We start from the raw sequence: 72,089 nt of genomic DNA on the forward strand, positions 1-72,089 counted from the left end.
CCCCTGGGACTTCCTTCTAAGAACAATTGGTAAGCCTCATATTTACCCCAACCCAGAAATCTCTCTAGCAGCATTTGAATTTTGTTAATTATTAGCTCTCCTTTAGAAACTGTAAAACTCACACAACATTACATTCATTAAAAAATTCAGGTTACTCAGTCAATAATTTCGTGATTTAAGGTATCTTCAATGGTCTTAAAATCCCATATTCATTTCTGTCTCTCCCTTAGAGATAGTCTATTTCCTGTGTAAGCAACAATTACCTATTAAGGAAACACAAAATTCAAAACATATAAAGACTAGAAAAAGGATTCAAATTCAAACCCTAGTAGCGATGTAATACTAACTTCTCCCTTTTTTTGCTTACAACTTAAATTTTTAAAGTCTCCTTTATTTTTTATGAACTTAACAAACATCAACATGGAACAGCATGTACATTTGCCCGTACAAAAAGAAGAGGGAAAGAGGATTTCATGTGAAGCAAAATGTACGTAATTATTTAAAATAACATTCATTAATATGGATTTATAAGATACTGCTGAGAAAAACATACAAATTTTTTTTGTACATTTCAAATTTAACATGGTAGTTTCAGTGCTGTCTTGCTTGTCTTTGTCCTCTTCTGAATATTTTCCTGGTTTCTTCTGTTTATTTCTTAATGATTCATCAATGCTTCCTTCCTTCTTTCCTTTCTTTTTGTATAACTGTCATGATTACCCCACTACTTCCCAGCTCCACTTCCCCCAATAAAGCCCATCCTTATAACAAACAAGTATGCTCATGAAAAATAAGTACTGTATATATGGCATTGGCCACATTTGAAGATCTATCTCATTTTGCAGCTCTACTCCATCACCTCTCTGAATGGAGTGAAAAACATGTTTCATTTTTAGTCTCCTGGAATTGTTAATTTTCTTCTAGTTCTATAAAGAAATCACTTAAAAGTTTGATTGGTATGGAACTGAATCTCTAAATTAATTTAAGTAGCATTGACATTGCCCAACTGTGAGCAATTAGTATCTCTCCAATTATTTAAGTCTGGCTTTATATCTATAAATATAAGTAAAATATGTTTTGTAGTTATATTCATATAATTCCTCTGTGTGTGTCTTATTATGTGAACTCCCAGATATTTAATACATTCTATAATAATTTGGAATAGGATTTCTTCATTTACCTCTTCCAGTGAGGTGTTATTCATAGAATGTAGGCTTTTGTTGGTTTGTTTTATATCCTGCTATGTTACTGAAGGTTTTTTAAATTAATTTTTTGTTAATCCTCTAGGACTAAGTAAACCATCATGTCATCTGTAAAAGTGATCATTTTGTTTCTCTTTGTCTGGGCTAATTTTCCAATTTCTATTTTTTGTTTTATTAATATTTCTAAAACTACAACTGATAACAGTGGTTGACAATTCTTGCTTTACCATTAATCTTATTGGAAAATCCTCTAGGGTTTCTCCATTTTGTATTCATGGCCTTAGATATAGATTCATGGCCATTTACTATATTAAGGAAAGGTCCATTTATTCATAGCCCCTAATTTTATTTACTGATTCAATTGAGAGGAAGGATATCTTCAATTTTGTTTCTCTTTTCTTCAAAATCTGTGTTTTTGTGTTTGGTTGGGTTTTTTTGTTTGTTTATTGCTTTTTAAATTTTTAGTTGCATGTCCAATTTATTTTTTTGATAAAAGTTTAGATACAGAATTTCCCCCCTAAATCCTGCTATGGCTATGTTATACAAAAGATTTGGAATGCTATCTCATTTTCTTCGGTAAAATTATCTATTGTTTCTATAATTTTTTTTTCTCTGACCAATCAATTCTTTTTTTTTCAACCCTGAAGGCAATTGGGATTAAGTGACTTGCCTAGGGTCACACAGCCAGTAAGTGTCAATCTGAGGCTGGATTTGAACTCAGGTCCTCCTGACTCCAAGGCTTGTGCTCTATCCACTGTACCACCTAGCTGCCCCATGACCAATCAATTCTTTAGGATTAATTAGGATTCATTTAAATTTCAATCTTTTCTTCTTAAAAAAAAAATTCTGACATTAGCAAATGCCAAATAAAATAAACATTTTTAGAAATTTATTTATTTTTAGTTTTTAATATTAAATTTTATAAGATTTTTAGTTCAGAAATTTTCCCCCATGTCTCCCTAAGATGGCATGCAACCTGATATAGACTACACATGTACAATCCTATTAAACATATTTCCACATTAGTCATGTGGAAGAATCAAAACAAAAGGAAAAAACAAGGAGAAAGAAAAAAAAGAGATATGATAATATGTTTCGATCTGCACTCAGACTCCATAGTTCTTTCTCTGGATGTGGATAGTATTTTCCATTACGAGTCATTTTAGAATTGCTGAGAAGAGCTAAGTCTATCAAAGTTGGTTATTGCACAATGTTGTTACTGTGTATGATGTTCTGGTTCTGCTCACTTCACTTAGCATCAGTTCGTGTAAGTCTTTCCAGGTTTTTCTGAAATCTGCCTCCTTATCATTTCTTATGGAACAATAGTATTCCATAAAATAAACATTTTACATACAAATTAGAACAGAAAAAGAACATTATACATCAAACCATGGGTATCTATTATGTATAGCTTCCTTTTCTCTTTAAGCATGCAGCAAATTCAACATGTAACATTCCTAGTCTATCATGCTTGTTTCTGTTTCCTACTTGGCTTTCTTCTATTTTTTTTTGCGTATTTAAAAACATTTTAACAATCTTCTTTTCTTTTCTTGATTTTTTTACTTTGCTAACCCCAATGGTATAACTCTATCAATTCCTCCTCAAAAAATATTTTTGAGAAAAAAAGAGAAAATATTTGCAATAAATATACATACTCATAAATTCATATTTTAAAACATTTTAATGATCTTTTCTTTTCTTAATTTTTTACTTTGGTGACCTCAGTGGTATAACTCTCCCCATAAACTCCTCCTCAAAGATATTTTTGAAAAAAATAAGAGAAAATATTTGTAATAAATATGCATACTCATAAATGCATATTTAAAAACATTTTAATGATCTTTTCTTTTCTTAATTTTTTACTTTGGTAACCCCAATGGTATAACTCTCTATCAAAACCTCCTCAAAAATATTTTTGAAAAAAACATTTGTAATAAATATGCATACTCAAGCAAAACAAATTCCCACATTCAACATGTCAAAAAATGTGTGTCTCATTGTGCACCATGAGGCCATCACTTCTATCAAGAGCTAAGGGACATGCTTCATCTCATTGGTCTTCTGGAATTGTGGTTGCTCATTACATTGGATGCAATGTTTTATTCTTTTAAAGTTTTTTTTCCCTTTGTGATGTTGTTTTAATTATATAAAGTGTTCCCTGTGTTTTCCTTGCTTCACTATGCATTAGTTCTTAAATCTTGCCAACTTTATCTGAAATCATCCCTTTAATCATTTCTTAAGGCACTATAATGTTACATTACTTTCATATACCATAATTTGTTTAGCCATTCATCAGTTGAATGGCACCCCCTCCTTAGTTTCTACTTCTTTGCTGTAACAAAAAGAACTGCTATAAATATTCTTCTATCTATGGATTCCATTCTTCTCTCTTTTATCTTTTTGGGGAATGAGTCTAGTTCCAAATTACTTTACAGAATAGTTGGAACAATTCACAGATCCATCAATAGGATACCAGCAGGCTTGTTTTCCAGTACCCACTCCAACAATTGTCATTTTTGCTTTCTTGTTATTTTTGCCAATCTGATGGATGTAAAATGAAACTTCAAAGTTGTTTTAATTTACAGTTCTCTAATTATTGGTAATTGAGAGAATTTTTATATAGCTAATGATAGCTTGCATTACATCTTTTGATGATTGCCTGTTCATATTATTTGATCTTTTTTTATTGGGAAATGTCATTTGTTTTATATATCTAAATCAGTTTCTTATACCTCTTGGATATCAGAACTTTATTAGAGAAACTTACTGCAAAGATTTCCCCCCCAGTTAAACAGCTCCTTCCTAATTTTAACTGCATTGATTTTGGTTTTGCAAAACATGTTTTCATTTTATGTAATTAACTTGTCCATTTTATTTTCTATGATCTTCTCTATTACTTGTTCAGTCATGAATTCTTTCCCTATCCATAGTTACAAAATGTATTTCCTTCCTTGCTCCTCTAATTTATCTATGATAGGACTTTTTATGTGTAAGTCATGTACCAATCTGTAGCTAGTCTTGGTGCATTAAAATGAGTCAAGGGATTTCTAGGGTAAAGGCAAGAGACTTTGGTCTCACGCTTAAGAAATAGTCCACTCAGGATTCAAGGATTCAGGAAGAATATGTACTTGGAACTCAGTTGTGACTCTATTTATTACCATATAGTGCATAGCATAAGAGAAAGTATATAAGTGAGATGGGGTTAGGAAAGGGTGGGTACAAAGATAAAAAGAGTTTCAGTTGTGAAGGGCCAGTCATGTAAGGAGAGGGCAAGAGGTACAAGATCTTAGAATACCTGTATTTGGGAGATTGTTCCACTCTTGACAGAAGGCTTGAGTAAGGAGATTCTTATAGGGTAAAAAGAGTGAGGGGCCTGGTTTCTTATCCACACAATGTTAGAGTTGGCTTATTTGTGTATCAGGTTTATCTGAACCACTTGCTCCCTTGGGTGAGTCAAATAGAAGGGTAATAGAGAATAACTTAAGGTATACTTCTTTACAGTGGCCATTAGGATCATATAGCATAAGTAACTCCATTTTGTCACACACACTAGGTATATGGTGTGAGATTCTGGGCTAAACCTAATTTCTGTCAGATTGCTTTTCAGTTTTCTCAGATGTTTTTGTAAAATTGTGAATCCATATCTTAGCAATTGGGTCTTTGGATTTATCAGACACTATGCCATTATGTGTATATGTTTCTGTATATTGTATATCTAATCTGTTCTAATCATTTGAGATATGGTATTGTCAGATTTCTTTTGTTCCCACTTATACTTTATTAGTTTAGGGAGTATTGTCATGTTAATTATGTTGGCTTAGCCGATACACAGTCTTTCTATGGAGTATATTTTATTGTTACATTGTGCACCATGGTAGGTGACTCCTGATTTTATATATATTATTCTGTAGTTATTTTGAATTGAATTTCTCTTTTTTCTATCTGTTCCTGCTGGATTTTGTTGGCAATAAATAAAAGGTTTCATGATTATATGGACTTATTTTGTACATGCTACTTTGTTGAAAGTAAGGTTTCAAAACTAAGGTTTATAAAGCAATTTGCATATTATGTCATTTGGTCCCTGCAACAGCCGTATGAGTTAGATTACATTATTATTCTCACTTTACAGATGAGAAGACTGAAGCTGAGTAAGCATCTGAGACAAGATTTCAGCTTGGATATTCTTGACTTGAAAGTCCAGCACTTTCCATTGTAGTTGCTGCTAAGTTTTGTGATCTTGAGTGGTTCCTTGGTACTTGAACTCTTTCTTCTTGCTGATTGTATTTTTTTAAACTTTGAATCTCTGGATTTGAGCTATATCATTCCAGATAGATTGCTGTCTTTATCATTGGTCTTTTTGGTGTCTTTTTCAAAGATTTTCTGGGGTTTATGAAGGGGAATTGGGCTTCTCCACAATCTTTCAAATAACTATCTTAATTATTCAATGAGAGGCCTTGGGTGTGGTTTTATTAGTTCTAAGCCTGGGAAGAAAAGGGAGGGAAAGAGTAATACACTAGGGAAGAAATGAGAAAGAAGGAGGAATTTACTATTTTGCATAAATTGGATGCACATTACTATCTTAACTGTCTTAACCAAAAATGTTGCCAATTCTGTTCTTCTTAATCACAGAGGGTCAGTTCCTATCTCTATGGAAACAAAACTAAAAATATCAGCAGAAGAATATGATATGATTTCTGCTCTTATGGGGTATAACCTTCATGAGAAGATTCTAGTACGGTAATAAGGCACCATTAGACATAATAAGCACATTAAAATGGCAAATTGCTATGTGAAATCCAAATGGGGAAAAGTTGCTACCAACTGAGGAAATCAGGGAAGGTTTAATACTTCAAGTGGCATTTGAATTGAGCTTCAAAGGATTGCATTAATTCAGCACGGAAAACTGGAAAGGGAATATATTTCAGCTGTAGGAACAGCTTGAGCAAAGGCATAAAGGTGGGAAGCAGAGGAGATATTCAAGATACATCATGTGCTCCAGTTTTGTTGGAACATCTAGTTTATGGCAGGGAGTAGCATGGTGCCACCTTGTATATAGTCTTCAATGCCACACAAGAAGTTTGAATTTTAATTGGTAAATAAAGATTTCATATCAAGTGAGTGGCATGGTCAGCTCTTACGTAGATATACAGAAGATCTCAGAAATTAATTATGACCAATAGGTCTTGAAATATGTCGATTTGATTACTTCACAACCAGGTTCTAAATTGCTTAATTGGAAAAACATCATTATAGCTTGAAAAGAAGTGGAAAATATCATTTTTATACAGGTTATAATCTGAGATTATCTCCAATTTGTCCTGCATATATCTTGTTTGTACGTAGTTGTTTATATGTTGCTTCTCCCATTTGATTTTAAATTCCTTGAGGATTGTTTTTGTTTAGTCACATCTGACTCTTCACGACCTTCATTTGGGGTTTTCTTGGCAAAGGTACTGCAGTGATTTGTTATTCCCTTCTCCAGCTCATTTTACAGATAAGGAAACTGAGGCAGATGGGGTTAAGTGACTTGTCCAGGGTTACACAGCTAGTAAGTGTATAAAGATGGATTTGAACTTGCAAAGATGAATCTTACTGACTTCAGGCCCAGCACTCTGTCCACTGAGCTACCCAGCTGCCCCAAAATATGCCACATACTTAGACATTAATAGACAATAATTTTTTCCCAATAACATCTTTGTCACTCATTTGTCAAAAATTTGAGTTTAAGGGGCAGCTAGGTGGCACGGTGGATAGAACACCGGCCTTGGAGTCAGGAAGACCTGAGTTCAAAGCTGGCCTCAGACACATAACACTTATTAGCTGTGTGACTCCGGGCAAGTTACTTAACCCCAAGTGCCTCACCAAAAAACAAAACAAAACAAAATTTGAGTTTAAGCCAATCATCATAAATGACTTTTATTCTGAATGGCAAATTGTACATTCACATTTTACTTAAATCAAATTTGACTATTATGGACCTGAGCCACAAATGCTTTCTGGGAAAGGAGAAAAAAATAAACAAAAAAAATTCCTTTAAAAAAATCATAAACAGAAATTTTTCACAAATTACCTTTCTAAGAGGTAAGGTTCTTTGGAGTGCTCAAAAGAGCACCAACCTTATATCGAATCAAGCAAGGTCCATAATAGAAGAAATATTGCGCCAAGAGGCGATTTCTCAGCAAGATGTTAACATCTGAACACAAAATGATGTGTCTAGAAGTAGAACCACTGAGCTGAAAAAAACCTGGGCGTGAGTCAGAGAATATTAGGGCAGGCCCTGTCCACCAGAAATACAGACTTGATCACATGTGACTTCTGTCATGTCTGGAGAAATCAAGAGCTAAACATAAAAGCGAGGCAACAGAAATGTTTCCAAATGAGCCATGCAATCTCTGAGGCAAGTCATCTGGCAGCCAGTCAAATTCAAAGGGAAAGCATCAACATGCCTCATTTAGAGTCTTCAGTCATAGTGCTTCTTCATTAATCCTTCAGAAAGGAAAAAGGGAAACTTCATTTTCCAAGTTGTGATCATTTCCTCCGTTATGGATACTTCTCCTCTTTGGCTAACTAGTGGCTGGGAGAGCTGGCTCTGGCTCATTAGCATCTTTAGGATCCTAATGACCCACTCAGCAGCAATAAATGAAAAACTAATCCTTATTTCATACCATTGACCGAAAAGGATTTACTAACTCATGCTACCCTGCAATCAGGCTTGTAAGAGGGAGATTACTGCCGGGTAATACAGTAAATCTACACATTCCAATCTGCTACAGTAAGGAGGATTTAAAGCTTATTTCCTTATTATGCCTAAGTGTCTTAATGCTATGGCATAAAAAGTTTTGATAAGGTCCATAGCTTTATGAGTTAGGTGATGTAGAAGATTCGTGCTGGACTTGGACAGGAAGATAAGTTGGAATCCTTCCTCAGACACTTAACATCTGTGTGACCATGAGCAAGTCACCTAACCTCTGTTTGCCTCAATTTACTCATTGTAAAATGGGGTTAATAGTAGCACCTACCTCCCAAGGTTGTTGTGAGAATCAAATGAAATAATACTTGCAAAATGCTTAGGACAGTGCCTGATACATCATAAGTGCTACATAAACATAAGCTATTATTATTATTGCTATTTAAGTCCTTTCTCACAAGGTTGTTGTGAAGATCAAATGCTATAATTATTATAAAGCACTTAGCACAGTGTACATTGTAAGCATTATATAGTTATTATTATTATCTGTAAAATGGGGATAATAATAAAGCCTACCTCACAGCTCATTTTGAGGATCAAATGAATAATGTATGCAAAGTGCTTGCAAATCTCAGAGAACTATATAATGCTAGCTATTAAAATTATTTTGCCCTTCAAATTGTTTGTGTCAAATATTAATAATAATGACAAGCATTTGTATAGCTTTAAGCTTTGCTAAATGCTTTACAGGTATTATCTTATTCTATCCTAATGACAACCCTGAGAGGTATGTACTGTTATTATCTCCATTTTACAGTGGAGGAAACTGAGGCAGGAAAAGGTTAAGTGACTTGTACAAGGTCACAAAGCTAGATTTCAGCTCACCTTCCAGGCATCAGGTCCACTGCTTTATCTACTGCACCATCTAGCTGCTCTAAATCAAAGAATTTAGTATTTATAGTATTAGAAAAGTGAAACTTAGACAAATCAGATGAACAGTGGGTCAGTTTCATATCTACATTGAATTAAACATTCAACCGATACAAAATTGAGAAATGTTTTTTTTTCTTTCCTATATGGTGAAGTGGGCTCAATCAAATCCAGTTTCAACTCACGTCTCATGGACTTGTGGGTTTTTCTTGTTTGTTTGTTAATCAATTCTAAAGACACCTACTTCCTTGCTCAAGGTCCCATGAGTGGGTGCTTCATTATCTTTTTTGGACCATGGGTTGTCTTCCTTCTTTTCTGGAGCTGTCTCTTCTTCTCCTTACCACCCCCTTTTAAGTGTTAGTCCTTGGGTGCTTATGTAAAAGATCTTTATTTCCCCCATTTCTCTAAATAAGTGTTCAAAGTTTCTGAAACAAAAGGAAAGTCATTCCTCTGGGAGTCTTCCTCTTGAAAAAGAGTCCAAAAAGCCTTAGCTAACTCCCGTATGCCTCACAATCCAAGCAGCTTTCATTTTAGAAAAATCATCTTGTGGAATGGGGAGTACCCAGATCCTCTACCTACAGAGGAAATTAATATTTGCGCACATAGATACAGTGGAAAGAATACTAGACAGGGAATGAGGAGACTTGGCTTTGATTCTAGACCCAGAAATTCACTATGTGACTGTGGACATGTCACTTAACCTATTTGAACCCCGTGAAATTGTAATAATTTTATTATTGCAATAATGTAATTGTAATAATAATAATTATATTATTCTACCTCTCTTAGAGTCGTGAATTTTTAAGCCCTAAATTGCTATTATATGTAATATATGCATATAAGGGGTCACATATGTCAAGGCAAATTAACAATCACTAGTTAATTAATTAACTGGGACAGCTACATGGCAAAAGTGGAATGAGTGCCAGGCCTAGAGTCTGAAAAACTTGATTTCAAATCTGGCCTCAGACACTTACTGGCTGTGTGACCCTGAGCAAGTCACTTAACTCTGCCTCAGTTTCCTCCTCCGTAAAAAAAAAAGATAATAATAATAATACCTAAGTGCCAGGGTTGTTGTAAAATAATAATTGTAAAATGCTTGGCACATACCAAGTGCTATATAAATGTTTATGATTACCATTATTGTTATTATTAAGCACCTGCAATGTGCCAGGCACTGTAGGATACAAAGGCAAAAATAGTCCCTGCTCAGTTCAGTGGGGAGGGGGGGTGGCAGGGAGGAAGAAAACATTTACTAATTATGTTCAAACAAGATACAAGATGAATTGGGAATAATCTGAGAGACTGGTATGCATGTGTTATACGCCACATGTATGGGACCCACCACATATTGGGACCCCCAGCTCTTCCAGGGATTTGATGAAGGCTAGTTCTAGAAATTCCCCCAATACTTATCAGAGCAGGAAGCACCTCTGGTGACTCATGCATAACATAACATGGTAGAAAGCAGTTCAGCTGCTCTGGGAAGCCTCCGCACCCCTACCAACTGCACATCACCACCACGGCTAGTTGTGTCTCCACAGCAGAACCCAACCCAAGCAGCCTCAGGGCCAATTCCCTCCCCCACTTGAGCCCTGCCTCCATTTTCCTAATAGCTCTCTCTAACTACATCTATGGGTCTATGGGATAATCCAGATTCATACACTCTCTTTCTCATTGTTTCCGATGCCTAGCACATAGTAATTGCTTAATACATACTGGTTGACTTGATTTGACCTCTCCCCTCCATCCCACCTTCTGCTGAAGAGGAAACTGTGTCTTCTATCTTTTTAAGGCATAGCATTTGTCGAGGGAAAGGATCTGAGTGCAGATTGAAGCATTCTTTTTTTTCACATACTTCATTTTTCTTGTTCTTTTGTGCAACGTGGCTAATATGGAAACATGTTTTGCATGACTTCATATGTATAAATTGATAAATTGTTTGCCTTCTCAATGAGGGAGGGCGCTGGAGAAAGGGACATAATTTGAAACTCAAAATTTTTAAAAAATGAACCGTTAAAATAAAGTATAATTAACTTTTAAAAAGGAAGAAAGCGAACTAAGGATAAGCACCCCCCCCCCAAGCGTGACAAGTTAGAGTGAGGTTGCCTGGGTAAGTAGAGCCTATGTAAATGGGGCCTAAACTAAGCTATAGACCTGCATAAGTCCTGGGAGGATTGTGAGCAGGTGACTGACAACAGTCAAGAGGAGCCAAAAAGCCCCAACACCTGGGGCAAAGCTGAAAGTGACACCCGACTCAGTGGCTCCAATGCCCCCAAATTCACAGCTCTCATTCAACACAGCACTCTCCTTTACAAGCATGTGTTTGCCTCAAAGGCTTCTCCATGTTTAGTTGAGGAGATAATTATGGTTTAGTTTTATATGCTCTCCTGTTTACAGGAATCTAAATGGGCTCTTTTTGGATTCAGTTTCCACTTCTCAGCTCACATTGAAAAGGGAAGTCTGGCCATCTTCTTTCTTTTATTCTGAACCTAACACCCCAAAATGAACATTTCCATAGACACAGTACAACATAAAATAGTATTACATATGAAATCATGTCTATTTCATGCCACTTGCTTTTTAAAAAACATTTATTTATCCATTTAAATTTTTTCCCCAGTTACATGTAAAAACAATTTTTAACATTCATTTTTAAAACTTTGAGTTCCAAATTCTCTCCCTTCCTCCCTCCTCATACCCACTGAGAAGGCAAGCATTTTGATATAGGTTACATATGTGTAGTCATGCAAAATACATTTCCATGTAAGTCATTCTGTGAAAAAAACAGACCAAAAAAACTCAAGAAAAATGAAATTTAAAAAATTGTGTGCTTCAATCTGTATTCGCCACCTGCTTTTTAAAAAAGTTTAAATAAGTTCCGCAAGTTACTTTCAGAACTGTCCTACTTGTCTGTACTTCCTTCGGAACTTTCCTCTGCTCCCTTCTGTGCATTTAAAAAAAAATGTCTCAAAAGCTCTTTTTTGGACATCATTGCTGCTAACCCCAACTCTTTCCTCCAACTTCTCACCACAACCCCCCTTCCTGGCCTTAAAGACAACCTTATGACAAATCCAAGCCTCAGCATTGGATTACTCCTACCATCTGTTGCCTTTCTAAACAAAGCTGGAGAAAATCACACCATCCTGACTGTGTCCACTATAAATTTGTTAAATAATTCCAACTGGGCCCTCCTTGCAGCAAGGCAATCCTAAATTGATTCGCTGTCCCACTCACCTCATTGGCTTTTCCAAACCTATTCATCCTGTCTCAAATCTCCCACAGCCCCCCTCCCCCCACCCTCTCAGCTGAGAACCTTGTGTCATGTTTCACTGAAAAAAATTGAGGTCATTTGCCTAGAGCTGCTTCTTCTCTTCTTATTTCATCTCACATCATCCAAAAGCCTTTCCCCATTATGTCTGCTGACATATGGTAAGATATCACCCTTGTCTCACATAATGAGGTGGACCTTCTCCTTGTGAAGGCAAGCTCCTCTATACGCACAAGTGATCTCATTCCATCCCATCTTTTCCAGCAGATTGCCTTACTCCAGCATTCCCACTTTCTCACTAATCTTAAATCTTTCCCAGTCTGTTCACTATTTCCTTACTGCCTACAAACTCACCTGTGCCTCCCCTATCCTCAAAAAAATGTCCCTCACTTTATCTGTCCATCCCCACTAGCTATCGTCTTCCACATCCTTTTTTCTCTCAGCTTAATTCTCTGCAGTCTGGCTTTTGACTACATCATTCAACTGAAATTTCTCTCCCCACAATTACTAATGATCTCTAGATTGCCAACTCTAATGGCCTTTTCTCAGTCCTCATCCTTCTTGACCTCCTACAGTCTTTAACACTGCTGATCACACTCTTCTCCTTGATACTCTCTTCTCTCTAGATTTTTTTAATACAGTTTTTTCCTGGTTCTGTCCTCCCTATCCAACCTTCTCAGTCTCCATTGCTGGATCTTCATCCAGGTCACAACCAGTAACTGTGGGTGCCCCCAAGACCCTGTCCTGGACTCTTTTCTATTCTATTTTCTTAGTGATCTCATCAGCTCTCATTGTTCAGTTGTTTTTTAGACATGCCTGACTCTCCCATTTGGGGTTTTCGTGGCAAAGATACTGGAGTGGTTTGCTATTTCCTTCTCCAGCTCATCTTACAGATGAGGAAACTGGGGCAAACAGGGTTAAGTGACTTGCCCAGGGTCACGCAGCTAGTAAATGTCTGAGGCTAGATTTGAACTCAAGTCTACCTCACTCCAGGCCCAGTGCTGCCTAGCTGCCACTCTCATCAGCTCCAATGGATTCAATTATCATCTCAATGCAGATGATTCTTAAATCTATTTATCCATCCCTCTCCTCTCTGCTGACTTCTAGTCTTTCATCTCCAACTGCCTAGTGGACATATTGAACTGAATATCTCATAGATTTCTTAAATTCAACATGTCCAAAACTTAATTCATTATCTTTCCTCCCAAGTCACCCAGCCTCAAAACCTGAGTCATCCTTGACTTCTTTTTCTCTTTCCCCCTCCCTCCGCATTTCCAATTCTGTTGCCAAATCCTGTTGGTTAAGTCTTTCAGGACTGTTTTTCTTTACAATGTTTTTATAGTGTAACTTATTCTCCTGGTTCTGCTCACTTCCCACTATCAGTTCATATTTCCCAGAATTCTCGGAGATGATACCTTTTCATCATTTCCTATGGAGCAACCATATTCCACTATATTCATATACCATAACTTGTCCAGCCATTCCCCAAATGATGCCTCTGCCTTGGATTCAAATCTACTGCTTTCTTTTCTTCAGCCCTCCTTCGGGATCAGGAAGTGTATTCTGCTTTCAGGACATACTAGGACAGGTAGGTGGTGCTCTGAACAGGGCACTGAGCTTGGAGTCAAGAAGACCTGAGTTCAAATCCCACCTCAGATACTTACTAATTATGTGATCCTGGGCCAGTCACTTAATCTCTGTTTGCTTTAGTTTCTTCAACTCTTAAATAACGATAATAGCACCTACCTCCCAGGGCTGTTCTGAGGATCAAATGAGATACCAATTGTAAAGTGTTTAGCCTAGTGCCACATAATAAGTACTATGAAAATGTTAGCTATTATTATTCCCTCTCCAGTATTATCTTTCCTCTTAGTGCTTCTTCTTCCTAGACCCACCTGTTTCCCTGTTGAGTATATTTCTATGCCAAACTCTGTGTATATGTTTATGTTTGTGTGTGTGTGTGTGTGTGTGTGTGTGTGTACTTAACCTTCTTTTATCTAGTTCAGACAAGAGTATGGTTCATTGGATGGCTGTTACCCCAATCCTTCCTCCAGGTTTGTGTCCTCTTCATCTCAGTTATGAGCCCTTCCAACATGCACATGTTGTACGCATATATACATATATGTATATATACATAGAGATGCTAATTTAATTAGCTGATGAGATGAGCAAGTGAGATAAAAAAGAGCGAAAAGAGAAAGGGACCTAAGACAGGGCATTGGAATACCTACAGTTAAGAATGTGACACGGACAGAGAACCAGCAAAGGAGACTGTTGGACAGAAAGAAGAACCAGAGAAATGTCATGAAAACCCAAAGGAAAGAGAGTATCCAGAAGAAGGTAATCAGCAGCATCAAAAGTGCAGAGAGGTCAAGGAGGATTAGTACTGAGAAAAGGACATTTGATTTGGCAATTAAGAGATCACTGATAACTTTGGAGAGGGCAGTTTCAGTTGTATAATGAGTTTGGGAGCCAGGTTACACAAGGTTTAAGAGACAGTGAGAAGAGACAATGGAAGCATAAATTGTAGACTGCTTTCTCAGGAAGTTTAGCCTCCAAGGAGGAGAGATATAAGATGATAACTAGCAGGATAGTTAAATAAAGTGAGAGTATTTTTAGGGTTAGGGCAGGACCCAGTAGATAGTGAGAGAGTTTAACTCAACAGGAGTTAAAAAAAAGGGCTAAGAATTTCAATAAGTATGGAAAACAGGAAAAATTTTGCAATGACTTGTACCGATTGTGTGATATTTGTTCTTATAACGTAGTCCTAAGTGTAGACTAGTCTTTCCTCCACAAAGAAAATGTGAAGTGACTGGGGGAACACCTTTCTATATTTCTGGTCCATAGCTTAAAAAATAAGAGTGATGGGCTCCTGGACAGGGATTGAACGCTCCTAACAAAGACTGGTAAGAATTTACTTGTGCAGGGATTTGCAAATCAAGTCAAAAGGTTTTTAAAATAAAAAGAAAGGAAGAGGGAGAAAATTGAACACAGCAGGTAAGAAATACACAACAATACAATAGAAAACATTAAAGAAAAGAGCCAGTAGTGAAAACTGAGATTTCAAATATATGTACACAAATAACCAAAATATAGTTGATGAACAAACATTTAATGTAAAAAGGCAAAAATGACCTAGTAAGTGTTAGTTAAAGTTTATAACTTGAACCTAATGAATGGAATATCAAGCAAAGAAGCAAACATTCAATTGCTTACTGCCTGCCAAGTACCATACTAGGCACTGCCTATGCAAAGACAAAAGTCAAACAATTCTTCCTCTCATGAAGCTTACATTCTAGCAGGGGAAACAGATGTACAAATATAGGTGTATACAAAATGTATACAAAATGCATACAAAGCAGATACAATATAACCTTGAAAGGGAAGGCTCTAGCTTCTGGGGACCGAATGGCTCTGGATGGGCATACTTGAGTCAAAGGAAATATAATAGATAAAAATGCCATTATATATTAATAAGGCATATTCAAGGGAGGAAATACAGGAACCAGAATAGGGTTACTCATCCACGAGTTCCACATACCAGAGGAATTACAGGTCTAGTCTTCATCCCTATGCAGAAGATTGAAGCAAAGGCAAGTAACAGGATGAATAGAAGAGCATGGAACAGTCCCATAAAAACAGTGTCAGGAGGCCTAAAGCTAAGAATGAATTGAGGAGAGAGAGGAAAGCTAAGGGCTTTTTTTAAAGTTATATGGGGAGGAGGAAGATTAAAGAAGGGACAGGACCACTGCTTGTAGTAATGACTGACAAAAAAAAAATAGAAATAAAAGAAAGCATAGATGCTCAATTCTCATTTTGTTTTTCTCTGCCAAGGAAAATAACTTTTGCACTAGAAATGATGGAATAAAAATGGCTAACAGGGAGTTGAAACCCAAGATAGTAAGGAGATAGTTAGAAAACACCTTGTTACGCTTGATGAGTCATCAGCTTCTCCAGCATCGCAGTCAAATAGGGAACTCTGTTACCTCCCACGACAAGCCTCTGAGTCACTTATGGCCTGATGCAGGCAGAGAACATCTGTGCAAGCCCTATACAAACACACATCATTACATTGGCTCATTGGCATTTCACCTTGGCATTGCAAGGATAATGCTAATTGTAGTAAAAATTGTGGCTTACAAGTCTAGATTTTCACCCCCAAAGTGGGAAGCCAACAAGGTACTCAATATACAATTGAAACAGATAGATGGTATATAGTTTATTCCTATGTTGTTTGTTCCGCTATGTCTGACTCTTCATGACCCCATGAACCACATAGAGCACAGCAGGCCCTTCTATCCTCCACTATTTCATGAAGTTCATGTTCATTTTTTCCGTGACATTATCTATTTCATCCTCTGCTGTTCTCTTTTGTTTTTGCCTTCAATCTTTTCCAACATCAGATCTTTTCCAACGAGTTCTGTCATTTCATTATGTAGCCAAAGTATTTAGGCTTCAACTTCAGTATTTGACCTTCCAGTGAATAGCCTGAATTAATTTCTTTAGGTATTGATTGATTTAACTCCCTTGCTGTCCAAGGGTCTCTCCAAAGTCTTCTCCAGCACCACAAATGAATTGATTCTACAGTGCTCAGCTTTCTTATAGTCCAAGTTTCACAGTCATACATTGCTACTGGAAAAACCATAGCTTTGACTATATGGATCTTTGTCAGCAAGGTGATGTCTCTGCTTTTCAGTATGCTGTCTAGATTTGCCATAGCTTTCCTTCCAAATAGCAAGCATCTTTTAATTTCATAGCTGCAGTCAATATATGCAACAATCTTTGAGCCCAAGAATATAAAATCTGACACTCTTCCATTTCTTCTCTCTCGATTTGCCAGGAAGTGATAGGACCAGTTGCCAAGATCTTAGGATTTTTGAGGTTTTCTATGTTAAGCTTCAAGCCAGCTTTATTCCTATACATAAAGAAATTCAATACATGGAAGAATCATGATGCACATTAAAAATAGCATTAAATAATTTACAATAACGATAGCTCAACAGGCCAGGAAGCTAATATTTAAGCTTCTTTAGAACGTAAAACAATTTTGGAACACTATTATTCCAGGTATTTTATACTTTACCTCAGTGCTGCATTTCCACTATTCCTGGCACTTGGCTGTTAGTGTCATGGGTAAAACTTAAGCAAATCCTCTCCAATGTAGAAGTGTCCTCTACTGCCAGGCTGCTTCTTTCAACTGTTTGTCTCTGCAATCAACCAATCCAGTGGATGCTACCATCTCCAGAACCTTTTAACTCACAAGGTCATCTACTCAAGGAAGTCAACACAAGAGAATGCTAGAGAACCAGGAGCAAATCTGCATAATTTTAGCTTTATAGCACTAGCTGCCATGTGGCCAGGATCACCATGAGACTATATTAGAGAAGGACTTTGCCTTTCCCCATCCTTCAGTGGAATCACATTTTGCACCTAAAAAACAGTGGATAAAGTACAGGACCTGGAGTCAGGAAGACCTGACCCAACTTCAGACCCTTATTATGTGACCCTGGGAAAGTCTGCTCCAATTTCCTCATCTGTAAAACGAGAATAATAATATACCTCCAAAGTTGTTTTGAGGGTCAAATGAGATGACATCTGCAAAGCACTTTGCAAACCTTAAAGAACTATAAATGCTACCTATTACTATTTCAAGAGAGGTAAGCCAGAAGTTTTCTATTTCATCTTTTAACAGATGCAGCACTCTACCCCACTACTGCTCTCGGGGGACATTGTGACTCTCTTCCCTTGTAAATTTAATTCTCAAACCTGAGACCGTTTAACCCAAGTTTTCAGGTTTAACTCCACCCCAATATCTGAGACCATCCAAAGAATATAAGAAGCTACAAGTTCATAGTTCAGGGGACATACCATTAAGTCAACCTTGCTGTTGGTCCAACTCTGACCTTATACTCTGGTCCGAATAATTCAGCCTTGTTGGCTGTGACCAAGCTCTCTCCTCATATCCCATTTCCAAAAACTGGATCCCTGTCTTACTGAATCCAAATCCATACTTTGGAACCCTGCCTAGTATTCTAATTTCCCTTGAAGATTTCTCTTGGAATGACCTGAGATTAGTTGAAGGAAGTGGTGATGTTTAGACTTGAGATGAGAAAACTTACAAGAGATAAAATAGCTATCCTCCTAAGTCTCTGTATTTGAACATCATTAGGTTTGTTCTGGTTGTACCCAGAAGACAACTAGAAGCAGTGTGTGGAAAAACAGAGAGGCAGGATCTAACCATTAGAAATATCCCAAAGTGTGATGGATTGCCTTAAGAACTCCTCATTCAAAGTCTTCAAGCAAAGGCTAAATGACCCGTTTGAGGGAATATTGTCCAGTATAAGCTTTCCGGATATCTCCAATCATGCCAACTGCACTCCACTCCACTCAGACCATCATCTCTACTCCTTCCCACCCGAGAATGGACTCCACCACTGAAGTCACCCTGGGCTTTCAAAGTCCAACTTTGGCCTTATCTTGCTCTGCTCCAGGCCTTTATCACACTTCTAGGGTATCTCCAATCATATCACTGCATGTGTGTATCCCATCCTCCTATTTCCATTTCCCCAGTTCCTCTCTCTTGTGTTATTTTTTTCCCCTGATTAGAAGGTAAGCTACTTGACAGTAAGAACTTTCTTGAGTTCTTTTATTTGCATCCCCACAGTTTGGCACAATGCCTACATGTAGTAAGAGTTTAATAAATGCTCATTTTTCTCTCTCTGGCCTCACTTATCCTAAGAGGCCAACTATATCTCCCCTTCAGAGCTCTAGAAGCAGGGGTTGGGGTATCTCTTCTCTAATGTGATAGACTCAAGCACCTAATGATTGTGTCCCCCAGCCCCATTTCACTGTAAGTCAGTATTGCATAGCTAATACCCCAGTTCCAGTTAGCCAGTTAACATTGATTAACATAAATTCTCTTTCTTTCTTTTTTTCAGTAAAAAACCCTTTGTGTTCATTTCACATTGTTTTGAAATCACAGAAATTAGGTGAGGGAAAAAAACCCAAGGGGACAAATACAACTAAAGAGCACAGCATCTCCCAAAGGTTCTCAGCTTTCACAGAAGTCTGGGGACAGAAGGGGAACAAGACCTAAATATCATCTACTATGGAACTTAGTGAAAGGGCTTAAACACAGGGCCAGGCAGAGGTCGGCAGCAGCGCACCCAGGACCTCAGCTTTCCTCATCAAGGGACTCCAAGTCTATCCGAACCTGCTGTTTCCTGCTAGTCGTTCCCTGGCCTGTCCAGTTCTGGATCCTCTTGAATGTTGTCGTTGTACAGGTCTTCAGACGACCTCTATCTTTGCCCCTCTCCCATATTCTGTCCTTCCTCTCATTCTTTGTCCTCACCACTTCTTCTCCTTTTGGGTTGTAGACTCTCCATTCACCAGAGCTGAGAAATCAGCATTGGGTTCCTCCTCTGTCTTCTCCTTGGGGGCCACCCCGCCTGCCAACTGATCTTCACTCTTCTTCGCCTCTGCTTTGACCTTCCTCAAGGCAGGCTTGTTAGTGTTCTGTTTTGCTTCAATCTTTGGTCCCAGGATCCCTGATTTGAGCCTAGTGTAGACTTCTGCTGCTTTCTCCATGACTTCCTGGTTGGCTTTAAAAATGGCGAATCTTTTTTTAATGTGGCCACCACATCTGTGTTTTAAAGACTATTTGTAAGATTATATTTGATTTGAAGATGTAGCAAGGTCAAAAGCACAAACATCTCCCCTCAATACTTCAGAAAGCATACTCTCCCCTATCCTACTATCCTGCTTGGGGATAGTGGGCTCAGACTTAAGTTTCCGCACAGCAGTGGTCCCAAGTTTACTCCAGATGCTGCATAACTGACCGATGAGTTCTCATTTTAGCTACCCACTGGTCTGGATCTGTTCCTAGAAGCTCTACATCTTATAACTTCGATCATCAATTTAAAAAAAAAGCTGGAAAGGACCTTAGATATCATTTACTTCCACTGCCTTCATTTACATAATTGAAGAATGTTCACAAAGTTTAAATGAGTTTTCAAAGGCTATCCAGATAATAAGTAGCAGAGATAGAATTTTACTATATATCCTCTAGTTCCAAGTTCAGTCTTCTGTATTTGTGTGCTTTCCACCACACCATATTGCCACCATATAGTCTATGTCTTCCTAGCACCAAACTATTTACCTTGGTCAAAATGTAAATCACACCAAATTCTATGCATCTTATAAACAAAAACAGTAAGTTAATGGACTGAATTTTTCACTCTTCAAAGTTTGTATTGCTGTTATCTTTTAACATAGCTTCCAATTTCCAGCCTTTCCAACATTAGCTAAATCATCCACAAGATTTCATATAATATAGTTAATGAAAAAATATTCTAGGTAGGAAATTTCTGAAAGAATTACACATAAACTAAAGGTACTAAATGACAGATTATGTTTATAAAAGTTGATGGTCTCAAGTATTTTAATTTAAATCAGACATAACCATATTTATAAATTATGTATATAAAACATAAAGAATAATCAGTCCTTAGTAAATTAACACAAGGAATACAGTTTTTACAGGGCTTCCACACAGAATATAATTAGTATGTTAACAATCTCACTAATGGCACAATAATATAATTTCCTGAATTTTCACCAATTATACCAAAATATGTTTCATTTAATTTATTTAATATAAAAATATTAAAATAATTATTCTTCCTTGTTCCATTTTCTCTACCAAAAAATTATATAAGCTCTTTTCTCTGTAGTGCTTAAATCACTTCTTGGTAACAAGTTAGATTATTTGGAGGCACGTTCATTTTTGAATACCACAATGGCACCACTTGACAGCACTTAGAAGCAGAAATGCCCCCAGTTCACTAGTGCCTAAGTGCTTGACAACACTGATAAACACTGTGCAGGGATGCACTAAGCAATACCACAGTGGCCTTGAAAGAAGTGTGCTACTTCCAAAGCACATAATAGAGCGCCATAGTGTGATGGGTCCAATCGGACTCAATACTTATCATTAATATCTGCGGAAGTGAATGTAATTCTAGCTTAATTAGGACCATGGAATCACATTTAATATGAGTAATAATTAACCAATACCACAGATACAGAATTTAATAACAAAGACTTTTTTCCAAACTGAAATCAATATAATCTCATAAAACAACAGTAATGTATTACTACATCAACTGAAAGGGAAAGGAAATAAACAATATTTATATGTTCCAGTAAGAATGTAAACTCATACTGTAAATTCTTGGGTGGCACAATCATGAATTCAAAAAAAAGTAAACTGTTTGGAATTTTGTGAAGATGGAAAACTGATTGAAGAGGAAGACTGTGATGAGTGTTGTTCCTGTTCAAATGAAAATGAAAAACTAAAGTCATCTTTTCCATCTCCAAATGTATGAGTTGAAGGTTCTGATGAAAATGGGAATGTAAAAGTATCTTCTCCTTCTGATTTTCCAAATAAGCCTCCTGAGAAAAATAAATATGGAATGTATAATATTCATGCAAAATATGTAAAATTATAATATATCATATGCAATAAACATGAATTACATTGAAACAATTAAAATGAAATAGTTATAAAATTTTAAAGTGAACTTTAAAAATGATTTGATTCTTATTTCCTTGTATTATTTTAAAGGAAAATATTAGGTATTATTTTTGTTAACTATCATTATGAAAAACCACGAATAAAATATAAAAATACATTTGACCATAAATCTTGATTTTTAAAAGTACTCTTCTGATGTTCTATGTAAAGGCTATAACCTAAGAATTTTCAAAACATCCAAAATTTAATTTTATTTCATGAGTGGTTAATTTAGTTGACTATGGAGTAACTCTTTAATGGTACCTTGCAATTTTAAAATTCCAAATACTTCCAAATGAAATATAGATTATTCCAAATACACAGAGTCTCAGAGTTGGGAAGGACTTCCAGGACCTGACCGCTGAGTACCTGAATCCTTTCTACAACATACCTGACAACGGTCATCTAGCCTTTGACCATTCTACTTTTGGATAACTTTATGATTATCTAAAATTAAGAAATTTTCCTAGAAAAGAGTGTTGAATTTGGAATCAAAAGATCTGGTTTTAAATCCTTGCTCTGTGACCCTATTAGGCAAGTCACAGCTTTGGGAACAAATTTCCACATCTGTTTAAAAAAAAAAGAGCAAGTTGAGCTAGATGACCTCTAAGGTTCCTTCTCGCTCTAAATCTTGAATTCATCCTTAAACCCTTTTCTCTTTGCAGCTTTTACTCAGTGCATAGCTCTCCAAATAATACTTATTATAATTATAATTGTACTTATATAGTGCCTACCGTGCGTCAGGCACTGTGCTAAGTACCTTACAAATATTAATCTCAGTCCTCACAACAACCTTGGGAGGTAGTTGCTATTATTATTCCTATTTTACAGATGGGAAATCTGAAGTAGACTTGCTACTAAGGGTCTGAAGTTGTATTTGAATTCAGGTCTTCCTTATTCCAGGTCCAGTGTGCTTTTCACTATGGCATCTAGTTGCCTGATTTCATTTATCAAAGTCTTTCCTAAAAAATTGATTTTCTTTTTAATTCCATGTATTTTCTTTTTATTTATTTTATATTTATTTTATGTCTTTAAAAACATTATCCTGAGAAAGGACCCCATAGCCTTCAGCAGACTGCCAAAGACATCTACCACACAAGACAGGTTGGGAATCCTTCATTTAGAAAATGTTTATTGCCTGCTTCAATTTCTTGTTATTTCCTTTGCTATTCTGTTTTAACCACCTTTTGCTTTTGAACATATGTGCCATTTGATAAGGTCTTGCAAAACGATGCATTGGTGGGGACTTGAGTTGTGGTTTTGAATAGATAATAACCTAAACAATATACTGAGTCAGAGTGTAACTAAGAGGGATGTTACATCCAATGCTTCATCTACCATATTTCTTTTAAGGAATTAATTAGGGAAAATTGCCCAGAATAGATAAGCAAATACAACACTAAGCAAAAGGAAGAAAAGCACTGTTAGATAGTTTTGTTTGATTTTTTTTTCCTCGGTTGTAAGGAAGAATCCTATAGAAATGGCATGTATTAGGACTTGGCTATAGTGTAAAAAGCAAAAAAAAACCCAGTATCAATAAACATTAAAAATAATGTTGAGGGCAGCTAGGTGGCCCAGTGGATAGAGTGCCAGCCTTGAACACAGGGGGACCTGAGTTCAAATCCGGCTTCAGACCAAATATTTGACACTTACTAGCTGTGTGACCCTGGGCAAGTCACTTAACCCCAATTGCCTAAAAAAACAAAAACCAAAAAAAAAAAAAAGTTAATGGGGAGGCTAGGTGGCACAGTGGATATTCCCTTGTCCATTGTCTCTTCTCCATCCGTACCTTGCTAGAATCCCAGATTTACTCACAGCATTTGTCTTTTCCATTTCTAGTTGTGCACCTCATAATGCCAACGAAGGAAGTCATTCAATCACTCAAGCACTGGCCCTGGATTCAGGAAGACCTGAGTTCAAATCCAGCCTCAGACACATAACACTTACTAGCTGTGTGACCCTGGGCAAGTCACTTAACCCCATTGCCTAACACCCCCCCCCAAAAATAATGCTATTAAAATCTTTGGAGAGATAGCTGTTTTTTGTTTTTGATAATACTGAAACTTGGTGCCATGAAACTGGAATATGGTTCTGAAGGGGCAAACTATTCAAAAGAAACTGAATAGGTAAAAGGGAGAGGTGAGGCAGGAGAATGTATATTAAGATTTGATATATATACATATATACACATATATACATATATAATGGGATAAAATCTAGGAACAAGAGTGTGTTAGCATGGTAGAAAGAATTTGGGAGAAGCTCAATGGAGGGAAAACAGATGAAATTTTGTCATCAGTTTATACTTGGTGCTGGTGGTAGTCCTTCATTTTCAAAGAGGACCAATACCACAGGTGATGACTTGCGTGAGAATTGGATTTCAGTGAGGCAGAGCTGGACAAAGTTGACAGCCTCACTCTCTCCTCCAGAGTCATCAAGTTCAGTGGCAAAACAAAAATCAAGACAACCAGCGATGGCCTGGGATGTAGTGGATGACCTTGGCATCTTTGATGCCTGACCAAACTCTGAGCACTCCATAGCACCTGTTTTAGCCACCTTCATGGCAGTTGAAATAAATTGTTCTCATCCACTCATTCCACCAATGAAAAGTCTTCACAGGCTTGAGGCAGACATCCCCCTAACTAACTGACAGGTTAGAGGTCTATGGGTTACCCTGAATATGGTTTAGCCTGTCTGCAGGCTGATTTTAGCAGGATGTGGCTCTGAGCATGCAATAGCTTCCTGGAACCACAGGTGAGAGTTGGGTGACAGGTGGACACCAAAGGTGGATACGCAACCCTGAAAGGGGTTTGGAAAACCTCACACCAGAGATGCCAGTCCTCCCAGAACATCCTACACACCCCATATACTATAGACCATCTGGACAGAAAGAGATAATAAATGAGGAGTTGAAGAAAGAGATCATAAGCCTATCATAAAGACCTAATATAATAGTCACAGGGGACTTCAATTATCAAAGTAGCTGCTGGAGGTACTCTCTCTGTCAAGAGCATAGATGCTTATAGCTTTTTAACTTACCAACATTAAAATGTCATCTTTCAAAAGGTGAAAGAACCAACAAAGGAGAAATTCTATTAAGGATTCCATGAACAAAAAGAACAGGTTGCACAGGTAGAAATGATGGGAACTTTGGGAGAAGTGCTAACTCCCTCCAGGGTTTGTAATAGAGAGAGAGAAGAAAGTCAGGCATGGTCTGACATGCACCCTAGATTTTAGAAGCACAGATCTCAAAAGAACGAGAAAAGAGTTTTATGGGATCCCATGAACTAAAATTCTAGAGGAGAAGTCAGCTCAGGAATAATTGGAACCTCAATGATTACATTCTGAAGACGCAAAGGAAAACACTTCTGACCAAGAAATGTGGGTATTATCTGAAAAGACTGATGTGGATTTCACGAGGACTTTACCAGTCAGCTAAGGTATTGAAGTCATACAGAAGATGGAAGCAAGGACAGATAACAGAGGAAGCACAAAGCTGTGGCCTTGTCCTATAAAGATAGCATCTGAAATGCTAAAATCCAGAATGAGAAGAGGCTGGTAAAGAACGCTAAGTGCAACAAAAAGAGGGCTTTTATTTGTTCTGCTTTGGCTGTATTATGGCAAAGAGGTGGATTAAACAGGGATAGGATCACTTACCGGAGTTCATGAGGTGATGATCAAGGACAGCAGGGAGGAGGCAGAATTGTTCAATTCTTATTTTTCTTTTCTTTTTTTTTTGTCCAAGAATAACTTTTACCCTAGAAATGACAGACCTCTAAAATGTACTAACAGGGAATTAGTATACAAGCTATATAAGGAGATAGGAGGAGAGCAGCTATTTGTTTTTGATGAGTTCAAGACACCTGGCTTAGATGAACAACATTCTCAAGTACTGAAAGAACTGGCAACAGTGACTGCTGAGCCCTGGTCAGTAATATTTAAAAACTTAGGGAGGACGGGAAAGGTTTCTCAGGACAAATGAAAAGCAAATGTTATCTCAATTTTCTAAAAAGGAAGAGATGAAGTCTGCTAATTATGGGCCAATGAGCTTAACTTCAATTCTTGAGGAAATTACAGAATGAATCATTAAAGAGATGTTAGTGAATATCTAGAAAAGTAAATGAAAACGACAGAGAGCCAGAATGGCTTTATCAAGAATAGGTCGTGCCATACTAATCTTATTTTCTTTTTTGACGAGGTAACTAAACTGGTATATCTGGGGAAAGCTACTTACCTAGATTTTAGCAAAGCATTTGATTAAGTACTTTATATCACTCTTGTTGAAAATGGACTAGATGATAAGTACAATTAGATGGATTCACAATTAGTTGCATAGCCATACTCAAGGAGTAGCCATTAATTGTTCAGTACCAACTTGGCAAGAGGTGTCTAGTGGAGTGCCCTAGGGATCCATTCTTAGTCCTGCGCTGTTTAATATTTTTCAGCAAAGACTTGGATAAAGGCATTCGCAACATACTTATCATACTTGTGGATGACATAATGTTGAGAAGGATAGAGAAGACACTGGATAACAGAGGCAGGATCCTGAAAGAAGCATCTCTCATGATGGTACACTGGAAAGATGCCTGGTTCTGGAGTCAGAAGACCTCTGGGTTCAAATCCTACCTCTTTTGCTTACTACTTGTGTGATGTTGGGCAAGTCATGTAACTCTTCTAGGCCTTAATTTCATCCACTTCAGAATGAGGGTCTTGAACTAGATAGCTTCTGTGGTCCCTTTAGCTTGATTGCTCTGATCCTGTTTGCTGCTTCTTGTCCCCCTGTTCCCTACATGTTAAAATCCCAAGCTACCACCAGGATTTTGAACTTCTGAATTCTCTCCAATCATAATTTTCTATCGTTCCATTTTTGCCATCCTAAACCTTTCTTCATCTTTGTCATGGTCTCCAAGATCTCCATACTCGTCTCGTCCATCACCAATGACCTGGCTTCACTTTTGCTCCCTTCAGTCTTGAGCTGAGAGTTAACCAGCTTAACTCTACCCCATTCTCTACCCTTTATTCCCTTGTCCATTGTCTCTTCTCCATCCATACCTTGCTAGAATCCCAGATTTACTCACAGCATTTGCCTTTTCCATTTCTAGTTGTGCACCTCATAACGCCAACGAAGGAAGTCATTCAATCATGACAACTAGGTTCATTACAAATTTATGTTATCTACTCTTAGCTGGGCCCTCACAGATGTTTAGAAGTCATTTTATTCTTCCCTGATTAATTCTCCATCACACAGTAGTCATTCCAAACCTTTTCTCTTCTCCTCACATTTTCTACAAGTTCTACTCTCTCTCATAGGGGACCTTAACTCCTATTTTAATGACAAAACAGAGACTATCACAAGCTCTTTCTTTTCCCCTATTTCACTCATCAAAAGCCCTCTACATGTCCCTGATTCTTTCCTACTTTGCTGCTGTCTTGGAAGAAGAGGTGGCCCTTTTCTGTAACAAGGCCAACCCCTATATGTATGCTTTTGATCCCATCTGCTGTCTCCTTTAGGAGTTTTCCCCTTTAATTATGCCATCTTTTCCTCTTTTCTTCAGTCTTTTCTTATACACTGATTTCTTCCCAGCTGCCTAAGACACACTTATCTTTCCAATCCTTAAATAAAACATAATAATAATATAAAAAACCCTTTATTTAATACTGCTGTCCCCTGACAGCAATCTGATATCCATTCTCTCTCTCACAACCAAACTTCCCGAGAGTAATTTGCACTTGTGCCTACACCTCTTCACCACCCCCTCAAAACCCGTTTACTGACCCTACCAATCAATTAAAGTTGCTTTTGCCAAACTACCAATGAGTTTTTAACTACTAACTCCCATGTCCCAATTTCTTAGCCCTAATCATTCTTCCCTTCTGCAAGGGGGTGTTCTCCTCTCTATCTGACCATTCTTCTTAGAGCCTTTGCTAGTTTATCAAACATCTCCCACCTTCTTAGTGAAGGTCTCCCCTGAAGCTCTATCCTGGCCCTTTTTTTTTCTCTTCTCCTTTTTCTTTTGCCTTGTAGGCATTCAACTGTCATCTCTTATTCATTCGTCATCTCTTAAATTATCATCTCTTGCCATCTTGCCATCTTCTATAAATGTTCTTCTTCCATATTCATGAACCCCGAAATTCCCTTATCTGATCACCATCTATCATAGTTCCACCTCTTCCTCCACCTCCCTTGCATGCCCAACTCTGTTCTTCGTCCAAATTGACCTTCAATCCCTCAACCTCTCATTTCCTTCCCAGGCCATCACCTTGTACACCCCAAGCCTTTCTCCATCTTGACCCATTAGTGAACAAGTTCATTACACTGTCCTCTTCTGTCCTTTGTTCCCTTATTGTAGCACAGATCTTGCCCTGCCAATCTTTAGCTTTATATCACTTTCACCATCCTTTGCCTTTGTTTCTAAACACATGTTGCTAAATAAAACTTGAGAAAATCATGAAACTGTGCTGACTGGGTCCACTAGAAATTTGTTATATAACTTTAACTAGGCCCTTACTGCAATTAGGCAATCCTTTTACACTTCCCTAATTAACATACTACCTCACTCATCACAGTAGCTCTTCTAAATCTTTTCATCCCTACTCAAACCTCCATGGTCTACCTTCTCAGTTGAGAACTTTGTTTCATATTTTACTTAAAAAAATCACTGAGAGCTCCCTCTTCTTCCTCCTCTTAATCTCATTTCACTCAGATGGCTCTATCACTATCTTCTCCTCACCCCTTCTCCTTGCCAAAGTAAACCCCCCCTACAGGTACAAGTGATCCCTTTTCATTCTGTCTGCTCTAGCAGATTGCCCCCTCTATTTTACCAACTCATTCATTTATCTTCAATCTCTTCCTTCATACAGGCTGCTTTTATACTGTCTACAAACATGTCCATGTCTCCTGCATCCTCAAAAAACCATCACTTGATCCCTCCACCCTGGCTAACTATTTTTCCACATTTCTCCCGCCTTTTGTGGCTAAAATCCTTGAGAAGGCCTCCTACAGTAGGTGCCTCCACACTTCTTAATTCTTTACAGTCTGGCTTCCAGCTTCATCATTCAACCAAAACTACTCACTCCAAACTTACTGACAATTTCTTAACTGCTAAATTTAATGGCCTTTTCTTAACCCTCATTTTTCATGACCAGCCTTTGACACTGTCAATCACCCACTTCTCCTCAATATTCTCTTTTCTCTAGGTTTTCAGTATATTACTTTCTCCTGGTTCTCCTGTCTCACCTCCTCAATTTCTGCTACTAGTGAGTGTCCCACAGGTGATAAAAGGGAGAGAATAAACATTTATGTAGTATCTACTATCTGCCAGGCACTGTGCCAAGTGTTTTCTAAATAGTATTTCATTTGATCTTCACAGCAACCCTGTAATGTAGATATTGTTTTTTTTCCCCCATTTTACAGTTGAGGAAGCTGAGGCAAACAGAGGGACTTGTCCAGGGTCACATAGCTATTAAGTGTCTGAGGGATCCACCCTGCTGTTCTATCTCTATGCTATTTCACCTGATGATCTCATCAGCTCCAATGGATTCAATGACCATCTTGAAGCTGATGCTTCAAATCTCTGCACACAGCTCAAACCTCCCTGATGACCTCTATCCTCCCATCTTCAACTGCCTATTAGACATCTTGGAGTGGATGTCCTATAGGTATCTTAATCTCAATGTGTTCAAAAGTGAACTTGTTATCATTCCCCCTTCAACTTTCTTTCTTCCAAACTTCCCTATTACTGTTGAGGACACCTCAGACTTGCAACCTAGGTGTCATCCTTGACTCCTCACTCTCTCTCCTTTCCCATATTACATCTGTTGCCAGGGCCTGTGGATTTTACCTTCATGACATTTCTCGCATACATCTCCCTTTTCTCCTATGACACTGCTACCGCCCTGGTGAAGGCCCTCATCACGCACGTCTGGACTATTACAACAGCCTGCCAGATTGTCTGCCTGCCACAAGTCTCTCCCCACTCCAGTCCAACCTCCACTCAGCTATCCAAGTGATCTTCCTATGATGAAGGCTTGACCATGTCATCCTTCTACTTCATAAATTGCAGTGACTCCCTATCACCTCTAGGATCAGATATAAAATCCTCTGCTCAAAGTCCTTCATATCCTGCCGCACCTCCACCTATCAAGTCTTCTTACACCATCCTCCCCAACCCCTCACATACTCTGAGATCCAGTGACACTGGTCTCTCCTTGAAAAAGACACTTCAAAAAGATAAAAAAAGAAAAAGAAAAAGACCCCTCATCTCTTACTCCAAGTATTTTCACTGGCTGTCCCCAACACGTAGAATGTTCTTCCTCTTCATCTTCACCTCCTGGCTTCCCTGACTTCTTTCAAGCCTCAGCTAAAATTGCTGCTTCTACAGGAAGCCTTTCCCCATCCCTCTTAATTCTAAGAAATAATCTCTGTTGATTATTTCCAATTTATCTCGTATATAGCTTATCTGTACACAGTTATTTGCATGGTGTCTTCCCCATTGGACTGTAGGCTCTTTGATAGCAAGAACTGCCTTTCACCTTTCTTTGTATCCCCAGCACTTAGTACAGTGCCTGGCACAGAGTAGGTGCTTAATAAATGTTGACTGACTGACTGACTCACTGATTACAAAATCTATCTAGCCAGTCCCAATCTTTCTCTTGAATTCCTGTACATTGCTAGCAGCTTGTTGGCACCTACACTGGATTTCCTATCAGTATTCCAAACTTAATGAGTCTAATATAATATTCATTATCTTTCCCCCTAAACTCAGTTCTCCAAACTTTTCTATTTCTATTAAGGTCACCATCATCCTTCAAGTAACCCAGGTTTAAAACTTCAGTCATTCTTAACTCTTCTTTTTCCTCTGCCATCCACATCTAATCAATAGACAAATCTTTGCAGTCCTACCTTAATATTTCTTATATCAATTTCCATATCTCCACACATACAGATCTACTCTAATTCAAGCCTTCATTGCCTCTTACCTAGACTTTTGAAGTAGCTTCCTAATTTGTCTTCATTCATCCAATGAGGTAACGTAAAACATTTTGCAAATTTTAAAAAGTTATATATTGAAGCAGACATGATTTCATTGCTAGCAATACAGCTAGGCAACTTGTCAGTAACTTATAGGCTTTGAAAGTTGTCAGAAATATTGACAGGGTCAGTGACTTGCCCAAGATCACAGGGCCAGTATGTGTCAGTGATGGAACTTCTGAACCCAGATCTTCTTGACTCTGAAACTACCTCTTCGATGCTATGTGGTCTCTTAAAAAAAGCTATATAAATGTCAGCTACTATTATTTGTTTCTATTATTTTTATTAGTCTCTTTGCTTCTAGTCTCTCCTTTCTTAGAACTCCCTAAATTATCTTCCTAAGACTCATGTTTGACTACTGTGTCACTCCCCTGCTCAAAAACCTGTAGAGGCTTCCTAATACCTCTGGGATAAAGTACAAACTAACAGTATTAAACTGTACTAAACAGCCTAGTATTTAACACCCTCTATAGCTTGACTCCTCCTACTCCTCTTTACAAACTTTACAAAGTTCTCAACTGAGAAGGTAGACCACAGAGGTTTGAGGAGGGATGAAAAGATTTGGAAGAGCTACAGTGATGCATGAGGTAGTAAGTTAATTAGGGAAGTGTAAGGGCCTAGCTGAAGTTACATAACAAATTAGCTTGCCAGAATTCAAAACTACAACTTCCGGCTCTGGATAATCACCTAAATATATAATACATGACCTTCTCATCTCATCTTTCAGAATCTTTGACTTCTTTCAAGGATTCACTCAGGTGTCACTTCCTTCATTAAGCCTTCCCTGGTCCCCAAGTTAAAGCTCTTCTCCTCAATTTGCTTTGCATTATATTCATTTGTTTATGTGTGGTATTCCTGTCAGTAGACTCTTAGTTCCTTAAGAGAAAGCACTGTTATATTTTTGTCTCTATATTCCTGGTACAGTACTTAACAAATTTCCCAGCAAATAGAAGACATTTATTAAATATCTGTTGAATTGAACTGAATTTTTAATGGATAACAAACTTCAAGTCAAGGCTATTATATTTAATAAAATGCTTACCAATATCTTTTTGTGAGGAGACAGGATTTAAATTTCCTGAAGAATAATTTTCATCAAACTGCAAAATAATTTCCATTAGATTTAACTTGTAAGAGTAATATAAAATAATTATAAAATACATATTTTAAACTAAGTAAAAGTGTAATACAGTCCTTTATGGTTTTCATATTGAACTTAATCCTTGTAAAAATTGGGGTAAGGAGTAAAAAAAGATATACAATAATGAATTGGCCTTAAAACTGTGCCTTGGGACAGCTAGGTGGCTCAGTGGATAGAACTCTGGCCTTGGAGTTAGGAAACCTAAGTTCAAATCTGGCCTCAGATACTTAACACTTACTAGTTCTGTGACCTTGGGCAAGTCACTTAACCCCATTGCCTCACCCCCCCCCAAAAATATAAAAGAACCCTATGCCTCCATGGTATCATAAAGTACACTTATTTGTATGCTGATGCTATTAAAAATAGTACTTATTCTGTATTAAATATATTGACTATAAATGCTAGTGAAATATAATTACAGTTATATTTAATTCTCCTGTCATTCTGAAGGAAAGCTTGCTGGATCAAACACTTAGTAGAATGATACACAGTAAAACTAAAATCTGAGAACAATTTTCAACACCTTTTCCCTGTGTGTAAAAGTTGAGTTTATAAGTATACTTCAAAATATTGGATAATTAAGCAAGTGTTAAATACTTGTAAAATTTAAAATACATAAACTGAAAGACAGGATGGAAGATATAACATTTCAAAATGATGTAATTTAAAATGAAATTTTTTTAAAAAAATAAATAAATTATTCAAAATTTTTTTTGTAACTCTCCCTTTGGAATTGTCTCCTTTATTTCATTTGAATATTCTGTGTGATAGCAAATTACCACTTAACAATGGATTTGATTTTCTGAAACATCTAAAACTCATTGTAAGCCAAGTATTCTGAATAATAAAATAAGTGATCAATCTCGGTAAAACATAAATTGTTAAACCATTCCCCCACAGATAAAGGTTGTCCAAGTATATGAACAGGCAGTTTTTAAAAGAAAAAATGCAAACTATCAATAACCATATGAAAAAAAATTTTTGAAATCACTAATAATAAGATAAAGGGAAAACTAAAACAACCGAAGTTTTACCTCACACATAACAGATTGGCAAATAGGACAAAAGGCCTAAGCTGCAAATTTTTGGGGAACTGTGGAGCTATGGATTGGCCCAGTATTATATTCTGCAATGTATCTGTATAATGGTCCAGTATACATATTCTGGAAAAGCAATTTGGAATTACACTAGAAAAGTCATTAACTTGTACATATGCTTTGACCAAGTAATAGCATGATTGAACATATGCTCCAAAGAGGTCAGAGACAGGGGGAAAGGTCTCATATATCCATAAATATTTTTAACAACACTTTTTGTGTTAGCAAGGAACTGAAAACAAAGTGGGTATCTATCAACTGAGACAATATATAATTTAAAAGAAGAAAATGTTCTTACCTGATCTGGCAAGTTTTCATTTCCAAATTCAGAAGACTCAAATAAATTAAATCCAGGTGATGTGGAAGAACCCATATCAAAAGAAAATGCATGTGGTGTCTTTTGTGATTTGGCTTCAAGTCCTAAATTTCTAAGCCTGTCATATAAACAGAGAAGTTGTTATATTCTTATAAACTATTTTTAAAGAGAATCATCCCAAACATCTCTGTACATACTCATCTCTTATTTAACTGTGAACAAGCCATTAGGCAAACTTTCTGATAAATCAAGCATTTATTGAGTGCCTAACACTATTCTAAGTACCCAGGAGATACAGAACACAGTCTTAGCTTCAGTGAACTTACTACTAACTAGGAAGACAAGAATAAAACCAATAAACCAATAATAAAAATGCAGTGAGTAATGTGGTACAGATATGTGTGGAAGAGTTAAGAGAAGGGAAAAATCAATGAAAGTATGATCAAATAGATCTTGATCTAGGCCTTCAAGGATAAATAAAATTTAAATAAATAGGAAGGGTGATAGAAAGAACATTCCAGATTGTGGGAGCAACTTAAGAAAGTGTATGGTGAGTGAAAGGCAGAAGGATGTGAAGGGAAAATAGTAAGGAGACTAAACAGTATCACAGAATTTGAGAATTGAGAGGGAATGCAGTTGCTATCTAGTCTATCTCATAAATTAAGGAATCCCCACCATCACCTATCCCACAAACATATGAGTAATCAGACCAGATGATGAATGATGGAATGATGAGAAATAAGGGTGTTTGCTTTGGGTGGGGTCCATTACTGAGGGCCTTGAAAGCCAGTCAGAGGAGTTTGGTTCAATTGGAAATGTAGGTTCTTGGGCAAGAGAGAACATGACCAAAACAATGTTTTAGAATGATTAGATTTATAGTCTCTTTCACTAAAGACCTAATCTGATGTCTTATGATGGCATGAACGTTACTCTGGGTTCTCTAAAGCTATGACAACTTAGAGAAAATTCTGGTAGATCCCACCAAATTGGAAAGGCTTCATAAAAAAGGTGGATATATTACACGTACATTCATGACAAAGGATATATCTCATCTAGATCGGCCTAGCTAAATTCAGAGAAATTCATTACCACATTGGCTTCAGGGAAATTAATTTTTCAGCTACATCACCCACTTGCATTGAACAGAACACTAACACGGACAAAACGACAGATTGCTTAAGGATTGAATTAAGTCCCGTAGTGACATGAAATGCTATTGTGTAATCCAGCTATAAAGCCTGTCCATGCAGCTAGGTGGCGCAGTAGATAAAAGTACTGGGCCTGGAGTCAAGAAGACTCATTTTCCCTAGTTCAGATCTGGCCTCAGACACTAGCTGTGTGATCCTGGGCAAGTCACTTAACTCTGTATGCTTTCGTAGTTCCTCGTCTGAAAAATGAGCTGGGGAAGGAAATGGCAAACTGCTCCTGTATTTCTGCCAAAAAAACCCTAAATGGGGTCTCAAAGAGTCAGACAGAGCTGAAATGTCTGAACATTTTTTTTTAAACCTGGACAAGTGTGGTGGCAGTGAGATTGGAGAGGAAGGGATACATTCAAAATACATTTTGGAAGCATCAATATGAATTGATTATAAATCTGACATAGTAGATAAAAGGGAGGACAAAGTGTTGAAGGTTTTCGAAAGTGGACTGGGATGATGGTGTAAGTAAAGGTGTCAATGAAGGGAATTGGGAAAACAGAGTTACTTTTGGAAGAAACTAGAAAGCATTAGTATAAAATACTAGTAGAAAGTACAGTCTTATAGGCAACAAACTGAAGACCTTAGAGCAACAGGTGAATACAGGTAAAAAAAATCCTAATACATAGAAATGTTACTATGATCACAGATTTAGAGATAGGAGGGGCCTAAGTGGTCATCTAATACATCCAATTCTCTCATTTTTTTTATAGATGAAGAAACTAGGGTCCAAAGAGGTTAAGTGATTTGGCCAATATCAATTGCAAAGTATCAATTGATCAACAAGAATTCATTAAGTTCCTGCTGTGCAATGCACTTTGCTAGGCGCTGGGAATACAAACACAATGAATGAAACAATCTCTACTTGCAAGACAGAACCAGGATGTGAATCCAGCTTTTTCACTCTAAGTCATTCTTTCCTCTACAGCACTGGAAATGTTACTTACAGAAATAAAAAAGAAAAAGAAGTTAAGGGAATAACTATTAGCAACAAATAAGCAGAAATATTTACTTGAAAAACTCTAGAGAATAAAAAAAATGAGAAAATAGTTTCAGGAAAGCCGTAGAAAACACCCTTACAAAAATCAGCAATTCTGTTTCTATTTGAGATTTCTATTTGAGTGGTTTTGGCATCCCAGAAAGGACTATCCTAAATTAAAAGGTAAAGGCATTATTTATTTGGCCCTGCTGATCTATTATCTCCAAAGTAAGGGATTTTAAGTGAATGTTTATGTGATATGTAATATTATATGCAATATTACATGATATTCCCAATAGGGTGCCTAACAAATTACAACTGCAATTTCATGTTCTATAGCATGGAACAAAGCAGATTGGTGGAGGACTCCTCAATGGACTACACAGTGGTATCTGTATGTGATGGTATCTTTCATTAATCTATAATAGGATAGAGACTAGACTTAGATGTAATTGATATAAGGAAATCCCAGATGAGGAAACGCCCTCCTGTAATGTAGACCAGCATCTTAGCTGCAAATTACAGTCTTCAAGCATTTCCTAGGTCACTGAGAATTCCAGTGACTTGCCCAGGGTCACACAGCCAGTTTGCATCAGAGGCAGAATTTGAATCCTAGTCTTCCTGGCTTCAAAGTCAGCTCTCCATCCACAGCTGCTCCTTCAAGATAATTAAGTCTGTTAAGAAATGTAATGCTCGACATTTTAAATCAGGAGATAGAGAAGCACAACTTCTTAGTTCTAATACTGACTTCCTCTTTGACCCTGGCTCAGTTGCTTATTTTCTTTTGTTGTTTGTTTCCTTAGCTACAAAAAGGGAGAAAATCATTCACCTCATTTACTTCTTTGGAATTTTCATATAAAAATCTATAGGCACTAGATATATTGTTATTATATCGATCACACTTATAAACTAAAGCAAGTCTTTAATACAATAATGAAACATGAAGGAAAACAAAACCTTACAGTTCAGATGAAGGACTTTTAGAAAACTCTAATTTCTCCACACATTCAGGCGTTTTCAAAAATTCAGGAGTTCTTAAAAATAGAGGCATTTCAGGAGTGCTTGGAAATTTTTCAGTGTTTTCTTCAGTTTCATCATGATTATCCTCTGTTAATTTGCCCATGTGTTCTGTGTGGCTGTCCTATCAATTCACAATACATAGAAAACTATCAGATAAATTTTATAGTATAAATGAAATAACACAAAATATTTTGAGTCCTCACAAAGAAATAAATTATAGTAATCCATAATGAGAAGAATAAAGGAGCCCCCAAAACAACTCAATTAGCAAACATTTGATCTGAGGTAAGAGTAGTTTAAATATAAACTCATTTGTGAGGTAGAGCCAAAATGGCTGAGAAGGAAGTAGCACAGAGAACAAACCCCTAAAACTCCTCCAAACGGATCTAGAAAATGCACCAGACTGAATCCTGATGGGGAAATCCAAGACAAAGTCACAGGGAGTCATTTTTCTAGCTGAGGTCAGCATAGGGATATGGACAGAGAGATCTGTCTATGGATAGGAGAGGTCTGTCTGTGGGATACTGGAGACAGGGTCTGGCTAGGAGCCCCACGAAATATTCCAGAACATAGGGAAAAAACTGTGTCTCAGGGCAAGAGGAGGTCATAGACCCATGCTGGGACACCATGATAGGAGAAAGGTGTCGACTGGTAGCTTTGTGATCCACTACCTAGTTCCAGGTTACAGATTCAAGACAGACTGCTGAGGGGAACTGCATTCCCAGGAAGGGAGGCCCTAGATTGTGTATGCAGAAAAAAGTAGGTAAAACCTTCAGAGAAATAACCAGGGTGGTAATCCCAGACCTAAGGGGATTTGTAGTATTTGTAGTTCTGTTACTCTAAACCAGTAGAGCTTTCTGCATGGGCACTCCAACACCCAGAGGGAAGCTTTGCACCAAGGCAAGAGAAGGTCCCAGACTCATAACGGTACCTCAATGGGGACAGGTGCCAATTGACAGTTTTGTTACATTCTACTCAATTCTAGGTCACAGACTCACAGTGGACAGAGAGGGGGGGATTTATGCACCATGATGGTATTTCTGGATAGGAAGGCCCTAGGCAGTATACAGAGAAAGGAGCAAGTTCAGAAGCAAGCAGCAGAGAAATCACACAAACCCTAAGAGCAGAACAAGGTATCTGTTCCAGTACAGAAATCCCAGATCAAAGGGAGCTGGCTAAGCCCAATAGCAGTTTACTGTTGCTGAGACCCAAACCTAGTGGTTTGGAAGTTGTAGAGTTGCAGAGCTCAGGAAAGGGTGATCACCAGACTTTATCCTGGTTCAGACAGACCACTATGGGAGCACTGAAAGCTTGCAAGTCCCCAGCTTGAGTTGTCCCTGAGATCCTGGAACAGCACAATACTCAATATCCCAAGAAAGCAGTAATAGGACTAATCCAGGTCTTCCCTACAGAAATACACAGAGCCTGACCCTAATATCAAGCCTGAAGTCAGAAAGCAGGCTGGAAGAACGAGCAAACAAAAAAAGTATCCCACCACTATTATGGTGATAGTAATTCTCAAGACACAAACCCAAAGGAAGAGGATGCCTCCAAACATCTAAACAAAAGAAAAAACATAAGCATGCACACAAATTCTACTACAGTCCCTGGAAGAGATGAAAAAAAGAATTTTAAAATGTTTTTTATTAAAGAAATGAGAGCACTAGCTGAATTGTGTGTTTTCAAACTAAATTTAATAGTTCTCATGTTTAAAGTTTTTAAAAATAGATTTGAGCCAGATACTTACTTGTGGGATATCTGCTGAATCTTTTAATTCTCTTTCTGTTTCTTTTTCTCCACACTCAGAATCTGTGTTTGTTAAACAAGAACATACTATTGTTTGCATAATATATTAACATCTTAAAAAGAAAGGCTTGGTGGTAAGTGAAAATTAAAGGTTCTACTCTTGTAGATTTATAGAATTCCTCTTCCTTTCCAATCTGAGTTATTTATGTACCTTCCAAGATGTAGAACCTTCTGTCCTCTTTTTAGATGATATAGGAATAAGACAGTTATCTATGAATATATTTAGTTCACATAGATAACAGCCTCCCTTTATAATCCCTCTACAAAACTGCTACCAGAGGCATCTACTCTTTGACTCTAGCTCATTTCTTCCTAGTCCTACTCTGCTACACTGAATGAAGGCTATAGAGGGGCAGAACATAATCTATATGAGATAAGGATGTGATTTTTTTCCCCCTCTCCATACAGATGACAATATTCCACTGCTTTATGACAAATTCATCTTTCCTATAATGATGGTAGGAGAGATAAACTAATAGTATTGGGGCAAATTATTTAACTGAATTTAATTCAAGGAAAATAATACAATATTTAGTAAACAAATTATTAGTACAAGTCATTGCATTATTTGGATTTTTCTAATGTCTTTACAATACAAAGAATGTGGTATATTTTATAACACCAATATCAAGACCCACTATTTTATCGTCAGATAGATAGGAAGATATAAACTACATAAGCTAGTGAAAAAACTGTCATTGTTACCCTTTATATAACTGAACTAATTTTTAATAACTGTGGAAGCTCAATTAAATAGATGGCCCAAAATCCAAGTATGACTGCCTTTGCTCAAAAATCAAAAAAGAAATTAAGATATGCCAGAAAAAATCAATGTATAAGCAATTAAGAATATAATAGAAATTTTAAAAATATTATAATATAAGTAAATAGCATTTCTTCATCTTATCCTATCAAATATACAATAAGTAAGTTAAACATTTACTTTTAAAAGCCACTATTACTTGTACAGGGTGAAATCTAGAAATAACTTATCCCCACTAATTCAAAGGAAAAATATGAACATCAGATACCTGCACTTCCTTTGTCAAATATTTGCTTATAGTTTGATTGTTTCTCAAGAAGCAAAAATCTAAAATGTACAAATATAAGTTTGTTATTTACTGAGTTATTGTTCATTTCAATAATTAAAGCATTTTCTAATTCTAGAAAATTACCTGAATTGCATCAAGTTTTGTGTACTTTTAAGAGCTGAAACTTTAGAATATTTGTTCATCACAGAGTCATCAAATTCCTGCATGAGATAAATACAATATTTGAAGTGGCTTTATAAGACTGTTACTTAGAAATCTGGTGGGGTTTTTTTTGCTTTTGATTTGGCATTGCCACTGGAATACTCTTCATTTAGTCAGGATCAACACTTTTTGCTTGAGTGCTAAATGCAAAATACTGTGCAAGGTGCTGAGTTTCACCATCTTTGTTAAGGACATTATGTGTAATCTTACTTGGAGAGACAAGACATTATTAATTACAATAGCTCACATCTAGCAATGTTTTATTAAGAATATTTACATAAATATTCAAGCAATAATATAAAGTAACATTGCTAGAATAAAGGCATGGCTTTTTGCTTGTCTCTTCCATACCTTATCAAAGTTAATTACCAATTTATTCTACCTATTCCCCAACTTCTTGGTCCTCAATTCTATTTTTCTCAACTAAAACAGAGAAAACATAGGCCACAAAGGTTAAATGATTAAAAGCTGAGATTTTTACATACTTAACAAAAAAAGGTTAATCTTTTTAGAGGAAAAAAAAAGAAAGAATTATTACTTCCTTAGCATGGCAAGAGCCAGAGTTGTTTTGACTGACTAAACATAAGGAAAAACATCACAGATGTAAAGGGACTAGTTAGGGACCTTAAACATCATCTCTCTGCCCTCAAAAATGAGTTCTATCTCATTTTACAGACAAGATAACTGAAGCCTTGAGAGTTGAAGTGTCTTACCCAAGAAAACACAGAACTATGATCTAAACCCCACTCCTTTTCTTTCAAATCCACCTCTCCTCCTATTATTCCCTATTGCTTCTTCATTCATTGTTTGAACTCTGCTTTGTTCAACTATTTCTGTTACTATCTTTGATCTCTATCTAGATTTGCAATGATAGTAGTTATCCTTTCCACATGATGTGGGTTAGGGATGCAGCACTCTTGTGATCTGGAAAATCTGTGTAAAATTTTTTGGCTCTCTTTCAGAGAAGTCTGAATTTTTTTCCTTTTCTTTTATTGGGTGTTTACAGTTACTTGTTATAAAATTTGGGTTGATATTACACAATACTACACACATTTTATGCACTTCTGAGTTTCTAAACTTTTCCTATATCATCTGCTGCACAAAACTCCCCCCAAATTCCCATTTAATTTCTATTATTGTATTGTATCATTACCTAAAAGTCAGATAGAATTGCTTTATATAATATTTCACAATTATGTAATCCCTTTACTATTTACTAAGCAATTTGTTCACAATCCATAAGACGGGGAGTGCAAATATAATTATTCCTCTAATTTACACATGAGAAGGCTGAGGTTTAGATTAACTAAATGACTTGTCCAACATCACTTAGCTACTATATGGTGGAAAAGCAGGAACCTTTTCTCCATCCCAGGAGGAAAAACTGAAAAGCCTGGAGTGACATCTTTGCAGATTATCTAGGAAAATGAAGTGTTCCTTGAAAAAATGGAAGAAAAGTTTCCACAAATAAATAAAGAAGAAAATGGAGCTGAAAAGGTAAGAGGGAATTCTCATATCAGAGTGGTGTTGCTGAGCTTGTAAGAAGGTAGGCAGATGTCTGTCATTCTTACTCCCTCACATCTTTCTGTGGGAGCCAAGCTACTCTTCTTCCCCTAGGTGTGACTTTCTGGCCTTTCCTGTGGTTCTTCCCCAAAGAATAGTGGTTTTTCTTTCAAACCAGGCCTCTGAAAATATAAAATCTCCTGTTCCCACTCTCACCTCCAAGCCAGCCTAGCTAAGTCACTGTCTGAGATCCTGTTGTTAACTCATCTGTCTAAAGAAACTCCATCAAAAGAATTCTCTCTGCCCTCAAAAATTGCAAAAATGAATAAATAACTACTCACTTTCTGACATCATGCCCCAAACCAGAAATCTCACTCTGGCAAAATACTGGGACATAAAACGTATTATACCTCTTGATATTGCATTCCAACAGTAACACATGAAGTTTAACAATGACAGTAGGTGAAAGTTTTTTATTTCCTGGGCATTTAAACATAGAAGGGTAAACAACCTTTCAAGAAACAAGTAAAGTTCTCTACTTCTGGGGGAAGACATCAGGCTCACTTTCTCTTAGAAGACAGGAAAGGAAATGGAAGAAGGAACTGAAGAATCATTGTCTTGTGTCACAGCCCAATCAGATTTAAGCAATACAAGATCTGGTCACAAGTCCCAAAGATGGGAGAAGCTAGATTATGAATCAAAGAGGCAGAAGAGGCTGGAAGATTTCTGCCTGAAGCTAACAGGAGATCCATACTTATCTCCTTAGTAGAGACACTTGCAGGAGGCGCGGCCAAGATGGTGCTACAATTTCTCCCCAGGGACAGAAATACTGTTGTCCCTTGCAAAAGCAGCAGTAATGTACTTGACATTTACCAGCATGTATCAAAATAAATACCAGTATTTAACATAAAAAGAATGATTAATCTAGTATCCCAAGATACTATAACAAAGGATAATTATTAATACTGAGGGTGAATCTGGCATCTGTTGCCCAAGTAAAGGAACTAGGAAGATTTAAAATGGGAAAGACCATGATTTGTTCATTGTTTCGTCACTTTTCAGTTGTGTCCAACTCTTTGTGACACTTTTTTTTTTTGCAAAGATACTGGAGTGGTTTGCCATTTTCTTTTCCAGGCTAATTTTAAAGATGAGGAAACTGAGGCAGAGTTAAGTGACTTGCCCAGAATCACACAGCTAGTAAGTGTCTGAAGCCAGGTTTAAACTCAGGAAGATGAGTCTTCCTGACCCCAGGCCTGGCACTCTATTCACTGTGCCACCTAGTTTTTTCAAGTATATTAAAGTCCATTTTGTTGAAGAAGGATTAGACCTACTCTGTTTGACCCCAGAAAGCAAAACTAAAAGCAATATAAAATTAGGAAATTTCAGATTTAAGGAAAAAGAAAACTTTCTAACAATAAGAACTGTCCCAAAGTGGAACTGACTGCCTCAGAAGTTAGTGGACATCCCATATTAGAAAGGATTAGATCAGATATTCTCTGAGAACCCTTCAAACTCTTTAGTTCTGTGATGTAAGATTTTTTAAAATAGTAATAGCTAACATTTATATAGTACTTACTATGTACCAGGTACTATGCTAAGCATTTTACAATTATTATCTCATTTGATCCTCACAACAATCTTATGAGGTACTTGTTATTATTATCATCCCCACTTTACAGATAAGGTCAAATGATTTGCCAAAGGTAATACTAGTAATAAGCATTTGTGGCCAGATTTCAACTCAGGTCTTCCTAACTCCAGTCCAAGGCTCTATCCACTGTGCCATCTAGCTGCCTTAATACCTTGAGCTAGTGGTACATATGCTAATTGGCATGGCTAGTTCAGACTATACAACACAGATAAAAATGTGCCATATTTTTATATTCATTATACATATATATATATATACATATATATGTGTGTGTGTGTATATATATCTATATATAGATACAGATATCTATATCTGTATCTATATCTATATATCTCCGATACTTCTTACTTTCTTTATAAAAAAGAATAGATACCGGTATTGCCTTTCTCTCTGGTCTGAAGTCAATCCTGGCAAGTGTTGAATGACTCGATGAACTTTCTTCTTTTTCATCTAGGTTATAAATAATTAAATCAAATTATTTTCAAAAAGTTCATATATTATGTCCTACAGGGTTGAACTAACCCTGTGACTTGATAAAAAAAAAAGGTTTATATATGACAGTGAATTAAAAGTGATATACTTAAGAATTATGAAAATGTTATGTAATCAGGGGCAGTTAGGTGGCACAGTGGATAGAGCACTGGCTCTGGATTCAGGAGGACCTGCGTTCAAATCCGGCCTCAGACACATAACACTTACTAGCTGTGTGACCCTGGACATGTCACTTAACCCCATTGCCTAAGCAAAAACAAAAAACAAAAAAAATGTTATGTAACCCTGAGCCCTAGGTTACAATTCGACAGCCCTTTATCCTATAAATAGGGCTAGGTACAGGGTCCAGACCTGTAATTTCACTGGTATAGGGAATTCCCAGATAAGGAAATACCCTCTACCAATGCAAGTCAGCATCTTCTCTGCAACTCAGTGTTAGAACAAGGGTGGGGGGGGGTCTTAACCTGGGGTCAGTGAACATTTTTTTAAATAGTTTAATAACTATACGTCAATATAATTGGTTTTCTTTGTAATCCTATGGATTTTATTTTTTTTAACTTTTTTTTTTTTGGTGAGGCAATTGGGGTTAAGTGACTTGCCCAGAGTCACACAGCCAGTGAGTGTCAAGTGTCTGAGGCTGGATTTGAACCCAGGTCCTTCTGACTCCAAGGCCAGAGGTCTATCCACTGTGTCATCTAGCTGCCCCTGGATTTTATTTTAGGCATTTAAAAACATTATTCTGAGAAGGGATCCATAACCTTCATTGGACTGCCAAAAAGGTCCATGACACAAAAACGGTTAAGAAGTACTGTCTTAGAGAAATGGCTACAGCAGACCTGCACAACTTGATAGCTAGGTAGGGACCAAAATTAAAATAGGCCAAACTTCTTCGGGCTGTACATAGGTTAGACTAGAGACAAACTGATGATGGCTGGTCTGTGGATAAGGTGATATACAGGAAAGTACACAGTGGGAACCCTATATTTTTCAGGGGCTGTCTGAATTCCTATGGTGGGCAACCCGTAGCCCATGGGCCATATGTTGTGCAGGCCTGGGCAACAGCATAAGAGGTTAACTGATTTATCTAGAGTTACAACCTGTATGAGGCAGAAGCAGGTTATAAACTGAAGACTTCCTGATGCCATGTTATCTCTATAATAGCTATCTTTATTGTGAATAACAATGAACCTGATTATTATTCCTGGTGAAATACAAACACACTTAACAAAAATTCAGCTTACAAGATGATCAGTGAAAGAGACAGTGGGGAAAATCGATATCCCTACTTAAAGTGATGATATGGGTTAGCTGATCTGCAGACCTATTAAAAGGAGCCAGCCTAAGAAGTATTAAGGGCCAAGTCCCTGCAGCCCAGACACTGCAATTCTGCTTTCCAATTTAATTCAATTCAATAACCACTTATTAAGTGCCTATTATGTGCAAGGCATTGTGATGTGTACTAGAAATAATTGTTGTTCAGTTGTTTTTTTTCAGACATGTCTGCATCTTCATGACCCCATTTGGAGTTTTCTTGGCAAAGATACTGGAGTGGTTTGCCATTTCCTTATCCAGTTGATTAAGGCAAACAGGGTTAAGTGACTTGGCTAGGGTCACACAGCTAGTAAGTGTCTGAGGCCAGATTTAAACTCAGGAAAATGTCTTCCTGACTCTGGGCCTGGCACTCTGTCCACTGTGCCACCTAGTAGCCCCTAACTATACTGATAATACAAAGTAAAAAATACAGTTCCTGTCACCAAAATGCTTACACTCTGCTGTAATTTACCTCCTAGTCCATAATTCAATCATACAACTCCAAAAGAAAAAAAATTATTTCTAACAGATATAATAATTTCCCCTATCCTGACAACTGTACAACCAGAGCACAGTTTCTGGTTGCCAGTTTAGTCTCCCTCAGAGAAAATACAGGTGCTTAAAATAGGAGGCTCATTTCCTTTTTGCCTTCAGGAAAGACCAGAGAAGCACCTTCCTCAGCCTAGAGAACAAAAATGGGCTCAATGTATTATTTATGGGATATCTCACATTGAAACCTATCAAAAGGGTTTCTAATTCTATTTTTTATTGAATAATCAACTTTTAAATTTTATAATGCTCTGTACAGTAAGAAGCAACATGGCATAGTGGATAGAGAGCCAGCCTTTGATACATGAGAAGAAAAATAAATGATTTAGTTGTAAACGGAGATTTTACCTGTTTCTCTTGGTTCTGAGAAATGTCTCTCATTCCTTACAGGTCTGACTAAGTTCTGAGAAGTATAAGGAAGAAAGGGTTGACTATTTTGAAGATTCTCATTTAGTACACGAAAATGTCCATGTTCTTCAAAAATTCTAAATAGAAAATTCAGTTAAAATACTAAAAATCAGTCAAGTATAACAGGAGTTAGAATAGAATTCGAAGTGTCCTTAGAGAAAAAGCATTGGCTATGGCATCAGAGAACCTGGGTTCAAAACCCACCTTTCCTGCACTATCTATGTGATGTTGGCAAATCACTACCCTCCATGGGCCTCAATTTTCTCAACTGCAAAATAAGAAGGCTTGATGATAAAGGGTCCTTTCAGTTCTAGATTCTGTGACTATGACTTTACAATCTAATCTTTTCATCTTACAGATGAGAGAAGTGAAATGGAAAAGGATTAAGTAACTTGCCCACAGTCACATAGTCAGTGGAAAAAATGAGGCCTAGATTTAGGACTTCTTATTTGCTTCTGTGCCATTTTTATAACACTATATTTCTTTATTTCTTCACAATTCAATTCAATTCAATAAACATTTGTTAAGTGCCTACTATATGCAAGGCACTGTGTTAAGCCCTGTGGATACAAAAAGAGACAGTCTCTGCACTCAAAGAGCTTACAATTTGAGCGGGACAAATATATACAAATGTACAAATATAGAAAACAAGCTCTATACAGGACAAATGGCAAATACTTAACAGAGAGAAAGCCCTGGAATTGAGGGGCTGAGGAAACCTTCCTGTAGAAGGTGGGATTTTAGTTGGGACCTTAAGGAAACCAGGAAGTAATTGGAGTGGATGAGGGAAAGTGTACTGGGCTTTCAAATGAAGCCCACAACTCAGATACACATACATACATTTCTTTTATCCACCTGTAAATATTTTACTCCCAATCTAGCTTTATAGTCTGCCTAATTCTCCCCCTTTATATGACACAACAGTACACAATGATAGATATAGAAAAGCCCTCCATAAAGAAAATTCTTCTCCCAATGCAGAGCAGCCCCTTCTCTGCAAGAGCACTAAGAGGTCACATAGGCACTATGTGAGATGGGGAACTTAAACCTCTTTGAACTTCCTCTCTCTAAGGCTGACTCTCTATCCACTATGCTGTACTGCTTTATAATACAGGAAACTGTATAATTTTACAGTCAGAATATTTCATTCACATAAAATTAAGCAAGTTACCTCTCTTTAAATTCTTTCATTTTTTCTAATTTTTCACTTTTTTCTTCTAGGATTTCTGAAAGGTTCTTCGTTTCTGAAATTCTTGCAGTCTGCTAAAAATTAAAAACACAAGGACATCAAAATAACTATTTTTGAAAAATGCTGAACCTACGTCAAATTTGTGGTAACTAATAAGCATTAAAATTCTACATATAACCATATTACTACTTTCTGTACTTCCAATCTATAGTTGAAAAAGTTTCCCATTTTGTTCTTTACAACTACACCGGCAAATTTAGTTTTTGAAAAACTTCTATACTAGCTTTCCTATAAACAGGAGGTTATAAGCAAAAGGCTATTGGTTTCTCCCATTTTTTAAAAAGAAAATGGCAGGCAAGTGGTGCACACCTGAAATCCTTGCTATTGGTGAAGCTGAGACTGGAGGATCTCTTGAGCTTGGGAGTTCTGAGCTTCAGTGGGTTAATCTAATCAGGTATATGGACACTAAATCTGGAATCAACATGGTGAGCCCCAGGAGTGAGGGTCACTAGATTGCCTGAGAAGGAGGAGCTGGCCCAGGTCAGAGACAGAGCAAGTCAAAGCTCATATGCTGATCAGAATAATAATAGCCCCATAAGTAACCCTTGCATACTCAGCTTGGGGAAGAAAGAGAGAGAGAAAGAGAGAGAGAGAAGGAAGGAAGAAGGGAGAGAAAGAAAGAATATGGTAGTGTTATCCTCAATATTAAATTATATACTATTTTATATTTCAGACTTGATATAAAATCGTTAACATGGATTTTTTAAAATGTAAAAAATCTTTAGTGTCACTAGGTTGTTATAATCTTAGAGAAAGAGAGGGAAGGAAGGAAAACAAAATCTTTGTAACAAATATGCATAATCAAGCAAAATAAATTCCTCCATTGGCCATATCAAAAAATATGTATCTCTCATTTTATACTCTAAGACCATCGATTCTCTGTCAAAAGATGGGAGTAGTTACTATTTTGAAAGGAAACTCCATGAAGATCTATTTAAGAAAATGAAAGAAAATCTCAAGCTCAGGTTGAATTATTACTGACTACACAGAATGGGTATGTATATTTGTATTTATTTGCAAAAACAAGGCCATTTGAACTAGCCCATGTGAAAATTTAAATAAGGCTTTTGCCCATATGTATACAAAAACATGACAAAATCTTAAAAATAATAAAATGTTCAAAGAAAACCTTAATTCCAACAATATTTTTTAAATTTAATTTTTAAAAGTGATTTATACCACTTCTGATTTCAATGAAGGGATTTGTTCTAATTTTTAATATCTTTTAAACTCTGTATCAAGTATTTCTCCATTTTATCCAACCTTAAAATGGACCATTTAAAACTACAGATCATAATTTATATCCAATTTACTTCTATATTAGTTGATATTAAACATCTACATCAAAAACCAGTACCTGATTCAAAAAATTAATTTTTCTTTCTATTTCATCTGTTTCTTCCTTCAGTTTACATGATTTGTGGATCAAAGTTGAAGCATATTTAAGGATGTCTTCAGTTTTAGATCTCAATTGAACACTTTTGTGTTAAGAAATCATTATTATGGGAGTACATTACATCTAAGATTTATATAGCATAACCAATTCTACATAAGATTATTTGTGAAAATTTAACATTTTACAGCTACAAAAACATTCATTTAAGCCTTTAATATATCATAGTTTTATAAATAATATTATTCTAGTACACTGAGTTTCAGCACATAAATTCATCGTGAAGCCAGAATTCCTTAAGGGTCGGCAAGATCTTTCTGGTGTATGTACTGCTACTGCTACTATGTTATTCACTTTAACAACTTACAAAATTAATTTCAATACTTAGGAAAATAAATTTAGTTAATAATGGTCATATAAAATGCCTAACCAACTGTCTACTTGAAAATAGACATAAGTCCAGTTCAAGCAGAAAATCTAAAAAGGGTATAGAGGGAGGATTTAATCTTATGCAAACTCCTACGGTGTGTACTGCTGTGTCATATAGTGGTGGAGAATTAGGCAGATTATAAAGTTGGGCTGGGAGCAAAATATTTACAGTAAAATAAACAGCTTCAACTTAATCATATATTATAAAATATATCAAATTACATAATCAACTTGTAAGATGTATCCTATTTACAAGTCTAGTTGAGAGATGTGTTCACAACAAACAAAAAACAACTTGTTACCAATATGTGAGGCATTTCTGAATTATTTTTGGAATCAGCACAAAATTAAGAGAATAAAAATAAAAGATATGACATGCATTAAAACAGCTTTAACCTGTTCAGACAAGCTACTGATGCTTTCAAATAGGGAAACAGATAAAGAAACCAACAGCGATGCAGACTATTACTATTTCCTATAGAAGCTTAATTAGTATATAGGAATTACTACAATGAGGACAAAAGAGCCTAAAAATTGTTTGCTCAACCAGCAAAATAAATAATCTCTTTGCTAGACAGCTGGGGAAAACATTTTTGTTAAAATACAAATTTATTTGAAAAATATCATGTAGGATAAAGGATTATAAACAATCTTGCTTCATAACTCAGCAAGAAGCAATTGAAGGAAGAATGACCTAAAGCTTGGCTTTTGACACCATGCCACAATTCTGAGGGTGGTTAGGGATCAATTCTCAAGCTATCTGACAGAGAAGACTATATTGAATAACTAGAAAATTCATAAATATTATTATTACCAGGAAAAGGCTATCAAGATACCTATGACTACCAACATACATACATAATTTATCATCTCATAAAATCTTTCAGAGAATAAATTACATATAAAGACATCATTGACAAAAACATGAGAAGGGAATAGGCGGTCTTTTTCATAAACAATACTATACAGCAGACTACATTTTTTACATTCACATAACTAATTGGAAGGTACAGAAGAGAAGATCCCACTGATTATTGTATAAAAGGCATTCTTCATAGAGCTAAATACCACTTTAAAAGGTCTCCTCCATCAAGCTATTTCCCATGTATATGTTAAGATCAGATAAGATACTTTGATAGATGCAACAGCAGAAATAATTTTGTTTGATGATTCTCTGATTATTACTATCAAAGCATAAAACTGGAAGAATTATCATCAAAGGTATTTGTCACTGTCATAGAGGTTGCACGGTATCCAAATCAAGAATTTTCTGTAGATGTTGAAGTCCTAGAGATGCTCTTGTTTGTGTCAGACTTTGTGCTAATTGATTGATAATACTATATAATGTGCATAATAGTACATAATACTACAGAGACTTCTAAATGAGATCCAAAACTATCCAAAAGAGTTCAACTCAACATTCCACAAAGGAAAAACAGAGCAGATGAAGAATGCCTATGATGTGCAATTGAATAGACAACCCATTGAATTGTTCTTTTGGCACACATATCTTGAAACATTGTCAATGGATAATAAATGGCCCATAACTAAAAAGAAGACAGGAAGCTGTATTGTATTTGTAAAATTGGGCAATGTTTTTAATGATCCTAAGGTTCTCCTTGAAACAAAAACTAATATGTTAACACCAATATTGTTCAGGGGGTGTTATGTGACTATGAATTCTGGATACCCAAATATCTGAAGAATAATAAGCTGTGGTACATATAATGAATCATATGCCCAAAAGTGATATAAAAGACATCATCCAAGAGATGTGAGGTGATCATACAATAAGAGATGAGCCCCTATATCACTTAGGACAGAGGGAAAATCCTAGAATAATTTGTGAGATGATACAGACAAGATTCATACAGGATGAGGCAGGGACAGATTGCAAATCCACATCACAGGAGAGAGTATGTAAGTCAATGAATCTATAAATCCATTTAAATTTTTAATTATTTACAACCATATTATTTGGAAAGAGTTTTCTTTTTCTAAGAGTATTTACAAAGCACATATCAAACAGATCCACAGGAAACAAATCATGACCTACATGGATGTCCATACTTCAAGCTAATTTAACCTCGGCTTGTATCTTAGGAGCCATGGTGCACACCACCTACAGGGTTTTCTCTTCCTTTGTCACTTTTTCTGGTTTCCTGCCACCTTTTTTACCCCATGCCTAAATTCTCTTCTTTACCATTCCCTTCCTCATCCCTTTACCTACCTAGCCCCAATTCAATTTAATCTTATCCTTCCCCTTCATTCTATTCTCCTCTGCTTGCTTTTATCATTTTACCTTTTGTCCCATCCCATCATATTCCTGCTCCATAATATAGCTTTGCTCCCCGCCTCTCCTCTAAGGGGTTAAAGAATGGGTAGGAAGCATAAAATACAGCAAATGAAGAATGGGGAACTAATTAGGCCAGAGTGGAAGACAGAGAGAGACCACTGTCTACAGGTGAGAAAACTGGAAAAGTAACAGAAGAGTTAGGGAAACTGGCAAGGTTTGGAAGAGCAGGTGACAAGAGAAAATACAAAGAGAATGGACAAAAGAGTGGGTGATAATGGAGTAGGAATGCAGAAGAGATGTCAAATGAAGATGTTTTTCTAGTGGTAAGAGATCAAGCAAAGGGTTATGGAGTTGGGAAAAGGGTAAAAGTTCACTGTCAGGGATGACTACACTCTGCTAATCAGGCAAAATTTGGACCAATCAGGAGACACATAAGAAAGTCAGGGAGAGAAACAGCTTCTACTGCACTAAAAAACAATTATCAGTCAATATAACTGAAAGCTTTCTCTCAATATGATTGAATATAATATAAAAAACTGTCATTAGAAGCCATATAGACTATATCATTTTATGTCTTCTTGAGTTTGCTTCTCCTGAATACATAAATACATACATATATGTAAATAGACACACACATATACATATACACACACATATATATGGATACCGTCAAAGCTTTTTAAGTATTAATTTGAAAAACTATATCTATTCATTGTTAATGAAATAATAATTACTTATGGTTCTAAGTGAAACATTAAAAATTAAAATTCAGAAATAACTATCTAATTAAAAATTGGAAACACAGGTGTGGATACATTTGTAACGTCCATTGAGTAAGTGATTTAAAAGGAGCAGGCGCTGAAAAACAAGGTTATATTTAATATTAACTCACAGTGTTTTTTTGTAAATACAATATATTAATAATACAGCTATTTTTGTACCTAAAAGTTCCATAAGAATAGTTTCCTTAATTTTACATTGCTCAGTACATGTTAATATTCGTTTTTTTATTTCTTCCACTTCTGCTTTATTCTTATAATACTCTTGAGCAAGAGGAGTTTCTGAATACTTCTGCTGGTATTGCTTCAAGATTTCTTTATACTGTCTCACATAATCCTGATACATTTTTCTGTTAAAACAAAAAAGAGGAAATTGCTAAACAATATGGAAGATACATACATGAGTAAACTGGTAAATAATTTTTCATTGCTTTCAAAATAAGTAGATAAAACATTGTAGATGCAAAAACAGTAAGTATACTATTCAATTAAGACAAACATATTCTAATTATGCTCCTATATAATCATAACACCAGATATCATCCCATGTCACTTTGGAAGCATTATTGAATTATCCATAAATTTATACTTTTAAAATATCAGCAAAATGGACGCTCACAATACACATGCCGACAATCCCTTCCCTATTATTAATAATGCCAAATCCCAGTTCCAAGAGCTTGTCAGCCTCTCTCCCTCAGCTACTATACTGACTGTCCTCATCTACTCAGAGGTGGTCCAGACCTCAGATTATCAATCCTTCCCAAAAGGCACATTTTAGACAACATATGTAGACATATAAAACCTAGAAAAGCAGCATATTCTTTATAATGACAACACAAACAATCCCAATGAGAAAGAAAAGGAGACTGAAAAGAGAGACCAATGTGAACATATAGGCTGTCCCAAAAGTCTAGCTTAAAACTACTAAGACTTTCGGGACAGTGTATATAGTCAGATAACAAGCATTTATCAGGCACTTACTATGTGCCAATAAGCACTGGAGATACAAAGAAAGGCCAAAAGCAAAGTCTCTGCCCAAAAGGATGGGGTTTTCATTCACTAGAAAGTTGATAATTTGCCAGTTTAAATAGTATTTTAAGGCAACTTTCCCTAGATAATGATAAAGTCAATCTTAAATTGTTTTTGACTTGTGTATGTCATTACAAACAGAACATAATGGAAGATGCCAGTGATTATCTTGGTTTACACAAAATAATAACCCAGAACAGAAGGGCCAAACCTCTATCCAGCAAAGTTAGAGGAATCTCTAACTTGAGGGCCCTGAGCTTAGGACTTTATCAGTAACCTGCATTAATCAGATTCCCAAAATAACAGAAAAATTAATCCACATCCAGCCTTCACACTCACACTTCATCTGTGCCCTCTGCCCCTCTAACTGCATATGGATAGGGCCATGAACTCTAAAACCTCCATTTAAGGAGGGGACTTATTTTCTACCTAACTGCCCTGCCTTGGGATTTTTCTTAACTTCTCCATCATGCTTCTGCCCAAGTGTCTTCCTGAGGCTACCCACTTTTCAGCCTTCTTTTGTGTGTTATCTCCCTCCATTAGGTTGTAAGCTCCTTGAGGGCAGTTGCTGTCTTTCTTTTTTGTATGTATTTGTATACCCAGAGATTACACAGTGCCTGGCACATAGCAAGTCCTTAATAAATGTTTATTGACAATTAACTAAACAAAATATTTGGTTTCTTCATTCTTACAAGTTTTCAAAATAAAATTATTAACTTTCCTTCACTAATATGGTCCTAATCTGATAACTCCTCATGGTATGGAGATAATGCAGTTCTTCAAAGTTATGCCATCAGAATGAATGCCCTTCTAAGGAACTAAGACAGGAGCCATTGAACCATGGGTTTACTATGATGTCCCAAAGGGACCATGAGGATCAGTAAGTGGTTGTTGGATCATCCCAAAGAATAAGTCCTTCAGTGCTAAGCCAGAGCACATGCTGCACACTGGAAGGGGCCAGGGCACATAATCACACCCCCACTACATAATTAACATATGAAACATTCTTCTCTTCTAATTGTGCTTAAAGTATAATTAATATTCACTCCTAAAACATCATTTTACATGTGAGGATTATGTTACATTCAACATTATCATACTCTTATTTTGTTTTATCATCTATGAACTACATCCAATACCTTTCTTTTCCTTAACAATACACAACTCACCAACTAAGTAAAGTCCACAAATGGGTGGAAACAAAAAATACTGTTTCTAATCCTCCAGAGTTTAAATGTAAAGACCATCAGTCAAAAAAAAACATTCTTGCTACACTGATTGCTCTTAGAAAAGGGTTCATAAACAAAGGTCTATTTGTGCATATAATAGGCTACATGGTATTTGGAAACATGGAAGCTGAAGCACACTTCCACATAGTCCCAGAGAGCAGCCAGGATTCCCAGACTGACTGTAGAAAACACTCCTGGCCCACGTGACATGGAAAGAGTCCATTTTGTTCTCTGGATCTGTGGGTTGATTCAAATATATTAAGATTTGTGAATGAAAAGAGATGCCCATGGTCTGAAAACTACATGCCTATATTTATATCATGCTGATGCACTCATCTTCTGACAATCTACATGTGCTCATATTCCATCTAAATGTTCCATATTTTTATGTGTACTTGGCTTTGCTCCAAGGACATGTGTACAAAAACGCTAAGGAGACCTAGGGTACAGAGATCCCAACAGTGATGCCAGCTGTCATTTTCCTCTCACACTTACACAGCTTTTGTAGCACACCCTTTGGAGGTCATTGATCTATAGCCTTAGGATTCAGTTGCTAAACATCAGAAGCAATATAATCCACAAAGAAGAAGTGCTAACACACTTACTTTTTAAAATCTCCTCGAACACACAAAGTGTTTTCATTTCAATTAGCATTCTTACAATGTCTTATTTCTTATTATTAACAATTATATTGTTTATTGATTTGAATTAGCATTGTACAGTACTTGTCTTTTTCAGTAGTTTCTTGGTGATTCCGAAGTTGGTCCTGCAAATAAACTTCATGTTTATGAAGAATATCACGTGTCAGCATCCAGCTGTGGAACAATTTTATATTCATTAAGAGCATATCAGATGACGATAACAAAGGTAATTTTAGAAAACAGATGTACCCAATGGAGGGTGTCAATTTTCTTCTCTTTGAGATGACTTTCACAATTTCACAGAGGAAAAGCCTCCATGAGCTTAAATAAGAGAAGATAGCACCCCATACTCTGTTTATGTATCCATACACAAAAGTGGGGTTGTTTTGTTTTTTGGCTAGGCAATAGGGTTAAGTGACTTGCCCAGGGTCACACAGCTAGTAAGTGTCAAGTGTCTGAGGCCAGATTTGAACTCAGGTTCTCCTGACTCCAGGGCTGGTGAGCTATCCACTATGCCACCTAGCTGCCCCCAAATGTGTGTGTGGTTTTTTTTAAAAAGACTATTTCCTTTCATATGCAAACTGGTTTGGAAATGTGGATGGGAAGAGGCAACTATGAAGAAAGCTGCCTACGAAAGTATTGCTATGCTATTTCAGCTCCAACGTGCTTTGGTTTCTTTCTAACACCCAAAAGCCAGTTTTTCTTTGTCACCACATATTTGAAACATTAACTCAATATTTCTTTTGGAGCAGCCACTTCAGAGAACTGCGTAGGGGGTGAGGAGAGATTTTATTCTATCCTATAGAAACTTAGAAAGGCTTGTTGTTACATCTTCCCAAACTAAAAGGAGAAAACCAAACCCAGTGTCAGCTCCAGACAATTAAAGAGTGAAATGACAATATGAAATACATTTTTTTTCTTTACATGGCCTGGCCGGAGTCAGGGTGGTGGGGACTGCGGGGGAGAGGACGCTACTAATATGAAAAACTCAAAATCTTACAGCAGTTTCCACTTTAAGTATTAGATAGATTCTGCCCATTACTCACTGTTTCATCTCACTACTATATCCCAGTGCCTTGAAATTCGCCTAAATCTAGGTTTCTGTCTTTCTCTTATGTTGATATCCAGATTTTCTTCCATTTTCCCAGTAGTCCTTATATAAGCCTTGCAAAATACTTCCCACTTACGTTTTTTCACTCTGGGACATCTAACCTATAGTGACCCACTGTCATGATAAAACACTATTTTCAAAGAAATGATTTTATTTTCAAGCACAGAATATAACAAGGATTCCACAATTATTTGTATATAGGCACTCAATATTTTGACATAAAAATAGGTATCAGTAAAATAAAGTAAGTTAAAAACCTAGTATTGACAATATGATTATCTGACATAATGCATAGAAATATTTTAACTTAGAAGAATTAACTACTGGACCCAGAAATTAAATGTTGAAGGAATCTTTAATTTCCTGAATATTTGTTTGTAAAAGCTATTGATTTTTAAAAAGGATTCTCTTCATTTACAAAGAAGATCCTGAAAATGGATAGAGATAGAAATTATTTCTAACATTTTACTCAAAAATAATCTTGTATTCACTAAATTATCTAAAATTTAGAGTTAATAGGGCTTGGTTTAATGGGGTCTAAATTAATGAAATATTGCTGTACATTCTTTTCCACATTGGTAAATGACTTTAAATATTTATACCTGATCAACTATTCCATTTGTCAATGCAGGATACTTCCTTATGTCCCTACAACTTCCAGAGACATAGTTTTAGCTGTTACCCTTATTTAGAAACCCTAAATAAAAGAAATTAATAACAAAAATAAAATTTCATCTCTATCAAGTACTTACTTGGTATACTCATTCTTCATATATTTGATATGCTTACTGTAATGAGCAATTTCATCATCAATTGTGTTTATTTTGTCTTGTAGAATAAAAATATTCCTCTTTTTTTCTCTTATATTTTCAGAGAGTACTGAAAACAGAATAAATATATTTTACCTAAATACACTTATCAGAGGGCCAAAATAAACTTACATGTTAACTGATCTCACATAAAAAAACTTATTATTTAATGACACTATGAAATTGAATATATTCAAGGATGATGCACAACTTCTGAATTCAGAATGAATATCACACATACCATTAAAACATATAGCCACTATCCATGAAGTTCTCACTCATTCCAAATAGAGTAATACAAATGAAAATATTAAAATTAAGCCAAAAATTCTTAATACTCTGCAATTTTAGACTGTGGGAAAAGCAAACAAATTCATGTTTTTCTGAAGAATCAAAAACTTAACGGCTTTTTTCTTTTATCAGTCTTCAATCACCATTTTAAATTTTATATTTATTGATATCTTTTGTTTTTATATCATCTTCATTTCTAATTATATCACCACTTCCTCCCTTACCCAGCAAGCCATCATATTTAACAAAACAATATTTAATACTTAAGTTCTTGTTGTATACTATTATAATGTTTGTGTCACAATTACTCAGTGATTTAAAGCTATACTGAATGAGACAAAAGCATGGCTGCATTCAGATGAAGCCATTCTTTACTGAGAGAATGCTTTTTTCATTTTCCTCTTTTTGTCTAGACCTTAAGTATTAACACAAATAAAAAGGACGTATCACATAAAACTACTTACAAGTAATCTGTTGTTTTGCTTCTTCCTTAGCATTTGAATCTTGCTCAAGTTGGAAAACTAAAACAGACAATTTTTTTGGTTCACTTCATTGGTAAAATTTATTAAAGAATAAAACAAAAGGCCATCATTATTTTTTAATTTTACTTTGTAACTTACCCAGTTCTAGCAAAAGTTTGTCTAAAGCGATAAATTGGTCATTCATTTTGGATACTTTGGGGAAAAAACAGGGGAAAAATCCATTACTAACAATTATGAGAGAATTTTCTGAAAGTAATATACATTCTTATATTCTAAGTTTTTTGTTTTTTTGGTGAGGCAATTGGGGTTTAGTGATTTGTCCAGGGTCACACAGCTAGTAAGTGTCAAGTGTCTGCTCTAAGGTCAGATTTTATCTCAGATCCTTCTGACTTCTGGGCCGGTACTCTCTCCACTGCGCCACCTAGCTGCCCCTCTAAGTTTGTTTTTTTTAAGTTACTACTCCTCCCTGTCCCTGAACAACAACAAAACAAACATTTCTAAAAGAACAAGTTTTTGAAACTATTAATAAATACAGAGCCCTCAATGGTAGAGAAAATGTTTTAATAGCTAAATCAACCAACAAGTACTAGACAATATATTAGGTCCTGGGAATATAAAGACAAAAACCAAACTGTCTCTGCCTCAAGGAGTTTATAACCTATCAGAAGCAACCACATGCACACATAAATAAACAGAAGCACTAGCATGTAGGTGGGGAGAAATCATTAGCGACCTCATGCCATAAGTAGCATTTGAGCCGAACTTTCAAGGAAGCTAGGGATTCTCTGAGGTGAAGATGAAAGGAAAAAACATTCCAAGCAAAGAAGATAACCTGTATAAAAGTTTAAGCAAGAAGAAATAGAATGTCACAAATGGGGAAAAGAAAGTAGACTAATTTGGATGGATTGTAGAGTGTGTGAAGAGAAATAAATGTAAGTCTGGAGTTCAAACTGTCAAACGGCAAACAAAATAGTTTTGTATAGTTTTGTTCCCAGAGGCAAGAGGGACACTGGAGTGGCTGAGAAGAAAAATGAAATGGTCAGACCTATGCTTTAGATATAACTTTGGCAGTTGGATTGCTCAGACATTTAGTATTATACTTATATAGGTCAAAAAGTTGGAGGCAAAGACCCCAAATAGGAGGTTATTGCAATAGCCCAGGTGAGAGGTGGTGGTCACGTGAATAGAAGGAAAGAGATGATGTGCAGGTAAAATAGACAATACTTAGCAACTGATTTGACAGAGGGAGGTGGTCTAAGAGTGCCAAGTGTTAAAGATGACTACAAGGTCATGAGACAGGGTAATTGGAATGATAGTGCCCTCAATAAAAGTAAGAAGGTAAGGGAAAGTAAGTTTAGGAGGAAAGGCTAAGTTATTTTGAACATATTGAGTTCAAGATGGCAATGGGACATGCAGAGAGAAATGTCCAATTGGTAATTAAGGGCTGGAGCTCAAGAGAAGAAGCAAGAACTAGGTATATGAAGCTGGGAGTCATCTGCATAGAAATAATAAACCCATGGGAGTAGACAAAATCATTCAAAGGTACAGAAGGAAAAAAGAGCACAGGAAAAAGCCTTAATTTCATCCATAACCTGTGGATGATCCAGAAAAGGAGACTTAGTAGTGGCATATAGAAGAACCAGAAAGAACAGTGTCACAAAAAACCAGAAAGGCGAGACTATCCAGGAGAAAAGAGCAGCAATAGTGTCAAATGCTATGGAGAAGTCAAGAATGAGTCTTGTGAAAAAGTCATCAGATTTGAAAATTAAGAGATCATTGCTAATCTTAGAGAGAGAAGCTTTAATTAAGTAATGAAGTCAGAAGGCCAATGGTAAGAGGAAGAAGAGTGAGAGGAGAGGAAGTGGAAATAGTGAGAGTAGACTGATTCGAGGGGTATTTTTTTATCTGTGAAAGCAAAAATAGATATAGGAAGAAAGCTTGAGGGTATGGTAAGGTCAAGTGAAGGTTTTTAAGGATAGCCTAGAGACTTTCATCTACTCTTTGTAGATGAAAGACAAAATATTGTATGTGTCTATTTACATGTTGCCTCCCCCACAAGAACGTAATTTCCTTGAAAGAAGGAATTGTTTTTGACTTTCCTTACATCCCTAGCATTTAGCATAGTGTCTGGCACATATACATATTTTTAGAGGGATGAGGGGGAGAGAGAGAGAGTGAGTGTGAGAGAGAAAGAGAGAAAGGAGAGAGAAATAGAATAAAAAGAACAGGAAATTATTTGGGGGGCAATCTGTTCCAGGAAATAAGAGGGGATAAGATCAAACGTACAAGTGGAAGAGTTGGCTTTGGCAAGGGGAAAGGCCATCTTTTCATAAGAGACTGAAATAAAGGAGAAGAAGAAATAATGCCAAGGGGTTTTGAGATATAGGAAAAAACTCATGAAAAATGGCCTCTCTTCACCATCAAATATGAAGAGGAGGGAGAAAGGAGTGGTGCGGTACCCTTGAGGAGATAAGGCATGCATTGTATTTCAGTGAATAAAGCATAGCACTAAACTCAGAGTCACAGTACTTGGGCTTGAAGTCCAGCACTGACACAACTTCTGTGACCTTAGGTGAGTAAAATTCTCCCTGGGCCTCAGTTTCCTAATCTATAAATAGGAGGATAAACTGATCAGTGATTCTTAAACTGTGGGCCATGAACCCATGTGGATCAACATTTGGCATTTGACCCCATATGGGTCAATATTTGGCAACAATAAAAGGTTACTGAACGCACAACAACCAAAAGTTAATTCAAAATCAAATGCATAATGAATCTAAGGTGTTTCTAGCAGCACTTGCCCGTGTTGCATCATGCAACCTCACTGCAGCCTTGGTTCTGAACACAAAGCATGTGCACTTTGCACTGTGCATGCCCTCAGGCCACACAATGCCAACAAATGCTGCTGAAAGGAAAAGGGGGTCTCAAGTGGAAAAAGTTTAAGAAGCCCTGAACTCGATGATCTAAGGTCTTTTCCAGATCTAAATCTATGATCCTAAGAAGAGGTCTGGAACAACTACTGAAGGGAATGCAAATGAATGAATTACAAAACGAGTAAAAGAATGGTCTTGTAACAGGGAGAACCCAGCTGAGACTAGGTAACTTAAATTTGTAATGGACCCCATTAGCGTGGCTCCATGCTTGTGAAGTCATGCTTACATGATTTCTTATAGTTTAACAGTAACCTGCAGGAGTAAAGGAGTCAGATAGTGGGGATAATCCAGGCTTGGGGTTTGGCAAGACATAAGAGATGTTGGACAAGGGTGCAAGAAATCTGCAAGAAGAAGTCAGTATAAAGTTAAACTGGTTAATCAACTGATGAAGATCAGGAAGAGAAGTGAAGCCAGAGCAGGGTTGATGGTCTGGGAAAGGAAAGAATGAATTGAATGAATGAATGAAAAAAGTACATATTCATTACTTGCTCTGGGTATATGAAAGGTTAAGAGTCCCTAGCTACAAGTCAGATAGAAATGTCCCAAAGTTCTCACAGCATAGCAGCAAAGCAGATGGAAATATCTCTTCTGTTGTTTCGACTGATAAAAAAAAAAAATCTTATCAACTGTATCACTTGACAATGTCAAGGGCTTTGGTAGGAATAAAGTTTCTTTTCTGGGTCTTCAGTAAGTGTGGCTGTAGCATCTGCAGTGGTGGCCAGGCTGCCTCTCTGTGGTTCGTTGCTTTCCAGGATGATGGCTGAGGGCACCAGGCTGGAAGCACTGCTATTTCGGAGGCTGGTGGGTTCAGGATCCTGGGCTGTCACCTTCAGTGTTTACTAGTTGTTTCCATCATTACAACAGGTCTTTGAAACCATAGTGATTTGGTTGTTTTTATAAGACAGGCTTAGTTTATCCTACTTTATTTAATATCACAATTAGACCACTAAGATTCTACACAAACCAAAAACAAAGACTCTTACACTAACATTAACTGATTTGGGTAATACATATCTCATGCATAGAATATATGTATATCTGTTCATCCCATCTTTTACAGGAGGCCTTTCCCAACCCTTCTTAATTCTAGTCCTTTCTTTTGTTAATTATTTCCCATTTATCCCACATATAGCTTGGGGTGTGAGTGCTCATGCACCCACAAATGTGTGTGTGTTTGTGTATTTGTGTTGTCTCCCTTATTAGATTATAAGTTCCTTGAGGGCAGGAATTTTCTTTTGCCTCTTTTTGTATCCCCAGAACTGAGCACAATGTCTGCTAAGCAATAAATATTGACTGCTCAATTTATTACATACAAGGTTCATTTTTTTTGTCTTGATTTATGATTTCATTAGTGTAGGAATTCAGGAAAATTACATGCAAATCAACAACCCTTAAGTAACTTTTCTTGAAGAGTTGCCCAGGGCCTTAAGAGATTCCAAATGAATGCCTAAGATCATATAGCCTGGATGTAACAAAGGCAGGGCTGGAGCCTAGGTCATCAGGACACCAAGTTAATCCAACCTAACCACTAAGCTGGGTGGGAAGAGGGGCAGCCCTGTGGTCCACAGCTACCTAAAGAATGGAATTCCAGATTGATCAGCAGTTAGGTATCACAGTGGATAAAGCCCAGAGCCTAGAGTCGGAAAGACTTGAGCCCAAAAATGAAAATACTCCATCTACTGGAGAGTTTTGCATTAAAATATGTAACTATTCTGACTTCTCAACCCCATTTACTTTAGCAAAAACTAAATTAGCTACTTTTCCCCCAAATATTATGCAAATATAGAAGCAGCTAGGTGGCCAGGTGCGTAGAGCCCTGGACTTGAATTCCAGAAGGCCCGAGTTGAAAGCTACCCTCAGACACTTACTATCTGTGTGAACCTGAGCAGTTCATTTAACCGGTTTGCCTCCCTTTTCTCATCAGTAAAATGAGGATAATAACAGCACTCACCTCCCAGGGCTATCGTGAGGATCAAATCAGATAATATTTGTAAAGTGCTTAAACACAGTGCCTGGGACATGGTAAGTTCCATACAAATGCTAGCTTTATTATTAGTATAACTATTATTATTTGGCGCTATGTACAGGTAACATAAACTGATGCAAGAAAAACATAGCGTATGTATCTGCTCATCTCATCTCTTAAAGGAAGCTTTGTCCAGCCCCTCTTGATTCTAGCGCCTTCTCTCTGTTAATTCATTCCTATTTATCCCATATATGGCTTGCTTTGCATATATTTGTTCCCACGCTGTCTCCCCCGTTAGACTGTAAGCTCCTGAGGGCAGGGCCTGTCTTCTGCCTCTCTTTGTATCCCCGGCGCTTAGAACAGTGCCTGGCATGTGGCAAAGGCAGTGTAGACAGGCTTCAAAGGCACTTTGACCCCATCCCTTCCAAAAGAGACAGAGGTAACACAGGAATAAAAAAAAAAAAAGAGCCAGGAGGCCCTTCCAAAGAGACAGAGCATGCAACCCGGCCCGCCAGCCCCCTGCCCATGGGCTTCCCCCCTCCCACCACCACTTTCTCCACCCCTCCCCAGGCACCCGAGGCTGCCTCAGGCTAACCCCATAAATCCCAACGGCCCCCACTGTCCCCGCAAGGCCGCCCAGGCCCGGCCCCCCTCTACCTCAGAAGCTCCCTCGAGGCTGCCCCTCCCCCGCCCCACCATTCCCCAGGCCGGCTCGGCTCTACAACCCTCCACAAGACGGAAGAACCTTTCCTGCGAAAGCCTCGGCGGGAGCGCCCCCGGTGAAGTCACGTCGGACACTCGGGGGTCCTGGCCCAGGAACCCCCAGGCGTCGCCCCCGGGATCGTCCTCTCTGCCTCGAGCGCGCGCACCGGTGACAGCCTGAGGGACGCGAAACTTTTCCCGCCACTTCCAATGGCCCCTCCCACAGGCGCTGGCGACAGCGGCCTGCCCAGGGCTGGGATTGGAGAACGAAGCCCGAAGTGTCGCGTGCGTGCCCACGTAGAAGCGTAGGCAGGTGCGTCCCTTGGGAGGGGCGCAGAAAGAGCCTCCTGCAGCGCCCTGCTGAGGTGTGGCTGGGAGCCTGGCCAAACCGATCGACTGGCTAGTGTTTATTAAGGCTTTACTGTGTTCTGGGTGCTGAGGATACGGCTTAGCACAGTTCCTTGATTATAGTAACCGTTTAATAAATGCTTATTGACTCACTGATTGATACAAGTTCAAAGAATGAAGCAAAACCACTTTTTTTTTTTGAGAAACTGCAAAGAGTTCAATTAGGAATCATACATACACTCTAGGGTAGAAAGAGTTGGGGGATCTAGCAAGTAAACCCTTTTTCAGTGTATAAGATTTAGAGCCAGAAGGGACCTTAGAGATCATTCATTTTACAGGAGAAACTGAGATTTGACTTGCCCAGGTTCACACAGAAAGCAAAGAGCAGAATCAAGATTCAAACCCAAGGCTTCTTTCTGCCACCGAATCTACTCTTAATGCTGCACTAACCCTTGTAATTTTTTTTTAATGTTCTCATAGGAAGCATGCGGCTTTGAAAATGTGGGTGTCGGGGTTGTGTTTTGCTTTCAGATGTCATTAGTGAATGTGCCCATATGTATTTAGGGTTACCTAAAAGAATCAAAGAATCAAAATTTGCAGTTGTAAAAAAAAAAAAAGAAAGAATAAACGTTCTTTGCCACAGTAATAATAATAATGATAATAGGTTCAAGTAGTTTTTTAGAAGTATGTTTCAGTTGATCAGTAACAAGTAAAGTCAACTCATCAAATACCATACACCCCCGGATACTTTATACATTAAATTGTGTCTCTTACAGTTAGGAAATGGTCTTGTGATGTCACTGGCAGAGGGAGCCAACTCTTAGGTGAAGAAACTCCCTCTTCAGGGCAGGTGAGGATCTTCTCTCAATTGATAATCTTGAGAGAGCTGTTTACAACACTGAGAGATCAGTGAGGTGCTCATTGGTCACATAGCCAGTAATGTGTCATAAGCTGCACTTAATCGTTGGTAGTAGTATTGGCTGCAAAGTCAGTGCTCTGTCCATATCCCCCATGCTGACTCCGTATAATCAAAGTAAAGGGAAGAATTAAAGCAAAATATTTCAGAAAATAAAAATTACCTTGCCTTCATTCTCTGTATGCTTCAGGTTAGAGTAAAATTTGATTCAATCAGTCCAGATAATTCCTCTGTTCTGCATTTTACTTTACATGTATAAAATCAAATTTAGTTTAACAAAATTATAATTAAAAAACTCACCACCTGTGGGAGTATTCCTTACTTAAATGCATAATCAGATTGATGTATCCTATGTATTTTTGTTCTTCACATTCTAAATTAATGCAATACTGAATTTAAATTTTTTAAAAATGTTTTATTTTTCTCAATTACATGTGAAAACAGTTTTAACTTTTTTTTTAAATCACTTTTGAGGTGCAAATTCCCCCATTCCCTGCCCTCCCCCCCATCCCCTCCTCAAGAAGGCAAACACTTTGACATAGGTTATATATGTACAGCCATGCAAATCATATTTCCATATTAACCATGTTTCATATTAGCCAAAAAAGAACACAGACCAAAAAATTTTTAAAAACGTTTAAAAACAAGAAAAACTAAAGTAAAAATGATGAGGCTTCGATCTGCATTCAGACTCTATCAGTTCTTTCTCTGGAGGCGGATAGCATTTTTCATCCTAAGTTCTTCAGAAGTGTCTTGGATCATTGTATTGCTGAGAATAACTAAGTCATCCACAGTTGATCACCATATAATATTGATCATCGAAATCTAGTGGCCAGACAAAAGTCCAGATGACTGGCGGTGGCCCAGGATGCAGTGAATGACCTTGGCATTTTTGATGTCCGACCAAGCTCTAAGCACCGCATAGCACCTACACTTCAGCCACCTTCATGGCCATTGGAACAAATTGTTCCCACTCTCTCATTGTGTCAGGGAAAGTCTTTGCATGCTTGGGGTAGACATGCCCCTAATTCAGGCCCTAGAAATGATTGTTTTGTAATCACCTTCCCCCTCCTTCCCCACTTGTGATTTATGTATATAAGCTGTGTCTTTACTCCAGCATAGAGAGCATTCCCCACTCTGAAACAGATTAATTAAAACTGCTACTTGATTCCTGGCATTCCTATCTCTAGGCCTGATATTCACAGGTTAAAGACTAGTCCTGTCTGGACTACATTTAAAATTCTGTAACCCTATAATGCAATAACTATAATAATCAATTTGGAAAACAGAAACAAAAGACACTGACCCAAATCAATTCTTAACAATGAATCCTACATAATGAATGGCTCAAAGGACAAATCATAAAAACTACTAATAATTATGAGCAAGACAATGATAACGATGAAATGATATGGGTATGGTGGCATAGTAGTTGTCCTTAGTGCTTAAAGAGGACCAAAATGACATCACTATGTTGGGGTCGAGGTACGGTGTGTCTGACTGGGGCTAATCAGAGCAACACGAGCTCAGAAGGCTCTACCACAAGCTGGGCACAAATAGTCCATCTGAACTTTTGGAGTGGAGATAACTCTAAATTTGCACATCTCACCTTTCTTTTGAGCTACTGTAATTCCCTCCTACTTCGCTCATAGAGCACAACTCCTTCTTTGATTCAGGAATGTCAGGTAGAGCTGTGCCAATGTCTCCTATGTTTCATAATTGATTTCCAAAGTTCTTCAGAGAAACCTTGAGAATGTCCTTGTATTGCTTCTTCTGACCTCTGTGTGAGTGCTTGCCTTCTGTGAGCTGGGAGACAGCAGAATCAGGCTTCAAGGGGAAAAGAATATCCCTAAAAACTTAGGTTAGCAAAATAGAAAAGGAGGGGATTAATGAAGTGAATATTCATTTAAAAAAATTAGAAACCCAATAAATAAACCAAGCACAAAAAAGTGTATCTTGAAAATCAGAGAAATAGATAAATTGAAAACCAAAAAGACTACAGAAATTTTGAAGAAACCTAAAAGCAATGTCCTTTTTATAAGGAAAACTAACAAAGTTGGGGTAGCTAGGCGGTGCAGTGGCTAGAGAACTGCCCTGGAGTCAGGAAGACCTGAATTCAAAACCAGCCTCAGACTCTTGACACTTACTAGCTGTGTGACCCCTGGGCAAGTCACTTAACCCCATTGCCTAGCCAAAAAAACAAAAAAACAAGCAAACAAACAAACAAAAGAAAACTAACTAAACTGATACATTTTTATTTACCTGATAAAAGGAAGACGCCAGGTAATCAAATCAACAAAATAATAAATGAACAAGGTGAAATCACAATGAAGACAGAGATGCTATAAAAGTCATATGCCCAAACAGCAGCAACAACTTGAGAACAGAAAAGAAATACAGATTTGGTGGGTTTCCAAGAATGTGTGAGTTCCCATTCCTTGTCCTATTGACCAGTTATGTTTCCATGAGCAGATGAGGGAGGCTGTGCCAAATGTTTCTGTATCCTTCATGATATCTTATTTATGTTATAGCTGAGTAGACCTCTCTTTTTTTTTTTTAACATTACCTACCTATGAATGCCTCAATTCATCCCAACATCAGATCTGAACTTCAAAGAACCTCAGCCTCAGGCCCATCCCTAACATTTGGTAGAGTTGGCCATTGGGATGAGATGGCTCACATCTCTAGAGGAAAGGCAATGCAAACACAGAGTAGGATGATTGGATGGCCAGATACCTCCTGATGATACCCAGTTTCTAATGTCCTTCTGGTCGTGTATGGGGAGTCCTCTCAATGAAACAGGAAGTACAGTGGGTGCTGGAAGAAGCTGACAAAGAAGGTAATCAGAGCATCAGGTTCAGCATTTCCTAGTTGCTAGTGACCATCCTACAGAAGTTGGACTGCTAGCATAATAAGAATGAAAATAAACCAGTCCAGGACTCTCAGCCTTTAAGGAACTTGCTCTGAAGGCCAAGGGACAACTCATAGAGCTAGTGACCACACCAACTCTCTTGATAGGGTTGGATGGCAACAATTGGCAGCTAGGAACCCACTGACCTGGGGAATGAAATAAGACCCTTACCCAGAGGTTGTACTGCAATCACTGAAATCAGAGCTATAAGACAGAAGAATGAATGAAAGTGGCAGTGTGCTAACAGTCCCAGATTTACCTTGTTACTATACCATTGGGATATGATGTCCTCCACTAAGATAACAGGGTGAGGCTAGCTTTTCCCACAAATGAACTTTGTAGGTTACAAGAGAAGTTCAAACAGTACCCTGATGACTAGAAGGTCACTAGAAGCAATGGCCTCTGAGGGTCATTAGAACCAATGCAGAGACTCTCCCTGCAACAGAATTCCATAGGCTTAAGAAGCTCTCTTAGGACTGACTTCTACAGTCAGCTGAGTCAATTAGAGAATCCAGATAGGAATCATACTTTTAGGTGGCTGAGATCAGGATTTTTTTCTTACCTGTTCCCTTAAAGATGAATTCTCATTGAAGCCAGTTTCCCAATAGTTGTGTGTATACCGAAATCTAGTTCAGAAAGTACTCTTATAAGAGTAACTAATCATTTTCTATCTATTAAGATATATGTTGTCTGGGTGGGTGGGTGGGTGGGTGTGTGGGTGTAGAAGAGAGAGAGAGAGAGGGATTATTAGGAGTCCACATTTAGCACCTTATAATTCTCTACAGGAAGAAATTATTGATAATACATATGTATTATTTCTGAATCGCTAACAGCCATTGGCCTCTTCTATTTCTCTAATGAGCCGTCTTTTCCAACATACTTTTAGCCATCTTCCCTGGACTGATCTTGGACTAATTACACCATGGGTTGATTTTTCTAATGCCTTCAGATACACATTAAGATCATTTCTACACACTCCTTTTATTTGTTCTCCAAGGAAAAGTAGGCTTCCATTTAGCTACGACTTCATTTTGTCTTCCAGTTTCACTTAGGCCAATATTGATAGGATTTTGTTCCTCCAATAGTATGTGGACACATTAATCACTAGAAAAGGGTTTTGCACTTGGCCCCAACATTTAAATCAATATTTATAGGTAATAAAAAATTGTGTGATACTTGGTACCCTCTACCCACTTTTCCATTATTCTGCTACTATTACTAAAAAAGCAAACTATTTTTCTTGGTTTTATGAGTTATTACAGCCAACTGGTGATGAACATTTACATGCACAGCTAGGGAAGCAATAATAATAACTGATGTTCATATATTTGAAAAATACTTTACATCACCTTATTTGAACCTCACAATAATTCTGTAAAGCAAGAGTTAGAGGTATTATTACTCCTCTTTTACACATGAAGAGACTAATACTCAGGGAGGTTAAATGACTTTCCCTTGATCGTGCATCCACTAAGTATTTGGTACTGTAGTGCAGTTGGGAAAGAATTGGGTTTACAGTCAGGGGACCTGGGTTCAAATCTCAGATCTGTTACTTACTATCTATAAGACCTGAAGCAAGTCAAAATCTCACTCCTCATCTATAAACTGAGGCCATTGGAATTGATAGTCCTTTCCAGTTCTAATTCTATAGCCCTATAAACTTGGGTGCTAATGGCAGAATTGAAAACCAGTTCTTCTCTCCTCCAAGTTTAGCACTCTAGTCACTATGCCATGTTGCTGAGGTAGTAATTTCCATTATGGTTGAAGCAGTCAAACCTTGTCTACTTTTGGAATCCAGAGTCACAATGAGCATAAAGACTTTTGTGGAAGATGACAATTAATAAAAGCTACTTTATTTTAATTGAAAAATATTTTAAAAGAGACACAATAAACATATTTCATATGATTATTGCATGTAATTATTTTTTGATGTCACTCAAAGACATTGAGTCTTGATAGTATAGATTATATTTAAGGGCAATCTATATTGAGACCAATACAGTGAAATTTGTATTCTATTTTCATCCTTCATAGAAAAACACAAATCCCCATTTCTAGTTTAGAGCCTATAAATTTTATGGATTTCATTTAATTAATTCATTCAACAAAAATGTATTACATGTCTACTATTACTATTACAAAGCATTATGCTAGGAACACGAGCTTATTTCAATAATGAATAGGTAGTAGACCTACAGTAACTTATTATTCTAAAAAACAAATACTCATGCTGAGGAGAGAGAGACTGGGCAGGCCCAAGTATGGAAGAAAAAGCCTTGGGACTTTAAGTACATAATAACTATGAGTTAATAGCCGTGTACTTATTTTAAAAGCAACAACAGACATGACATTGGAATTCTTGGGTTTGCACCAGAAAAAAATTCTTATATTCAACATTGATGAAACTTTACAGAATGTATCAAATTTGTGTCCTCTTTTTATAAGTATGAATTCACTCCATTAATACCAAAAATGATTAAATGAATGCAAAATGTGGAAAAAAGGAAAAGAGAGCCTGAAATGCTTAATCAACAAAAGAAAGGACTTTTTTTTAAAAAAGGAAGAATAATGAGCTTTGAGTCTATGAAAAGTTACTTCATCTCTGAAAAGTGTTAAAATGGGCTTAAATTGCTCTGAGAGTTCAATTAAACAGAAGCAAGAACTTCCTGACTATAATGGTCATTAAAAATTGAAACTGTCACCAAAGAGGGTTGCCCGAACTCTATCGATATAGCTCTTTAATAAAGGGGTAGACAGCCATCTTTCTTAGATGCTGCAAGATTCATTTGCCTAGAGGCAGGAAGATAAACCCAAGATAAATCAAGAGATCCCTTGATATCTTCAACAGTGGACTTTCCGACATATATTTTGACTTGCAAATAGGTCTTTTTTTAATTAAAAAAGATCTAGTTCCAACTTAGTTGTGTTGCAAACAAGAAAGGTTGCCAAATAAGCGTTTAGCTAAATTCAGAATAGGTGAGGTGCTCCTGTAGCAATTAAAAAAGAAAAAAAAATTGGTTATAGCCACAAAAGCATGCCTGTTCTAAAAAGAACCTGCTATTTTTTTCTAGTCTGAACCTATGATTTCATCATCGTGAGGCCTTCCCAGTATGGAAACTCCCTCTACTGTTACGGATCAATAATTTTTCTACAACTTGTAGTCTTAGAAAATTGATTGGGATACTGTGAATTCCCCATGGTCACGCAACCAGTGCGTGTCAATGACAGGACTTGAGCTCATGTCTTCCAGACTCCAAGGCTAGCCCTCTATCCACCACACCACACTTCTTCTCAAAAATTGCTGCTGGGGTAGATTGAGATTAACCAGCAGAGATTGATGGGGCTGGGTATTGAGATTTGGCTAACTTTGCCTCTCTTCATGTATGATCATTCCTGATGCTAAGGTGGAAGTGCCCAGGTGACCTTGAAAATTTTAAAAGGTCTGGAGGTCTTATGGCTACAAAACAATAGCAATGTTTACTACCGTAGTAGCACAATACCTTGTATCAGAGGGGTGATGGATCGCTGCAGGAAAAGATTTCACATTACATTTTGGCTACTGTCAGGAGAGGATTCTAGGGACTTCATTGAGGCAAATGTTTTCAATGAAGGTTGGACATCCTGAGAAGAGTTTTCCCTCATCCGTTATTCGCCCATTTATAAGATGGAGGAAACAGCTCATGGGATTTGGGCTTTGGAATATGAGAGCTGATGGCTTAGACAGGCTCTGGCTGAGAGGCAGCCGGCCAAGGAGGAAGTAGAAACTGCTTCCTCAGATACCAGGAAGCAAGGCAAGATGCCTTCTAGATCATTCGGCATCACATCCAGGAGAAGCAACTGGGACGCCCTGAGTGGAGGAAGAGCCTGGGTGATAGTGGATTGTCTCCCCTTGTCTTCTTTTTCCTCTCTTCTCTCCATAGGTTTAGACAGAGCTGGAAAAACCTCAACATGTCCTATTTTTCTAGACTCCATTGCTGATGGTAGTTTGTAAACCTGATATCCTTTGTATAAGTGAGAGTGTTTTCATTGTCTGCAGGTATGTCATTGCTTGAGATTAGAGTGTGCATGGAGGGATGGCCCTGAAGGATTTTGTATTTCACTTACTATGTTAGGACCCTGAAGTTCTAGCTGGGAAGATTAAAAGAATTCCTCTGGGGTTATCAAGCCACTGTTTCCTTTTATAGATGATCCTATAGTATAAAACTAAAACTTGAACTCAGAACTCACTTAGATTTCCCCTCAGAGAATGAGCCCATTGCAGTCAGAGTGCTGTGCAGAGAGTGAGGCTGGACTCTGCCCCTTTTACCCAAAGAAAGGGGGATCAGTGCTTGTTGTGGAGAAGGAGAAAGCCCCCACCTCAAAGCCAGCCTAATCGGCACAGTCTACAAAGATTTTTTTACTCAGCCTCTTTCTGGTTGGGAGGGGAAAGTGAGGAGAACAGAGACACCTTGTGCTCCAGCTATACCTGGAGGTGCACACATAATGAAACTGAGGCCCAGAATGGTTATATATCTTTTATTTGAACCCAGAACTCAAATCTAGAACTTTTTCTGCTATGCCCCTATGGTTCCTTGTTCATTCACTTATTTAACATTACATGATACATTGCATTGTGCTAAGGTACTAATAGAGATAGTACAAGCTAAATGTGTGTAGCAGCAGCAGCAATAGTCATGCTGTTGTTTAAATAAAACAAGGCCATTACCCTCATGGAGGCTAATAAAGGGATGATGCCAACACAGATAGCTATAATACATAATCTGTGATTATAAGCATATTACAAAGTTATAAAAAAACAAAATGTTGTGTGAAGGCCATGGGGGAAAGTTATTGCTGATGGGAGTGCCCAGAAAAAGCTTCATAGAGGTATTTGTATTTTTTCAAGGACAGGAAGGATTTTATTTAACCCTCTAATATAAGGAAAATACAAATAAACTATAAAAATTATTCTTATATCTTTGAAGTCAACATAATAGTAATATTCTATTCACTCTTGGCAACTAGGTGGTGCAGTGTATAGAGTGCCATGCCTGGCCTCAGGAAGACTCACCTTCCTGAGTTCAAATCTAGCCTCAGATACTACCTAAGTGACCCTGAGCAGGGCGCTTAACCCTGTTTGCCGGAGTTTCTTCATCTGATAAATGAGCAGGAGAAGGA

General features: G+C 37.2%; 1 protein-coding gene across 1 annotated transcript; it reads right to left on the reverse strand.

The window, feature by feature from the left end:
- Positions 1 to 20,635: 20,635 nt before the first annotated feature.
- Positions 20,636 to 57,388, reverse strand: CUNH14orf39 (chromosome unknown C14orf39 homolog). Its single transcript, XM_020986535.2, has 17 exons — positions 57,295 to 57,388; positions 57,139 to 57,195; positions 56,327 to 56,453; positions 54,548 to 54,637; positions 51,724 to 51,911; positions 51,598 to 51,640; positions 48,022 to 48,142; positions 46,587 to 46,678; positions 45,356 to 45,492; positions 43,029 to 43,105; positions 39,424 to 39,500; positions 39,280 to 39,338; positions 38,190 to 38,251; positions 36,385 to 36,563; positions 33,230 to 33,365; positions 31,736 to 31,793; positions 20,636 to 21,541 (listed from the first exon to the last, which is right to left on the reverse strand). Exons 1-17 carry the CDS (start codon positions 57,338 to 57,340, stop codon positions 21,342 to 21,344), a joined length of 1,749 nt encoding a protein of 582 aa, XP_020842194.1. The 5' UTR covers positions 57,341 to 57,388; the 3' UTR covers positions 20,636 to 21,341.
- Positions 57,389 to 72,089: the final 14,701 nt, after the last annotated feature.

The sequence above is a fragment of the Phascolarctos cinereus genome, unplaced genomic scaffold (genome assembly GCF_003287225.1).
Source record: "Phascolarctos cinereus isolate Bilbo 61053 unplaced genomic scaffold, phaCin_HiC Scaffold_3;HRSCAF=262, whole genome shotgun sequence".
NCBI classification, from domain to species: Eukaryota; Metazoa; Chordata; class Mammalia; order Diprotodontia; family Phascolarctidae; genus Phascolarctos; species Phascolarctos cinereus.

Coding starts and splice junctions, on each gene's coding strand:
- CUNH14orf39 (XM_020986535.2), bottom strand. CDS start 57,340: ATGAATGACCAATTTATCGCTTTAGACAAACTTTTGCTAGAACTGG. Junction 38,252..39,279: donor ATTTGACAAAGGAAGTGCAG/GTATCTGATGTT, acceptor TAACAAACACAG/ATTCTGAGTGTGGAGAAAAA. Junction 36,564..38,189: donor ATTCAGCAGATATCCCACAA/GTAAGTATCTGG, acceptor GTGAATTGATAG/GACAGCCACACAGAACACAT.